This window comes from Nelumbo lutea, chromosome 3 (assembly GCF_056320005.1).
Source record: "Nelumbo lutea isolate HS-2025 chromosome 3, American lotus-T2T, whole genome shotgun sequence".
Taxonomy (NCBI): Eukaryota; Viridiplantae; Streptophyta; class Magnoliopsida; order Proteales; family Nelumbonaceae; genus Nelumbo; species Nelumbo lutea.
The window spans coordinates 103,745,302-103,796,430 of NC_142686.1; the positions used below are offsets into that span (position 1 = coordinate 103,745,302).

The window sequence follows — 51,129 nt, forward strand, 5'->3', positions numbered from 1 at the left end:
CTTGTAACAGTTCGGGATAGACTTCGCCGAACTGCGCCTTGTAACAGCTCGGGGTAGACTTCGCCAAACTACATCTTGTAACAGTTCGGGGTAGACTTCATCGAACTGACCGCCTTGTAACAGCTCGGGGTAGACTTTGCCGAACTACCATCTTGTAACAGCTCGGGGTAGACTTCACCGAACTGACCGCCTTGTAACAGCTTGGGGTAGACTTCGCCGAACTGCGCCTTGTAACAGCTCGGGATAGACCTCGTCGAACTACCTTGTAACAGCTCGGTGTAGACTTCGCCGAACTGACACCTTGTAACAGCTTGGGACAGACTTCACCGAACTGACCCACCTTGTTACAGTTCGGGATACCTCCGAGCTCAAGACCGCCTCGCTCAGCACTTCACATCATCTTCTAGGCACCAAAGCCAAACAAGTCGTACCACGCCTGGCACCAGGGAATTCCATGCCCGAGGGCGCCACGCCTGACTGACTTGGGATCTGACGTTTGGCAGCTGCACTCTAAACGGCCACCTGCCACCGCCGCTGACGCCGCCATCTCCAGTTGGACGGTTAAGCAATGACGGTTAGGTAGTGACGGTTCTGTCTCAGTAGAAGGGACGACAGCCGAGTTGACAAGCGCCAGAGTAATCATACCCGATCTGACAAGGGCCTCGGGGGCGAGTACGCGAAGCGACTATAAGAGCCCCCTGCCCCCCCGATAAGAGAGGTATGCAAAAACCATGCGCTATCTGGTATTACCTTGCTTTTGAAAGATTCTAACTTGAGCTTCGGAGCCTCTACACCGGGTTCCCCCCGGAGCTTTCCCATCTCTCCCGTTTCAGGATCCCTACTACCTCGTTCGAAAGCAAGGCAGCGGACAGCTAAGACCAGCCGGATCGCGCTCCATCAACTTCAAAACAAAAACTGCAAATGCACAAATAACAAAGCTTGTAACAAGTAGCAGATCGCCAAAATTAAGCATTCTAGATCGTCTAGGTTCGTTATTCGGTACAAACTACAAAGTAAATGAAAACCTACTTATAAACCACTCTGCTAGCTTATCTATTCTAGACTCACAAAGCCAATAAATCCATTATTATATTTGAATAAACTCCTTTGGACCAACCCAATTCATTAAAGCTGTGTTTGTTTGGTTTGAAGGAAAAAATAGGGAAAAGTAAAAAATCTATACAAGCTTTTTAAAGGTTATATTATTTTTTCCTTCCTTTCCCTATTTTTTCTTTCAAACCAAATATAGCCTAAAAGTAACAATCTAACTGCGGAATTTGTCCAAATTTTATAAAGAATAAAAAAAGGAAAATCATGATGATTTTGGTCAGAAATGCAATTCACAAGCAAATAAAACCTTGTAGCAAGTATTTTGTCCCCGACAGTGGAACATCCCAGTTCAGTTCCACCGTCCCAACCTTTTGCAAACTTCAACCCATATGGCTGCTCGAGTTCTACCTCATACTCCCTCATCTCCACCTTCACCTCCGCCATCTTCTTTCGATGGTTTAGATTTAGTAGTGGATGCTTTAGCAACGAAAATTGATGGTTTTCTCAACTGGGTATTGCAGATACAGACTGGGGAGTCCAAGAATGAGTAGTTCTTCGAAAAATAATAGCTGCAAAGAAAGGTGAGGCAAGGATTTTGCTTGGTGGGAGCTGCAAAGAAAGGTGGAATTCAAGGTTGGAGAGTTTTAAGAGAAAATGGCAAAAAAACAAAAAGAAAATGGAGAAAATTTAATGGGGTGTTTTGGTAATTTAACGTTTCTCCTCATCTGCCTTTACTGGCCGAAGGGGTATTGTCCCAGTGTAAAATTTTAGAGGGGTCTGTCGCAATAAAAAGTATAGGGGTCTTTGTCACTGACCCCATAGTACAAGGGGTCGATATCCTGCATTTTCAAGTTTTATTATTTGTTCTTTGTAAATTGTAAGTTATATTTAATGACCATACTACCCTCCAAGTTCAAATATTGGATGTTCTAGTGTTGTTGGGGATGTAGCTCAAATGCGAGAGGTACAGAGTTTGATCCTGCAATTCGAATTTACTTTAATTCATTATACTTTAATTGTGAAGTTGCATGTTTGATGACTATAGTACTGTTCAAGTAATAGAATTGGATGCCTTTTTATTAATGGGGATGTAGCTCAAATGGTAGAGCGCTCGCTTTGCATGCGAGAGGTACAGGGTTCGATCCCCTGCATCTCCATCAACAGTTTTTTTTTTTCAGTTCTTAGGATCCGTTTGGTTCTTAGCAATAGGGTTTGGAATGTTTTGTTGGACAGAATTGAGACTGTTTGGTTTTATCCTCTGCATCTCCATTATATGGTCCGTTTGATTTGTGGGAATGGGGGTCTGAAGCCATTCCAACTCCAAATGTTTTTTGTTGGGCAACATTGGAATTTGGTGGAATGGCATTCCAACCAATTCTAATTCTGATTCCAATTCTAGTCGGAGCCAAGCACGTATTTTCAGTTTTTAGGGTTGGTTGCAATTAGATTCTCATTCCTATTCTTGGTGAAATGACATTTCTCATTCTAAGGAATGGCCATTCATTCCCTTGGGCATGAGAATCCACTTTAGCCTATTCCGATTCTTTGGGGTGAGCAAGAAAAGCCGAAAAACAAAATTCAGGTGGCGTTTGATAAATCTGAAAAGTTAAAAAGTTAATAAAAGTGTTTGAAATCTGAAAAGAGCTATCATGCTTTATTACTTTTTAGAGGCTTTGAATAGATAAGTTCGTTTGTGTTGGATCAACCATTGAGTATCTAAAGTTCATTGATTTTACTATTTTACCCCCCAAAACAGACTATTTGATAATTTTGAGTTCAATTTGCACTATTTCATATCAAATAATTTGTGAAATTCAAAATAATATTGAAATATTATGAATAAAAAATAATAAATAACACAATTAAAATTATTAAAAATAATTGATGACTAATAAAACTATTAAGGTAATTAATACTTAATAAAAACTAAAATAATTAAAAAGTAAAAATTTACACAAATAAAATTAAAAAAGTAATTAATGACTAAATATTATTTACATAATTAATACTTAATAAAAATTAAAATAATTATTAACTAATAATTAGTAATTTACACAAATAAAAATTAAATAATTTTAAAACATCAATAATTAATAATTAAATAATAATGCAATTAAAATTAATAAAAATAACTAATGACTAATAAAAATTAATAATTAATAATTTACACATAAAAATTAAATTAATTTTAAAAATTTAATTAATAATTATTAATTACTAATTAAAAGATAACACAATTAAAATTGATAAAAATAACTAATGACTAATAAAAAGAATTAATAATTAATAATTTACACATAAAAAATAAAATAATTTCAAAAAATTAATAACAAAAGAATAATTAATAATTAACACATTTAAAATTAATAAATTATTTAGTAATTAGAAAAAATAATATCTTAAAAATTAATAAAATATCTAATAATTAATAAAAAATTGAAATATTCAATAACTACTACAAATAAAAGTGATAAAACTTTTTAAAGTTACAAAACATTTAAAATTTAAGAAAATAAAAAATCTTATAACTAATGAAATTAAGAAAATAAAATTTTAGTTACGAAAAATTATATCATTCCCGAAGCAAATCAAATAAATAAAGCATGAATGTTTTCTCAACAGTTAAGAGATTCAATAAACAAATCAAATAATCTACAATTTGAATGTGATTATTAACAAACTTAAGAGATTCAATAGTTAAACGTAAACAAATCAAACAATTGTAAATAGGAAAGAAGAAGAAGGAGGAGGAGGAGGAGGAGGAGGAGGAGGAGGAAGATACCTTTGCTAGGCGTTGGGCGCGACTATAACCCCTAAAAAAATGAAGATTTATGGTGAGAAATCTGACATTTGACAAAAACATGAAACAAAAGAAGGTCTTGTGGCCATACCTGGAGCAATCTTCATGATTGAAGATGTTAGGGGTAGTTTTGACTTTTTGGTTTAGGGGTAATCAAGGGCATCAATGCATCATTTCGAAAATGTTAGGGGTAGTTTCAACTTTTTACTAGCTCTATAATGCATTTGAGTGCGTTAAGAGCAGGGCCACACGCTTTGAGTTTCAGATATGAAAAGGAAATTCATAACATTTTTCAGACGCATCATCAAACAGGTCTGGTGTGTGACAAGCAAGTTATTCAAACACTAGACGTTTGAAAAGTGTTATCAAACGCGCCCTGAATTGACAAGACCAAATCAAAATTTTCAGTTAACTGAACTGATTGGTTCAGTATTTTTAAAAAACTAAAGGTATCGGTTTGGTTAACTAATATAAAAACTAGTGGTTAATCAAACCAAGCGGTATACATATATTTCTATATTATTAGGAATGGCAACGGGGCGGGGATTACATTCCCCATCCCCGACCCCAACCCCTAAATCATCCCCCATCCTCGTTGGGAAAAAACATTCTCCTCCATCCCCAACCCTAACGGGAATGAATTCCCCGTCGAAGACCCGAATCCCTGATTACATGAAAAGTTTAGGAAGATATTTGGGACAGGGCCATCTCTATTAACTAGTAACTAGTAAATCTTTAAGAAGACTTTTGTGTATTAGATATATTATTAGAATGTATTTTTTGTAGTTGATATAGGATAGGTAATTTTCTCAAAAAAATGGATAGGATAGGTAATATAATAGCAAAGATTTTTTTTTACTAATTCATTCATTGCATATGCAGAATAGGGCAATTTAGGTGTTCATATTAGTTAGTTTTGCCCTACCAATTCAAACTAATCAACTTCTGCTAATTAATATAAAACTTGCACAGTGTGGGCCAAACTATTCATCATCTACTCAAACAGGGAAAGTGAGATATTTAAAGTGAAAAGAATGCAAGAAGGACATCACATTTATTTGAACTCATGATTATTATTTTCCTTTGATCACCTATATCATCGATTTTTCAGATTAAATCTTGATTGTTGGTTTATTTTCACATGCTTCTGTAAATATTTCTCAATGCTTAGAAGTATATATATATATATATATATATATATATATATATATATATATATATATATATATATATATATATATTCTTGTTGCATTGTTTTTCTGCGTATTCATTTTACAATAAGTCAATAATAGTTTTAGACTCCAACAACTTCTGGGGCATCATTCATCGATGGATATACAACTTGGGTCTATGTTGATCTCCTAGAATTCATAGCTAGGTTATTTAAAACAGCTCATATGTTTTGTAGTATTACTACCATTAGAAACTGGACTACATGTTTCGGTTATGGAGAAACGTCAAACTGTTCCTTAGTACTGGAAAAGTTCAGAAATATGAACCTAAAAAGAAGTAGATCATGAACCACAATACCAAAAAATAGAAAAGAAAACATCTAATGCATACTTCCTATACATAAATTAAGGGCAAAAGAATACTGGCACAAAACTAGGGTGTGTACATTTCAAGCAAGAGAGGAAAGCATTCTTTAGAGCATGATATGCACTAGAAATCAGCACCCCTTTGGTAACCGACCTTGATGGATCCAAACTAAGTAAAATCGATAAAATGCGTCCATAAAATGCAAGCATTTTCTTTGCAATAACTAAAAGACTAACAAGCACAAAATCAAGCATAATAAGGAACATGTTAAGAAATGAAAATAGAACCCAAATACCAAATACATAGAATATAGAAGCAAAAGAAAATCAATCAACAAGATTGTTTGGAAAGTAGAGGGGAGAGGTAATTCTTGGAGGAAATAACAAATGATTTACCAAATTCCATGACAAGTTTAATGTCCTTAAGGGTCCAAATTTCCAAAACCATTTGCATATCCCATGTCCCCAATTCTTGTATATACCGGAGCAGATATATCAATAGAGGAATATTCTTCATAAGTAACTAAGCATAAGCTGTAGTGTTCCAACCATCCCATGACAATGTTATCTTATTAGCAACATGGTTCAAAAGAAGAGTTTAGGAAGCAATGGTTAGACATGAAGTAGCTACGCAACTACAAACAACCTTTGGTAATGGAGAGAGAGAGAAGCAACTACATGGTTACAACACATAATTGAATCAATAAAGAGATTGGACATATGCAATCCATTAACATATGTGAATCATTAAAAACAACTAACTAAAAGGGAGCAAGTCACCAATATAACATTGAAACTAAAATTTGTCCAACATTCAATACCATCAACACCAAGTAAAATGTACTAAATTAAAAATAGTTTAACCTCAAAACAACCAATTCATGGTTTATCATGGCATCATTAAATATTCAAATAGTCTGACTTGATTGAGATTGACTTGTTGTTAAGACACTTTCTTGCAAAAATTAAAGTAATTATCGATTATAAATATAAATAAGAATCACAAAATTCATGAACATCAATAATTAAATTAAGAAGCATATTTATTACCTCATCAACATAAGAATCATATTCAATTGTGTAGTAATATGCATTTGTAACTTTCGAATGAACACCTAAAATGAAAAGAAAATAAAATTAAAGACATCAAATTATATATACATCAAAGAAAATTAATAGTTTATAATATTAATTTTTCAATACCTTGTATTTGCTTCAATAACCAATTTTGAGCACACATTAACAATTCCAAAGTTTCAACATGAAGTCTACTATGATGAAGACTCACCAATCTACCACCGGTACTGAAAACAGACTCGGAAGCCACAATTAAAATGGGAATAGCTAAAATGTCCCTAGCAATCTTTTGTAATGTTGAATACTTTATTTCCACAAAGCCAATATATCAAAATCTGGATCTCTTTGCAATACTTTTTCCTCCAAATAATGATCTAACTCAAATTTCATCATCATATCATCAGAATCATCAATAAATGAATCATACCCACATAGAAAATTAAAATTTATAGAATCATTCTTTGTTGGACAATGGGATGAAGATGAAGAAATTCCCTTTCGTTGATGAGTATTCTTGCTAGAGTTAGATCTTGATTGATACTCATGGAGTAAATCATAACAAAGTTGACGAATCCTCGTAATTTCTTCTGGAACAAAACTTTCACAACGTTTAGGAAAGAAATACTCTAATAACTTTAACTTAAACCTTGGATCCAAAACCATTACTCAATGAATAATGCACCAATACTTGTCAAGTTTAGCCAACATACTTGATGCCATTGTTTTAATACTCTCATTAGAACATGAGAGACACTGAGATAATGAAAGTCTAATATCACAAATCAATGGAAAGAACTTGTTTGTCGTTGGATATTTAGTCCCAGAAGATATTTTAATCACATTATAAAATACTTGCAACTTCTCACAAATCTCTTTAGCTAAATCCCAATCATTTTCAGTTGACAAACATTTATACAAAGGCTCTCGTTGTTTCAACCGATGAAACACATCTTTATAAATTAAAGCAATACTAAGCATCAACTATGCTGAGTTCCATCGGGTCTTACAATCAATAACCATTTTTTTTTAACTTGATATTTGCAACTAACATGTTGCTTCTCTAAAAGCTTACTCTTTGTTGGGTGATGCTACCCAAAAAGCCACACTATTTGTAACCTTTTCAATGCCTTCTCCAAAGATCCTCAAACCATCTTGGACAATCAAGTTAAGAATATAAGCACAACAACACAAGTGAAACAACTTTTCATCTAACATAAGTGCACTAATGTTAAGTTTACTCAAGATAATCTCAACGAATGGATCATTAGTAGATAAATTATCAAATGTCGTTGTTGACAACTTTCTATCAATATTCCAATCCATAATGCAATCCATTAAAACATTAAAAAGTGCTTTCGAAGTGTGTAGACAAATGCATATAAACAAACATAAAATGCAACATTAATTTACTAGTAGTGAAACAACTTTCAATGCCTTCTCCAAAGATCCTCAAACTATCTTGGACAATCAAGTTAAGAATATAAGCACAACAACACAAGTAAAATAACTTTCCATCTAACATAAGTGCACTAATGTTAAGATTACTCAAGATAATCTTAACGAAGGGATCATTAGTAGATAAATTATCAACTGTCGTTGTTGACAACTTTCTATCAATATTCCAATCCATAATGCAATCCATTAAAACATTAAAAAGTGCTTTCGAAGTGTGTAGACAAAGGCACATAAACAAACATAAAATGCAACATTAATTTACTAATAAGAACAAGTCTCAAATATCTGTTTTAAAATCAAATTACCTTGTTTGTAATAAACTAATAATACAAAAAGAACTTTGACAATGCACTAAAAAAATTAAATTTTAAAGTAACATATTGAAAACTAAATACCTTATAATCCGTTTTTGCATCTCCAAACTATCATTAATGAAATGCGTCGCGATAGCCATAAAGCCTTTCCTCTATTTGCTAGCTGTTCACATATCAGTAGTTATTACAATCTTACTAAGATTCTTCTCCAAAAAGTGCAATGTTTTTTATTTATCATAGTCATATATCTTCAAGATGTCACTTTTGATAGTATTTCAAGAATGAACCTTAAACAGAGGTTGAAGACCAAATGTGGGTATTCATGTAAAATTATCATGGTGGTTAGGTCTTTTCTTGAAGATTTTTTATCAAAATGATAATTATTAACACAAACTTTCCCATCAGCCTTTCTCTGTTCTTTTACTATAACATGTTGCCTTATATCTTCATAGCACCTTCTTGGACAAGTCTTATAATGGTCATGCAAATAAGTTGTCCAATTTTTACTATTGCCTCTAAGCTTTTTATGACAATAATTACACTCCGCCTTATCCTCCACATTTACTTTTATCTTTTTGAAGTGATTCCAAACAATAGATGTTAATTTCCTTTTTACACCAACATTAGCATCGGGGGCTTGATTAGGTGAATTTGAATCATCAAATAGAATTTCATTAGAATTTTGAACAGGAGATTCAACGGATGGCTCACTTGGAGAACCAATTGGAGTTGATAAAGCTAGAGTTTGAGAGTGTTCAAGTTCAACCCCAATTGAAAATTGATTGCTATCAATAGGTGTCCCTGATTTAGAACTTTCAGCTTGAACTTCCATATTTTAAAACTGGAGATGAAAGTTAGAAAGCAAAAAATCCCATCAATTATAAATATAAAAATAAAAAAAAGACACCAAACATGAATTAAATAATAAGTATATATGTATATGATGACCCTTGATTGATGAATATCACTACCAACTTATATCAAAATATCAAATACAAAAACACAAACCCAATGTGAATTAAAAATTTTCAAAATATGCTAAAACTAAAAATTAGAATGGCATGTCTCTATTCCTAGTTGCTTTTCAATTCAGTGGTAATTCAAATTATAGAAATAATAAACAATAAAACTAACATTTTGATAAAATAACATATGGTAATAGGGATAGGGAGATCTAAAGAATTTTTTCGTAGCTATCTCTTTGCATTAATCGATAAATCGGAAATGAGTCTGTACTTACAAACTAACATTTTGATTTCCGATTTTTGAAATCAATTTTGATTGTCTATTCACAAATATGACTTATCTAACAACCTAGAATTGAGGGTTAAGTAGGATATTTTCTTGATCTGTTAAACCTTCCCTTCACTTGGAATATATTCATGGGTTTAATAAAATAAAGTAAAAGTAATATGTTGTTGATGCTAGAATATTGCCCTTCTATCTTCTCCATTAAACATTGGTGGTCTCACCCGCAAGAAGGTATGTTCTATTTTGTCTTTCACCATTAATTGATATGGTCCTTAATGTTTTTTGCTTTCTTTTCTATCACTTTTCCTCTCTTTTTTTTTGGAATTTATGATGAATTGTTCATGTTCTTTTTTTTTCCGGAGGCTATGAACATATTTAAGGAAGGCATTAATGCCTTCTTAGTTGTATACATTAGCAACTTTTGGGGGAAGTTTGTTGGATGCTTAAAAATTTTTTTGGCCTTTTTTTTCCCGCCAAGTAACTATCATTTTATTAAGATTTAAGAAAGAGAAAAGGGTGATACATGCAAAAGCCAAACAAGGGTATAGGAGAATCTACAAAAAGATGAGCATTCCTCCACAAAGATAAACCAATTTATGTATTCAGGCTCTCCAACACAACACAAATGCCCTATAGAAAAGTCAAGATTAGAAAGTCTACACTCTAAAGGGACCCCTTCTCTAGTTTAACATATTATGGACAGTAACCTACTCTAGTTTTATGGACAATATCCTCATCTGTTTTCCTTCATTATGGATGATTGATCCAAGTTTTCAAAAGCGATGAGTTTGGAGTATCTCCTTATCACCAATTATATTGAAATTGTAGTGTACTCTGTCTTGGTCTGACTTATCTTAAAAACCTTTTAAATCTAAAGCATTTCATCTCTATAACTATCATTTTAGGTTTACATTTAGCCCATTGTAAGTCCTATTAATGAATACTGAGAGAAAGAGAGAACCATTGCGAGTTGCGGTTGGTGACTATAGATGAAGGAAGAACTAGGGTTTTAGTTTCAAACGCCACCTCTGCTCTATAGCCTATTTAGTTCTTTCTTCTTTGAGTCTTTCTTTGTCCTCTGTTGAGTGGTAGTCGGCAATGATAGACGTCCGATGTCCAATGGGCGGCAGCGATCGACGACTACAGACGAAGGAAGAACTAGGGTTTTAGTTTCAGCCGCCACCTCTGTTCTGTAGATTGTAGTCTGTTCAGTTTTTTGAGACTCTTTTTCTGTCCTCTGTCGAGTGGTAATCCAGAGATAGTCTTGAGAGTTTTTTAGAATTTTAGTTTTGTCTTTTAATCTTTTACTTTTTTGAGTTTTTATAATTTGTATAATGTTTATATATATATATATATATATATATATATATATATATATTAATCGGGGTCGGGGTGGGGCAGGGATTGCATTCCCCACCCCCGTCCTTGAACCTGATCGGGGATTTAGTGATAGCCCCATCTCTGACCCCGACAAAGTACTCCCCATACCCGATCCCGTTGGGTCGGAGAGCCCGGGTACCCATCGGGGACGGGGAAAATTGCCACCCCTATATATTATATGTATATTATATATTTTTCATATATTAAAAATTAATAAATATGCATTATATATAAATAAATATACATTTATTTATTTATAATATATAATGTATTATTTATTATTTAAAATGTAATATTTTATATTTATTTATAGTTTTATTATATAATTATATATTTTTATAGGAAAAATCTAATACGGAAAAGATATAATATGGAAAGAGTTTTGACCAATCAAAACCCACCCATGAATTTTGATAAATGACACCTAATTCGCTACCACGTTTATGATTCCAATTTATTGGTCAATTGTTTTTTTCCAATATCATATCTTTTCCATATCATAGTCGAACCCATTTTTATAATATATATTATAAATATAAAAAATCAAGAAATTGACAAATTGAACTAATGGTTAACCGACCAGTCAACCGATTAACCAATTGGCTTTAGTTCGGTTTTGATTACTGGTTTTCTAGAAATTGGTAGTACTGGTTCGGTTTCAAAAATAGGCCACTAAACTGTGAGCCTTGAACCAAGGATTGAAATATCGATACGTTCGATATGGGGCATATCGTATCAGTATTGTTAGTGTCCGGCATGGGATACACTACAACTGGAGATGTATCCTGCCAGTTGTGCGCATCGGGCCGATACGGGTGTGTATCGGTTCATATCGCACTGTATCGGTTGATACATATTGATATAGACCGATACGTTATCCACGAGAAGCGAATGTGCATACTCTTCTAAAAAAGAAAGTTGTAAGGGTTCAAACTCACGTCAAGAGCTAAGGGAGAGCTTAACGTCCACACCTATAAACCACTATGCCACTCGATCTTGTGTTTATGAGTAAATGAATATAACTTTTTATTTCTTTATTACTTAAATGCAGTTCAAATAAATAATACATATTATAGTTAACTCCAACTAAAAAAAAGTAATATTTAAAATTAGCATTTTATTAAATAATAGAAATGAATAATATATCAAATCCACTTTTATATCAAAATATTATTTGAATCTCAAAAAAAAATTATAATAATATAATATCAATGAGAATAGTTACTTTAATACTTAAAATTTATAAATCTGCACATGATATATATATATATATATATATATATATATATTAATTTACATTACATAAAATCATATTTATTATTTAGAAAATAAAGAAATTGTTTAGAAAATATTCAGGAATATAATCTTAAATTGAACCTATCAAATCTACTAATCTACATTTATACAAAAAAAAAGATTTTTAAATAGAAAATTATAGGAATAAAAATATAATAATGGAATAATCATTTTAAAAGTAAAAAATTATGAATTTGCATATGATATGTATCTAAGAAATTTTAATTGATTTTATATATTTTAAGTTGAGATTGTACATTTTATAAATTATTAATGAATATTTTAGTTTACATAGAGAATTTAATATTTGGTTGATCTCTTTGTTAATGTAAAAAAGTAAAAATATCTATACATCATATTATATTAATTGTAATATATTTTTTTATATACATCATTAAAATATACATTTTTTCATATGTCCATATGTTTTCAAAACGTATCCATATATTTTCAAAACTTATTTATATCCGTACATGTATTTATCCGATACTCCATACCAATACTTATTTGTACCATCTGTGCCGATAAGACTTAAAAGTGAGAATCGCTTACAATGCGGTTAGCTTTCGCGCTTTTTTTTTTTCTGTCGAAGATTTTGATAGAAGCGAGGGGTGAAATGGCAGGTGCGGTTCCTTTCTTCAACTTGGCTCCCGATTTGAAGGTCTCAAGGCTCTGCTTAGGTTTGTAGTTCTCTTACTGTTACTGCTCTTCGTAGGAGCGTGTTTCTGAATTCTGAATTACAGACACCGTGGAAATCGTCTCCGAATTCTGGTTGTTACAGGAACCATGACATTCGGAGAGCAGAATTCGTTGCAGCAGTCCTTCCAACTTCTCGATGAAGCGTTTGACAACGGAATTAACTTCATTGATTCCGCAGAAATGTAATTTATGCAGTTACTTTTTCAGTGCTTCTCAGCTTTGGGTTCCCTTGGCTTCATTGATTTCGAGTTACCTTGTATATTTCCCTACTTGGTTTAGGTATCCTGTGCCTCAGCGTGCGGAGACCCAAGGGAGAAGTGAGGGATACGTTGGGCGTTGGATTAGAGAGAGGAGAATTTCTCGGGATCGTGTCGTCTTGGCCACAAAGGTCACTTTATAACTTGCTGTTTAAATTGCTTCTCCTGTTATCATCATCTTCATTTTCTTTTCATATTTGTATAAAGTCTTCTCGCTCTACCATCTAGCTTTCGGTTTGTTATTTGTGATGATTTTCCTGTAAATTGCTTATCTTCATTTCTGTCCAAAGCAACTCAGCGATCGTTCCGATGCCACTTGTTCCGGAGTAAGATTCCTAGGTGTTGAAACTTACAATCCTGTTTTGTTTTCATGTTAGTCAAAATGTTTGATACTTTGATATAGCGCGTTAATACATGTATTAGGTGAAATTCTAGTTTTATATTAAGATGACTCCCCACTCATGGTTTTGGCAACGGATTTTTTTTGGGGGTCCAATTTTAGCTTTCAAATGTCTTGGCTATAGATGATTATAATGGTGCTTGATATAGGTTGCTGGACCGTCTGGGCAGATGACTTGGATTCGAGGTGGACCAAAGTGTTTGGATGCTAGCAACATTACTGAGGCCATTGACAATAGGTCGGCTTCCATATTCTTCTGTTCAAAACTTTTATTTATAGTAGAGGTGTAGGGAAATCTCTTCATATTCTGAAATGATTTGTTATGCAATGTACCATGATTAGTGTATATGTAAAGCACTAGTGTTCCATTCATATGTCGAATGCGGTTAGCTTCAAATTCGCTTTATTAGAGTGACTTTATCCTTGCATTTTTCTCTCTACAAAACAGAAAGAATATATTAAGAATGTAAAATCAGAAAGAAAATTTGAGGAGATGTCCTAAAACGCAAAGAGAATATATCAAGCCTGCTATTTCTTCTTTAATTTTGCAAGCAATTGACAGGGGAGTTTGTCAGAACCCATGTTGCTGACCTTTTGTCTTGTCCTTGCCTATACAACAGTGAATGATGTGCAGGATTTATCTTTGAAAATTCCCTTAGCATAGGCTCTGCTGATGCCATGATGACTGGACTTATCACCATTACTTCCTTGGTCCACAAATTAAACTGGATTTATATTGCAGCTATTACAGTCTCAGGATACATTTGATTTATAGTTAAGCCTTACCATTTGGTATGTTTTGGTATATTTTTCCTTTCGTCCTACTTTGAGAAAAGTACAAATACAAATATGTACAGCATGAATACATACAAGATACAAGGTTTTACACTCTACATATTTGTATTTCTATTCCTTCCAAACTGAGCCTTCGGTGCAACTTGAATCTAGTCCAGCATATGCAGTTGTTACATGTACCATAGTCTCTAGTAACAAAGAGGGAATAACTTAGCATTTCCCAGATTTGTAAATATAATACTGTGATTATGCCTGTAGTTGTCAGGCACCAAGGTGAAGCTAGGCAACCATGGAATGCCTGGATGACTAGTTGCTTGCCTAGACAATGAGTTTTGAAAATAAAATGCCATCAAATCCTAGGCTAACTTCATAGTTTGCACGGTAACCAGCAATCATCTACACTAAAAATTAACAAAAATACTCATCAAATAACTTCACATTTCATATCAAAACACATAAAATCATCATATTCATAACAAGAAATCCTTTAAGCACATAAATTTTAACTTTTTTATATTTTAAAATAACAAATGTCACAAAAAAGAGCCAAAAGAATATATCAATGCAATGGATAATGCTTCATTCAAATTTCCGCACTTGAATCTAGTGTCCATAAAGAATTTGAGTTTTATGCTCTTAATGATAGTTAACTGAATTGATGCAGTTTACTGCACATGCGAACTGATTACATTGATCTTTATCAGATCCATTGGCCTGACCGGTCAGTACTTTTCTCCTGTTCATTTTGTCCTTTTTCCTTTATTCTTTTCACCGGGGGGGGGGACTAACAACCCAGTGGTTTATTTAGGTAAGCACAACATTGTACCTTTTAGCAATCTGTCCTTTACATGTTCAATCAATATTGCCATTTCTGAGGTTTTCCATATTTGTGCCTTTAGCTATGTTCCCATGTTTGGAGAAACTGAGTATGATCCAACTCGGCAGCTCTGCTCAGTGCCTATAGAAGAACAACTTCAAGCTTTAGGCAGAGCAGTTGAAGCTGGCAAGGTAAGCTAATTAAACAATGAGTTTGGCTTGTATGGATATATTATTTTGTTTGATTTTTTTGCTTACATTTCAATGTCCTGCCTGCAGATCAGATATATTGGACTCAGTAACGAAACACCATATGGTTTGATGAAGTTCCTTCAACTTGCCAAAGATATTACTGGCCACCCTAAGATAGTATCTTTGCAGGTCTTTTGTGGATTCACTTTGGTTTAGAGAATATACATTCCATTTTCTATTTTCTTGCTTCCCTCTTTTTCTTCCACATGCATATTGCTAAAGTAAAACTCAATCTATCTTTTTGATAGAATTCATACAACTTGCTTTGCCGAAGTTTTGATTCTGGACTGGCCGAGTGTTGTCATCATGAGAGGTAATCTACAATTTATAAGTTTCCAAAGTTGTCATGATAAAATGACGTGACTTAAGAGGGATGACCTGAGCAAATCTATTTTTGATAATGGATGCACATCCCTAATCATTAGTCAAAATGATGTTAATGTTTACCACTATAAACATGACCTTTTACTTTTGCCTGAGGATGTTGTGAGTTTATCAAAAAAATGCAATGTGCCCAAATCAGTCCCCATGACTTGATTTATATGCACTTCTGTTCTTCGTGAAATTTGTGTAAGATTGACCTTTTCCTGGAAGGATGGTGGTGGGGGTTGCTAATTATTAAGAGACATTTTCTCACCTTTCAGATGCAATATTGGCAGAGAGTTATGAAGAGAAAGAAGTTTTAATTCTAGTATACAGGTGGCTATAGAGAGAGAAGTTACAACATGGTGGCCATTGTTTCATTGCTTTTACTTTTATAGGTAGATGACAATATTATTTCGTTTATACTGGTGCCTATTTTTGGGCTAGAATCTAGATTGATTGTGGGTCTAGAGATAAAATATCATAGCTTCATCACTCTTGAAATGAAATCCTGTATATCTCAATTACAGAATCAATTACAGGATAGGGTCAAATGATTAATGAATTAAATCAAACATAATATACCATTAAAATAAGAAAGTTCCAGAAAAGCTACCTATTTCCGAACACCATGCATTTAGTGCCAACTGCCAAGTTCAAGTATCTTGATTATTGAGCGATTACTTATTGACACAAATAAATTATTTTCTTCTCTATTGTTTTTTACAACATTTTTGAATTCTTCATTAAATGTGGTTATTGTGTGGTTGGATTTGAGATTTCTATTCCTTGGTTGTGATAGGATAGCAATGGTTGCATCTTCTTTCTGTTTTACTTCAGTGGCATTTTTTCTGTAGTCATTTTTAATAGAGGATACAACTTGCTCTATTATTGAGAATGTCATTGTTCCATACTATGTATTTTTGGCATTTCATCCCCTCAGTACAAAGCCTTTTCTTAATGTTCTAACATTTATTTCAATGGACATTTGTGAGTGTGGTTGGTTTATTTGGTTATAGAGGTGAGAATTTTAAGTATTGGTTGCTAGCTAGCAGAGTTGGTAAGTTCCCTGTGCGTTCAAATACCTTACCTACCAGATGGTTGGCACCTTGCAGCCATTACCTACTTAACTGACAACAAAACCAAATAAACAAATCATCATCACCCAAGCCTTATCCCAACTATATGGGGTCAGCTACATGAATCCTGTTTCACCATTCTATTTTGTTTAATGCCACCGAAAAGTAAATAAACAGATAAATTCATAAATAAATAAAAGAACCACTTATTTTTATTTCGTAAAAGTTTGCCTTTTCAGTATTCTCTGTTAATAATATTGTTGTAGATACTTAGGCTATATATTCAGTTAAAATGTTAAATGCAGCCTTACCCTTGGTGATCTTATGATAATTTTGCTAGAGGGTACAATGTAAGGGTATTGAGTGGGAAAAACACCCTAGTGGAGGATTCAGTATGCTAATACACAGTGCCTCCTCCTGGGACCTGACAATCTAAATGGAATTTATCTTTATGATTTTGGTAGATAAATATGACATGAAGGCCACTTTTTGTTCATTGGATGGCTTGGAACTCTATGGTTTAATATTTCTCAAATTGTTCATTTCTTTTATTTAAATTCAGAAATTTATTGCATATTTTCCTTTTCAGGATCAGCTTATTGGGTTACAGTCCATTGGCAATGGGCATCCTTTCTGGGAAGTATTTCTCTCCTAGTGGAGGTCCAACTGATGCTCGGATGAATCTTTTTAGAGGTCAATTCTTCTTGTTTATTTTCTTAAAAATCATTTTTATATTTCTTAGGGTGATGAAAATTGAACCCATTTTAGATGTTAGGCTTGTGTTCCCAAATTCATTGGCAAATCACAATTCAATCATTTCATTCCAAGTAACATCCCAGAATTTTATGTTTTCTTTGGATCTGTGGTTTCTATTGTGGGACTTAACAGAATGGGCTTTGGCCCATTTATGTTATAAAGTGTTTATGTCTCGTTGGGCTCTAATGTTTTGTTCTGTTATTAAGTGTAAATGGGACTTATCCTTCTTATATCTTTAAGTTATATTATCTCTTACTAATGGGGGGTAATTTTGTCAATCCATGTTATTTTGTTGCACTAACATAAATAACATTTTGAAGGGCTGGAAAGATGCTGGCACCCCATTTTTTATTGTATCAGAGTTGTAATTTGCTCTGCTTCTGCTCGTCTACTCTCTTCTTCATCTCTTCTCTTTTCTCAAACCTTTTTATTATTGTTGTTAGAACAACAAGAGGGAGTGCTACTTTTGGTCGTGGTAAACTGAAGTAGTTTCTAGGGTTTTTTCCTTGGAAAAATCTCCAAGGAGGCCCAGAACAGCAATTGTATGCCCAAGTGAGGAAAGAAACTGTGGAGCAGTCATGTGGACTGCTGGAGAGACCTAGTTAACAGGTCTAGCTGCTGGATTGTAAGGAGTATCAGTCCAGGGGATTATTGTTCCAGCTGCTGGACTGTAAGTAGCATCAGTCCAGGAGATTCGATTGCTTCCTAACTTAGTTTTCTGAAGTTTCAGCAAAGAGAAGTATTATTTGACTTGTTCTACTCTCAAATAACAGTCTTGGGTGAGTTCGATATGCCTTCCAACACAAGTGAAGTCTCATCCGGAGATTTCAGGACCGTAGACAATGTTGTTCATCTTGGGAATCCCATGGTACAGATTACTAATGTGAAACTAGAAGAATATAACTATAGGGAATGGGTCATTTCAGCAAGATGGTCCATAATGAGCCATGGACTGCAAGGTTACATTGATGGGAAAATTAAGGAGCCTAAGGAAGATGACCCTAGTTACAGAAATTGGTGTAGGGAAAATGCAACTGTGATGTCATGGTTGCTAACCTCTATGACTCCTAAAATTGCAAGGATTGTTTAGCACTATACCACGGTCCATAAGATTTGGGAAAAACTGCATAACACCTACGATCAAAAGAAAAACATTGCAAGAATTTACAGGTTGAATCAAGACATTTTTGGGTTGACTCAAGGAGGCATGACTATTGCAACCTATTTTGCTACACTAGAAGGTTTGTGAGAAGAACTTGATCACCATTTGGTTCTTGAGTGGGACAGCACCAATGACAAAGAAAGGCATGGCAAGCAAATTGAAGAAGGAAGGATATTCAAACTTCGTGCTGGCTTAGACAACTCATATGAAAGCATTGGAGCACAAATATTAGGGAGAGATGAACTTTCAAATTTGCATCATGTGTTTTATCTAATCAGGAATGAAGAAATGAGGAAGGAAATGGGAATTGGTGTTTCTCTTCAGCCTAGTGAACAGTCTGCCCTTGTTTCCAATAGCTCTAAGGGTGGAAAAGGGGTGGATAAGAAGAACTTGAAGTGTTCTCATTGTGGGGGAGAGGGGCATACTAAAGATACTTGTTAGATTCTTCATCCATACTTGAAACCAGCAGCCTTGAGGAAGGACAAGAAGCCAAACAGGAGTCCTAACTATAGATCAGATTACGTTGCCAGTCCAAATGTTGTAGATGGTGTTTCTAAGGGTAACAATGGTAACAGCACTAGCTCTTCCAATATGGGATAGACCTCCACTTCACCAAATAACTTCCTAGAATTCACAGCCCAAGAGGTAAATATCCTCATATCCCGGTTGAAACAATCTTCCATTGCTTCATCCTCATTTGCAAAATCAAGTATAACTTCTGCCCTTGGTGCTATTCGGTCCTCTTCATCAAACATTTGGGTAATTAATTCAAGAGCTTTTGAACACGTGACAAATTCATCCTCATTATTTACTACTTACCATCTCTCATTTGGGCATAAGGTAAAAATTGTTAATGGCTCTCTTTCCAAAGTTTTTGGAAAGGGAGACTGTTAGAGAATAAAACCTATTCAAGGACCTCACTTAATAGCTTAAGCTTTTAGGTTGAATGGTTCTCTGAGATGGATCAGAGCCACTTTGACCAAGTGGTCTAGTGTTCGATTCTCGTCACCCCCATTATAATTAATTAAGTTTCAGCACAAGGTATGGGTGGGCCTGTGCTGTCCACGCTTCAATCCCAATGGGCTTTCGTGTGAGGGGGCATGTTAGAGGATAAAACCTATTCAAGGACCTCACTTAATAGCTTAAACTTTTAGGTTGAATGGTTCTCTGAGAGGGACATTCAACTAGGAAGAGGAATTCTCCTCAAACCTGTCGTACATCTTCCATACTTCACTACTAATTTACTTTCTGCCTCTAAAATTACCAAAACCCTAGATTGTGTTGTAACCTTCTTTCCTACTCATTGTGTTTTGTAGGATCAGTTGATGAGGAAAATGATTGGGAGTGGTTGTGATGTTGGTGGCCTCTACTACCTTGATGATAATACATGCTCAACTCTGAAAGCCTCTGTCATTGGTAGCTATAACAAGGAGCCAAGCACAACTCTTTTCACTTGGCATGCTAGATTAGGTCATGTGGTGTGTTCATTGTTGAAAGTTTTGTTACCAGAATTGTTCAAAGATGTGTCTGTTGAAATTCTTTTTTATGATGTGTGCCCGTTGGCAAAACATTAAGGAAAGCTATCCAAGTTCTATTAGTAATGTCACTACCTTTTTTTATTTACTTCACTCTAATGTGTGGGGTCCTTCACCCATTGTTTCTATGGATGGTTATTGCTATTTTATGAGTTTCATTGATCATTTCTCAAGGTGTACACAAGTTTACTTTATGAAAGAATGTGAGGAAGTTCCTAGAATTACTATGATATTTTACAAAATGATTGAAACCCAGTTTGGAAAGAAAGTTAAACAATTCAGGTCAGACAATGCAGTTGAATATTTTAAGAATACCTTGAACTTATTTTTTGAGGATGAAGGGACTTTACATCAATCCTCTTGCAGTTATACCCCACAACAGAATGGGGTTGTAGAGAGGAAAAATAGGCATCTTATGGAGACAACTAGTGCTTTGTTGTTTCAACACAAGGTTCCCAAGAAGTATTGGTCTTATGTAGTGCTTATTGCATCATATTTGATAAATAGGATGCCATCCAGGATACTTGGGATGAAGACTCCCTTTTTTGTTCTATGTCCTAATGACCCTATGTTCTCTTTACCACCAAAATCTTTGGTTGTGTTTGTTATATTCATGTTAAGGATCCAAAAAGAACCAAGTTGGATCCGAAGGCGATTCGGGGGGTCTTTTTGGGTTATTCACCTACACAAAAGGGATACAAGTGTTTTGATCCACACTTAGGGAGGAAATTTGTCACCAAAGATGTTACCTTTTGTGAGTCATAGTCTTTCTTTGAACCTTCCTGAGATCCTCTTCATGGGGAGAATCGTGGGGTGGAAGAGAATTCCTCCGAAGTTAACTCGTTTGTCTTTGCTCCTACTCCCTTTCCTTCTCTTCCATCCTCTCCTTCTGCCCCTCACTATTTTAATGGTCCTTGCCCTACAACTCCGGTTACTGTTGTGCATGAAGAAACAACTCCTACTTCACAAGATGATGAGGTTGCTCTTACTATAGAAGTTGAAAATATTATTGAAAGGAGATGAGTGTGTACTTGAGGAAAAGGAAGAGAGGCCCATCAGTTAATGACTACAACCAGTTAGATGTCTTTGAAGCTGATCAAGGTACTATCCCTGTTTTTTCTTACTCTAATTTGAATCTTCCCATTGCTTTGTGGAAACCTACTTGGTCTTGTACTCTTCACCCTACAAATAAGTTTGTCCCTTATTTCCATTTGTCTCTAGCATATTATTCCTTTGTTTTTGCCTTATCTTCCACTTCCACTCCTTCCAGGTAATTTGAGGTTGTTGCCAATCCTAAATGGAGGGAAGCAATGGATGAAGAAATGAGAGCATTACTAAAGGCTGGTACTTGGGAAGTGGTGGATCTACCTATTGGAAACAGCACTGCTGGATGTAAATGGGTGTATATTGTGAAACACAAGACCGATGGATCAATAGAGAGATATAAAGCAAAGGTTAGTGGCAAAAGGATTCACACAAAAAGAGGGTATAGACTACACAGAGACATTTGCCCCAGTTGCCAAGTTGAATACCATATGGGTGTTACTGTCTCTAGCAGCTAACTATAGTTGGGAATTGCGCTAGTTGGATGTCAAGAATGCCTTTTTGAGTGGAGATCTTCAAGAAGAAGTCTACATGGATCCTCCAGCGGGCTATAACATGAGAGGGAAAGTATGCACGCTGAAGAAGCTTTGTATGGACTTAAACAATCTCTCTAAAGTTGGAAAGGTCACACTAATCAAAAGTGTGTTAGCTAGTCTTCCAACCTACTTTATGACCCTTTTTCCTATCTCATCTGAGGTAGCAAAGGAAATGGAGAAAAAGATGAGAAATTTTCTTTGGAAGGGCTGGAAAGAGGCTCACAAGTATCATTTGTGAGTAATTATAAAAAAAAAAAAAGTATCATTTAGTGAGCTGGGGACAAATTTGCAAACCTCAATCACAGGGTGGGCTAGGAATAAGACATTTAAAGCTGTTCAATCTAGCTCTATTGGAAAGTTGGCTGTGGAGATTCTCAATTGAACCAAATAATTTGTGGAGAAAAGTGATAGAGGAGAAATATGGCCTAAGAAACAATGGGCGGGATACTGGACCACTCCCTCAAATGTATGGATGTGGAATGTGGGAAGGAATATGTAAGGCAGTTAGAAAGTTCTCCAATTGCATTAGATTTAAAGTGGGATATGGAAGAAAAGTGAAATTCTGGTCAGACCATTGGATTGGTGACAGGTCACTCAGACAAGGAAGCCTTAGTAGCATATTCATTCAGGCTTCAGGAGAATAGAATGTGTTGGACTCCTTCCTTTGGAAGGAGCTTCAATGACTGGGAAATTCAGCAGGTTGCTGACCTTCTCTCTGTTACAAAGCCAACATCTGAATCTCCACTCCCAAGATGCAAAATTCTAAAGGGACCAAAACTGGTGTCTTCACAGTTAAATCCTTCTATTATAAGCTAGTGGGGAGGACTGAAGTTCCTTTTCCTAGTCAGGCCATTTCGGGGAATCTAGCTCCTTCAAAAATTAAGTTCTTTGTTTGGGTTGCAGCTTTGGAGAGGTGCTTGTCTAAGGAAATGTTGATAAAAAAAGGCATGACCATTCCAGATCTTAGGTGTTGTTTATGCAAGAGGTGGAGTCTGTTGGGCATCTTTTCCTCTACTGTAAGTTTAGTTCTGCAGTATGGAGCCACTTTTTGATATCTCTGAATTTGAATTGGTGCATACCAGCATCAGTTAAAACTCTTTTGGAGGAATGGCAGGTTTCTAGACTTTCCAGAAAAGGGAGACTTTTCTGGGCTTCTGTACCTCCAGCAGTACTTTGGGCTGTGTGGTCAGAAAGAAATGGAAGGTTGTTTGAACACAAATCCACTTCTGAAGCCAAGGTCATCAATTCAGCTATAGATGCCATTAGGAGCTGGTTGTCAATACATACTGAATTCAAAGATGTCACTTTTGACTATACTTTTTTGAGAATGGCCTTTTTTGAGGACCTTCTTTTTTGTACAGTTACTCGTTGTACACAGGACCAGTTATTAATACAATTATACTTCACTTTCATTAAAAAAAATCACCTAGAGCATGGTTTGAGAGATTGTGTAAAGCAAAGACTGTGGGTTACCATCAAAACAGTGCTGATCACACACTATTCTATAGAAAAAATGGAGAGAAGTTATCAGCATTGATTGTATATGTGGATGACATGGTGGTGACAGGAAATGATTCAGTGGAGATCAAAAGACTCAAGGTTCTTGGCCTCAGAGTTTGAGATAAAGGACTTGGGACCTCTAAGGTACTTCCTAGGAATAGAGGTGGCCAGGTCTAGGGAAGGAGTTTATATTTGCCAAAGGAAGTATGCTTTGTACCTCCTAAAGGAGACAGGAAAATTAGGAAGCAGGCCTATTAAGACTCCCATAGAGCAAAACCATGGATTACAAGAGATGGATGAGGAGCTTTATCCGGACAAGGAAAGATACCAATGACTTGTGGGTTAACTTCTCTTATCTCTCACTAGACCTGATATTGCTTATGATGTCTTGGGAATCACTGTCTAGACCTTTGAAGTTCTATTGTGATAACCAAGCTGCAATAAACATTGCTAATAACCCTGTCCAGCATGATAGGACCCAACACAGAGATTGACAGGCACTTTGTGGGAGAAAGGATAGTGTCAAGAGAGCTATGCATTCCTTATATGCCATCTTCAAGACAAGTTGATGTCTTCACGAAGGGTTTTGCTAGAACCAGATATGGAGAGCTGATTTGCAGGCTGGGCATGAAGGACATCCATGGTCAGCTTGAGGGGGAGTGTTGTGGGACTTTAACAAAATGGGCTTCGGCCCATTTATGTTATTAAGTTTTTATGTCTTGTTGGGCTTTAATGTTTTGTTCTCTTATTAAGTGTAAATGGGCCTGGGCCTTCTTATATCTTTAAGTTTTATTACCTCTTACTAATGGGGTGTAATTTTGACAACCCCATGTAATTTTGTTGCCCTAATATAAATAACATTATGAAGGGCTGGAAAGATGCTGCCACCCTATTCCATCAAAACCAGAATTCAAACAATTTCTAGAGGGAGCTAATTCCACTTTCTTTCTTTCTGTTTTTGGCAGCCATAAATAACATTATGTAAGGGGGCTACTACATCAATTTTGAACAAACTTGAGCTTAATTGGGTCTAGTAACTTTGGGATCCTTTTCTTGGGCACATTTGAAAGGAACAGGATTCGCTACAAGCAAAAACTCTGCAAACTGTGAAAGCATGAAAATCCAGCCATACATCGGGATTTGGGAACATCTTCCCATGATTTTAACATACATGTATGGGAGATATTTCCAATGTGCAGTTGGATGCTATGTGAGCAGAGTTTCTGCTTGCAGGAGATCCATACTCTATTTGAAATCCTCGAAGGGCTTACTGATTTTTAATCCATCTAGAAACTGTGAATTTGTGCACCTTGATTCAAACGTAATCTTAAAATATAATTATAATCATAGAATTTATAAGCATGTTTTTGTATCTTATATGTTCATCCATTTTCCAGGGAAGTATTCAGAAGGGGAATCCAGATATAACCTGTCTAATTCTGTCATAAAAGCAGCTACTAAGGTATAAGAAGATCTTATAATTTTCCAATACCAATTGTTCAAACTATTTTTTAGTCCTACTATAACATATGAAAAAGAAGTAACTAGTTCCATACCTATCTGTTTGTTGTATGGGAGTCTGATACTGATTTAGGTTAGAAGAAAAACAGCCTTTTGAGAAGAAAGGACTGTTTAGAAAGTTGCAAAAATTCAAAAGAAAGTAGCAGAAATCAGAGTTCAAGAGGAGAGAAGAAAAAGAAGAAGGTGGCGGCAACTTGGGTTCAGAGAGAGAGATTTTCGAACATAATCTCTTCTCTTACTCCCTTAATTCTATTTCATTAAGTTAAACTTTAGTAATTTACAGAGAAGCCCCTAGTTGGGCAGAAACTTAAAAAGACATAACATAAGAAAGAATAAAGCCCAGATTAAGGCCTATTACAGCAAAGAACATAAAAGATAAAAAAGGATAAACAGCTTATGGGCCATTTGGCCCATCTTCTCTACAAGGTTGAGGGTCACAGGTTGAAAGAATTATAGTTGACTCTAATCTTATACTACTAATAATATTCAGCTGCCTTTGTGTGTCTACCAAAGCCTGATGCTGATTCAGGTGAGACAGAAGGCTACAGGTTAGAGAATACAGGCATAATAATAAGAACCAACTGCCTTTGAATTTCCAATTTTGTCCTATTATAATAATTGAGTTGCACTGACATTGATATTGTTAGAATGGCTTTTAAATTGTCAAAGCTGTTGCTATAAGTACTTTTTTAAAAATTAAGTTAGTCATTAAATACTGATGATTTTATTAGTTAGCATAAAATTAGTCTTATTTATGAGCTAATTTATCATCATTTCATGTTTGAGTTAACCCCTTGATTAAATATAGTGGGAACCATTCTCCACTATCTTTTGGCCTTCTCTAAAAGCTCCCTATGTTTTAGAGAGAGAAAGCTCTTTCGTTATTCTATTTACATCAGTTTTTCTCTTCAAGAAAGAGAAGAATGAGAAAAGAGTATTCCCATTTGGTGAAAGAGAAGAAAGCAGATTTCATCCTCTTTGAGAGAAGAACAAGTTTAGAAATCAGCCTATTTTGCGGTATTTTCTATCGATCATATGGCTGTGGTTTTGGGTATCCTCCATCAAGCTTTTGGTGATTCTTGGTTCTTCATTGGTTGGTTTGAGGGGTTTTGCCATCTGTGATAGGTGAGATCTTTCCTTTGTCTTGCTCATTGAATACACCTTTTATTGGTAATTAGGTTTGTGTATCCAAGAGAAGATTGCTCTCTTGATATTGGTATTCTCTAGTTGTACTCAAAGAAGTTATAGCCCTTTCAGTGTTTTAAAAGCACAAGGCACCAAAAAAGCACAAGGGGCAATTTGCTTCCAAGGCACAAAGCGAGGTGTGTGCCTTTTTTGAAGCAAGACACAAAAATACAAAAAATGCCAAAAAATATATAAAACTGTCAAAAAAATAAAAAAAAAATGAAAAAATGTTAAACATAATATTAATAAAAAAATATAAACTTAAGTTTTAAAATAAACGTTTTAAAAACCTTTTATCTAAATTAAAATACATAAACATAACATGTAAATCGTATTCAAATGAAAATTTAAAAATAAAATCAAACATATAAAACGTTTTCAAGCATGTAAAACCCATAATCTCTTCTTTTCCTCAATTGCATTACTTCAAGTAGCTAATGTGATGTAAGACATTGCATTCCTGATTCTACGAGCCGCCTTTGTACCATGCCCTTCAAGGCAAGCCCAAACAAGTCCATGTTAGGGTCTTAAATTCTTAACTCTCACACAAAAAATAATGATTTTATAATTTTAATAGCCTTTTAAGAAGATATTTTATTAGGATGAATGAATGAACAACATTAGCAAAAAGGGCGTGGTCGGGATCAAAGCCACCGGCCTAGCTGCTAGGTTCAGAAAAACAAAAATGTGTAAAAATTTAAAAAAGTGCATGAGCTGAGGCACAAGGTGCATCAGGCACACGCCCAGGCACACCAGGCGTGCACCTTTTGAAAGTACTGTGCCTAGGACCTAAGCAAGGCACATACCCTAAAATGCACCTCACCTGTGCGCCTCCCTTTTAAATCAATGAACCCTTTATTTAAATTAAAGAGTAGAAGTTGTGGTTTTTCTCTCTACATTGGAGGGTTTTCCACATAGAAAATCTTAAAGGGCAGTCTAGTGCACAAGGCTCCTGCCAATGCAGGGTCTGGGGAAGGACAGGTGCATGCAGCCTTACCCCTGTACATAGAGAGGCTGTTTCCAAGATTTGAACCCTGGTCACCCAGGTTGCAATGGAGCAACCCAACCATTACGGCAAGATCCACCCTCTCCACATGTAAAAGTTTGGTGCCCCTTAATCTTGTTGTTTGCTTCACTGTATAGTAAATCTCTATTACTTAATTAGATAAAATGTATCGCATAGTTAAGACTCCATCAATCGTATAGGTAAAACTCATCTCCTAGGTAAGTCTATATTATACCTGCTGCACAATTTTTACCTATTGGGTTTCTCCTTGGTTTATTCATTGAGAAAGGTCAGTTTCCCAAGACTACCTCCTCGCATGTCTGGTGAAATTGACATAGAAATGATTTGGGATTGTTACATTTCAGTTCTTGGTTTATGGAGTCGCCTTGTTCCTAGTTGTGTTCCTTCATCATTTTCTTGGTGCTCCTCTATTGCTAATCATATTCCATTGCTATATAAGTGTATTATATGCTTAATTCTTTTTTTGATCACACCATTTTATTGGTCTCTGATACTACATTGTGCATGCTGAGTGGCATTTTTTCTACTGTTCTTTTTTTGCAGGCATACCTAGAAATTGCAGAAACATATGGCCTTCCTCCTGTATCTCTTGCAATTGGTATGATTGCTTTTCTTTCTATGTAGATATTGATAGGGACTCCCGTTGCTTTAGCAATCACCTTGGTCTCTCTGTTCTACGAAGTCTTCTGTTTCACTCGCATTTCCAATATATTCAAGATATGGAAATGATTAAATACTTATGCATTTCTTTGTAAGTGAATGCAACATTTGGTAATGTTCTAGGAGCGAAAAGTAGTTGTTCCTTGAGCATCAGTAAGTGTTTTAATTGAATGTTACCAAACATTACCAAAATGTCCATTGATTTTTCACGAAAGAAATCTAGAAAACTTCCTCCAAATTTACATACTGGAAAGTTGGCAAGGCTGACTGGCTAAAATTGGAGGGTCCAATATCTGGGGGTGTCAACTAGCTGGGTTTAGTATGTGTTGGTGTTGGGCTTAAAGCTCAACTCGAAATGACTATACCCCAACCCAAACTTGCCCTGCCCCAACCTATCAGAAAAAAAAAGAAAAGAAAAACTTTCCCTGCCCCACCATGTGAATAGAATGGGCCTGGATGTCTGAGTGTCAGGTATGAAACATGGCAAGGCCAGGTGAGTTAAAAGCCAAAATTTGGAATAAAATTAGAAAAAATAAAATAACAGGGAAAGAGATTAGAAACACTTTGATGGGTTGAATAAAATTAAAACACGTTAAATGTTTATGGTATGGCAATCTAGGAATAGTGTTAGTGTACACCATGGTTTACCTGGTTAACCCGCGTTGTTGTAGACTTTTGTGATTAGATGCGACTAATGGAGGTTCTAGAAACTAAGTTGGCTAGGCATGTTATTTTCCATTTTTCCTATGGTCATTTTCTGTACTGGACTGATAAATGTTGACATGGCTTTTGGCTAACAGAATTACATAGGGTTTGGCAAGTTTTTTGAGATCTTCTAGTAGTCCTGACAGTAAAAAGACGCATTGAGCTTTTGTATGAAGGTCTGGGTAGCCTGAAGCTAGTTTGGCTACTGCAAGTTTTTTTGTATTTTTCTATCTTTTTGCATGAGAATAAAGTGAGAAAAACGCGAAAAGTTCCATTTTGAGCTTCTCGAAATCAGTCTGAAATAGGCTTTTCGCATCTTTTCGATGGACCAACTTTTGGTGGCTAAATCTGTTATGAACCAAACAGAAAAAGACTGCGGCGCAATCTGCCCGACTTATAAACAGCCGAAAGACCGTGTGGAAAGACACACCAAATGGGGCCATAATAGGTAGGCCTGTAAACGGTATTCGAAACTCCGAATTCGAATCCGAGATTCGGCACAATCGAATCGAATTCGGATTATTCGAATCGGATATTCTGTTGAATTCGAATACTTTTTTTTTACAGATTAAATTATCAGATTGAATTCGGATATGCATTGATCCGATCCAATAAATATCCGAACCGATTATATATATATATATATATATATATCACTAAAAAGAAGGCCAAAAAAATGAAAAAACAGTTTTAGAAATTAGAATTGAGAAATGACTCATTTCTCAATGAGAACATTCGAACGGTCAAACCTTGCCTCTCTCCAGTCTCCATCTCCTTTCAACTTTCAAGTTTCAAAATTCAAACCCTAACCCTAACCCTCCATCCCTCCCTTCGCCGTCGTTGGATGCCGCTCGAGCAACCACCATCACCGGCCACTGCCTCTCATCCTCCATGATTTCGCTTCTCCTCAGTCCTCTCATCGGTCGTCTCTCATCTTCTCCTCTATCTCTCACTCTCTCAGTTCACTCACTGACTCAACCTCGCCACCACCCAAGCAACCACCATTATCGGCCACCTCCCTCCATCCTCCACGGCTCTGCCTCTCCTTTGTCTTTCTCATCACTCATCTCTCATATTCTCTTCTATCTCTCACTCTCTTAGTCCACTCACAGACTCAACGTTGCCGCCGCTCGAGCAACCACCATCACCAGCTATTGCCCCCCATCGTTCGCATCTCCGCCTCTCCTCAATCCTCTATCACTCACTCTCTTAGTCCACTCACTAACTCATCATCGCCGGTCGCCGCCGCCCAAACAACCACCATCACTGATGGCAATGTCAGTGATAGTGATGGTCGAATTCGAATGGAATCAAATATTCGATTTAATAATCGAATTCGAATTCGAATTGAAGCATTCAATACCCATCGGATATCGAATCAAATTCGAATATTATTCTTTATAATTGGTTTTGAATTTGAATCTAGCCTGATTCGATTCGAAATCGATCCATTTACTGGCCTATTAATAGGTAGAACGGATATTGCACAAAGGCCCATTTGTTTTTCGGGTAAGTTGGTCAAGTGGGTAGTTGACCACAATTCCCACATTCATATGCTGCTATAATAGTGGGTTTCACAACAGTATGTAAATTTTCTGTAGAATATCAGTTATCCAGCTAACTGATACCCTCCTAGAGGGTGGGTAAATTGCTTACCCTCCTGTTGATAATGCTCTCACTCTCGCCTCTCTATTTACCCGAGTAAGTTACATTGCACAATAACCTTGAAACTAAATTTATTTAAACAATTTTTGTTTGGAAAACACTTGTCTGGATAAATTCACTTACCCAGCTAAAATAAAAAGTATAAAACGAATGAGGCAGCTATTATGTAATATTGTAATCCTCCTGAATATTGTTTTTGTCTGCATTTCTACAAGATGTACTGCCACCAGTTAGATGTTAGATGTGGCGTCCAGTGCTAGTGGCCCATCCTGATGTTTTAGTAGTTATCTCTTATCTGTCATAATTTCGACTTGTTAATGTATTTTTAACCATTAACCTATTTCATCTATGCAGCCTTTGTACTGAGACACCCTCTTGTTGCCAGTGCTGTTTTTGGCGCAACCAAGCCATGGCAGCTGAGAGAGGTCCTACATGCTTGCCAGGTGGAGCTGCCTCCAGAAATAGTTAAAGCAATCGACAAGGTTCATGCCAGGTATCCCAATCCCTGCCCCTGATGGAAGGAAACCCAACAACTCTTTGGGCTCAGTTTGGGAATAGTGCAAATACAGATGTTGTCATGTTGTATAGTTGTATTTGCACTCTACCCAAATGAGGTCCTAACTTCTCTCCTCAAAATGAACTAGTCCTTCTGTTTCATTCACCTGTGTACATCAGGAATCCCATTTGGACCAAACCCAATTGGTGAATTAAAGGGAGGAGAGGATCCGTAGCATTACCGTGTCCACCATGGGTAGCAGTCGCTACTCACTACTCATTAGTCAGGCAACCAAATCAATGCCAAAAACGACTACTTCTTACAAATGGGGACCGCCTATACGCAACCCATTACCCATCTTAATTTTTCATTGGGAGTGAGTGGTTGGGCTGTACGATGCTATTGTAAACAGCAACGGTACAGTACAGGGGCAGGAAGCTCACATGACATTTATCAAACAAACAAGATTGATTGGCACTTGGCGTAATTGGGTCTGTGTTGGAAAGTTTTTGCGCAATTGGGTTTGGGTGGACTTTAGGTTGGGATGCAGATGGAGATGCAGTGCACCCAGTTTTAAATGTTGCTTCATTTTCATGTTTTTCCAAATTTAATTCATGATGGCTGGGTCCAGTTGTCATGCTATATTCTTTATTTTTGTTGTCGTCCAGCTGGCATATTCTATCGGAGGAGATATGATGTGCTCTCGGTATATGACTGCATCTGTGTGTATTCTGTAATGTGCTCTCGGTATATTCTGTGTCATACTATATTCTTTATTTTTGTTGTCGTCCAGTATAAATCAGATCTGTTGCTGGTTGAGACCTGTTGAGGAGTTGGGATTTCCTGCCAGCAAAACACATTCCAACAACCTACTAACATGATCTGGCACTGCACATCTCACCTTGAGATGTGGGTCCATCATGGTTTTCAAAACTGGACCGGACCAGATGGTCGGACTGGAAAAACCAGGAACCGGTTACCTTCATTTTACCCTATAACCGTCTTTTTGGCCAAAAAACCATTGATTTGGTCAGCAAACTGTTGATCCAGGCGGTCGAACCATTTGAACCGTCCAATAGTTTTTGGTTGTATTTTATTTTTTTATTTTTTATTTCTTTTGTCAGAATGGGCTGTCTGTTTGGTTCAAGCAGTCAGACCGTTCAACCTGGGAACCAGACCCTTGAATGGTTCATTGTTTGGTTCGGTTTTAAAAATCTTAGGATCTACCATAAAAGTGTGACCAGCCATGTATGAGATGTTCGGTGTCAGATGATGTTGGAAGAATGTTGGAATGTATTTTGTTGACAGGTGATCCGGACTCTGCTGAGGGCGGGAATTCAGGTCCAGGCCATTCAACTTTATACCGTTTTAGATGAATTGGATCTACTCACAGAATGCACATCACACGGACCTCACAATCCCATCCCACCATGCATTAGTAACATCTCCCAATGAATAATAACAGAGTACGGGAAATGTTTTCAATATATGGTGAGATAGAGCTGTGAGGTCCGTGTGAGATGCGCTCTGTAGATGTGGATTCTTTTTGGATTCAGGCTTTGGGCTGGGCCCTGGCAAAAGCTAAGCCCTAACTCAACCCGAACGGACCTTGTCTCACGACTCACGTCACCCCATGATGTAGGAAGCAAACAAAAGTTGTAACTTGTATGTAAAATTGACCCTCTGGTGCCAACTTGCTAATGATATGCGTAATGCGCCACTTAAAATTACCTGTTGTTTTTTTAATCCCATGACAATCCAATTGGTAGTTGCCCTAGAAAGTCAAAACTGCGAGACCGGATCTGCCCTCACATTTGGCGCCTCACAGCACATCCTATCATTTATTGGAAATCTCTCGTTCTTATTAATTATTATTTATTGGAGATGTTATCAATGCACGGTGGATGTACATGTGAGGCGCTCATTTGTGAGTAGATGCCGTCACCAAAACTGCTGTCCATCAATTACCTCGTCAAAGCCTGATTCCTCTCTCTCTCTCTCAAGTTTTAACAAAAGCATCAATGACCCCAAAGACTCCTAGCCTACCTAGTCTCCTGAATTTCGACTTCCTCCCTGTTACTACATGTAAATGTACAATTACAATCTGAACACTTTTTCGGTCAACCTTTTATTCCTCTTTTGAGTGGTTAGGCATCAAATCTGGGATTCTAGACATTCAAAACTAGGTCAATGTTCAATGTCAATGGCCTTTGACTAAGCAAAATAAATTTCGAGTTTTGAGTGTTAGATTGAGTGCCCAGGTGTCACGGGGATAGTCGTTGGGGCCCCGTGCGGCACTCAAAATGGGCGAGTAAGCCTACGAAACAAAGCAAACACACACACAAAGGCAACAAGAAGGCACACGAATTAGCAAAAGGTTACTTGTATTGCATTAATCAGTGGTAAGCACAAGCACACAGTATAGTGTCGAGGGGATCTTGTGCTTAACCTTTACACACTTATGAGCTCACTTGACTACTTACCTCCCCTCAAAGAGTACGTTAAGCTTTTGGGGGAGTGACGATAAGAAACATCAAAAAGGTGAAAGAGTATACTACGGTATTACAATAATGCCATTGGCAAAACCCCATACAAAAGTACAAGCATAGCCCACCCATAACACGCATTTGGATGCTGGAGTAGCAGTTGTAGGCATGGTGGTTGGCGTTGCGAAGATAACACTTGTTACAGTCTCCCCCACTCAATTCAGTCTTCGTCCTCGAAGACTAGCTTCTGCTTGACGCTTGAACTTGTTGTTGGTGAAGGAAGGTTCTTCGACTGCTCTACGAACCGGGTTTCTTCCAAGGCCCAGATAATTGGTTGGGTAGATTGTTAGTGGATGTTCTTGATGGTGGGAAAACCTATGGCTTGTCCCTAAGTTAAGTCCCAGCTTGGCTGCTTCAAGGTAGGATTTTGACTTGTTCCTGATGGGGGTAGGAATGTTGGTGGCCAAGGATGGGTCAAAATTGTATTTTGGATTGTTAGGGTGTTGGTTCCCATTGATTTTTCCCCAAGAGTGACTCACAAGGCTACTACGTGATTCAGTCTGAGGGATGGTCCAAAAGTGGTCCCTAGGCGGCTTGGGTGACACTTGCTTTCCCCTGCGGTTGTGGTAGCAGGTGGGGGCGAACTTGGACACAGCCTTGGGTCTTCTGCTTTGCTTGACGGTTGTCGACACGCACGAACTCTGTTGCTGGAGAGGTGTAGGCGGCTGGATGACCTGCTGCTCCCTGTTGCTGTTGTAGTTGTTGGCTTGAGGGGCGGCTTCTTCCGCCAGTGGAGTGGGGAACTTCTCTGCTTCCTTCCTGTTGGCGTTGAACAAGGCTTCTTCGTGAAAAAGTTGTAGTGCAGAAACTCGCTTCCCATGAACCTTAGTAGAAGTCGTAACTGGTACCATGCAAGGGTAGCGCTCATCCAAGATGCACAAAGAGTTGATGTGAAGTAGGAGTGCTGCTTCTGCTTGTCTTGTGAAGTCCATTCCCAAGACAACTCGGAAATCATCCAGGGGTACCACTGAAAGATTAATCTTGTTTGTCCACGGCCCAACTTGGAGGTCAACCCCACGAGCCATGCCTTCAATCGCCTTTGCCCCGGAGTTCACGGCCTTGATCCACCCTGTCTCTTTCACAACGTTCAGATTGAGTCGCTTGGCCTCGGCAACTGAAATGAAGTTGTGGGAGGCCCCTGTATCAACAAGGGCTTGAGTTGGCTTTCCGCCGAGGAGGATGTCTACATACTTCAGCCCCCTTTGGGCTTTCTTTGGCCTTCCATGATTGGCCTCTTTCTTCACCATGGCGTTGAAGAGTTGAAGGGCGCCCACTCTAGGCGCCTACACAGACTTTTCCTCATCGCTTTGCTCGTCATCACTGAGCTTGGCGACAAGGGCATTGATCTTCTTCTTGGTTGGGCAATTGCGAACCAAGTGATTTCCCCCACAAAGGAAGCAAGAAATTGGGGACCCAGTGGTTCTGGGCTTGTAACGGTGCTGAGGGCCTTGCTCTCCTTGTGGTTTCTTTCCATAGTCTTGTCTTGCTGGCTTGTTGAAGCTGGAGTTGTCGTACGGAGGGCGTGAGGGACCTGCTCCCCCACTCAAATTAGGGGAACGCGGGCTCTCTGGCTTAGGGGCTTCTTCATCTGACAAGCTAGTCTCATTGAATCGCTCTGCCACTGCCATTGCCGTGGCGAGGTCCTGTACGTTGCGGCGTTGGAGTTCTAGTTCGGCCCATGGCTTCAGTCCGTCCATGAAGTTGAACAGTAGATCCTTGTCGGACATGTCCGTGATCTCCAAGGTAAGGGCTGAAAACTCTTTAACATAATCGTGGAGTGAGTCCTCATGCTTGAGTGATTTCAACTTCTTCCGTGTCAGGTACTCCACATTCTCTGGGTAGAATTGCCGCTTTAGTTCTCGCTTGAAATCAGCCAATGTCTCGATGGTGCACGTACCCCGTTCAATGTCTTGGCATCGCCTGCGCCACCATAGCATAGCAATGTCAGTCAAATACATAATCACTGTACGAATTTGCGTTAGGTCATCATCAATGCCAACAACATAGAAATATTGTTCCATTTGCCACAAGAAGTTGTCAAGTTCTCTAGCATCTCGGGAGCTAGCATAAGGTGTGGGCTCCCGAATCTTCACACGAGCAGGGGCCAGTGTTGTGGAGGGGCTTGGAGTGCTGGCCACTAGTCTCTCGAGGAGCGTCATGTCTCCTCTTAGATCATCCAATTGAGTCTGGAGTTCGGAGGGAGAGGCCATGGCTACTTTCATGGCCACCCATTCAGCTCTCATCTCATCCACCTGGTCTTGGATGTCGGATCGAGATGAGCTCCCTTCTTGTCGGGATTTTGTTCCAAGGACTTCCTTGAGGGTTTTATTCAGGACGTCTTGGACCTCGCTCATAATGCCATTTAAACGGGCTTCTAGCTCCACCACGGAGCTCTCAATTGTTTCCACATTCAAATGGATTTCTTCTACTCAGTCACGCATCTCCCCAACAGTCACTTCACAGCGAATGATGCGTGTGTCGAAGGCAGCAAGCATGTCAATTGACTTGTCAGGCTTCCTTGTCTTGGATGTGCGACCCCTTGGGGCCTTCTCTATAGTGGCTTCATCGCCTAGAGACTCATCAGTCTCCCTCGCATGGGCAAGGCCATGCCCAATCTCGTCGGTGAGTTCCTTGTTGTGCTTCATTGCGCCACCACTAGTGTTGCTATGCAAGGGTCACGAGCGTTGAGGAGCAACCGGCTCTGATACCAACTGTCACGGGGATAGTCGTTTGGGCCCCATGCGGCACTCGAAATGGGCGAATAAGCCTACGAAATAAAGCAAACACACACACAAAAGCAACAAGAAGGCACACGAATTAGCAAAAGGCTACTTGTATTGCATTAATCAGTGGTAAGCACAAGCACACAGTACAGTGTCGAGGGGATCTCGTGCTTAACCTTTACACGCTTATGAGCTCACTCGACTACCTACTTCTCCTCAAAGAGTACGTTAAGCTTTTGGGGGAGTGACAATAAGAAACATCAAAAAGGTGAAAGAGCATACTATGGTATTACAATAATGTCATTGGCAAAACCCCATACAAAAGTACAAGCATAGCCCACCCATAACACGCATTTGGATGCTGGAGTGGCGGCTGTAAACACGGTGGTTGGCGCTGCGAAGATAACACTTGTTACACAGGGGCCCTCCATTGTGATAATTTCAATGAGTTAGGTAAATCCTATGTTTATCATTATTTTTTTTTATTCTTTTTATTCAAGTCAATTCGTTCATGACTTCATGCATTCTTAATGAACCGGAGTACCGGAATACCCAGTTCAAATTTATTCTTGTTTGTTTGCAACTGCGTTTGCATTTTGTCTCATTTGCATCATTGACGACGCAAATTTTGCATCCTGACAAGCTTCCTCCTACGTTCCTTTAAGTGAAGTGGGGACCACATGATTTTTCCTTTTACTCCACTTTTTTCAAGTGAACAACCTTCCTCCTGCGTTCTTTAAGTGGTGGGGATCACGTCATTTATTCTTTTTCTACTTAAAAAAAACAGGGCAAATGCAGAACAAACCATAAATCAAGTCCAAAAAAATAAAAAATTTACACTTAGTAATCCCCTGCATTTACACTGGACACAGTTTACAAGGGAGTATTCAACAGCTCTAGCAGTCTAGCTTAACCCCTTGATAACGAGCTTGGGATCACCTTCTATGATAATTTTCTCGTGCCTGAACCTTTGAACCCACCCTATGTGCTTCCAGAGGGTGCCTCGTTACGTTGTTCAATTATCTCTTTATCCCCGTATTCTAATGTCAACACCATAAAACCAGTGTATCAAATCTACTGAAAACGTTTTCTATGGGGCTTCAAAGTAGACGTATTTAGTGGCTGAAATAATAAATAAACGTTCATATTTTTTGTTTATTTCAATCGAGACAGTGGAAGTCTCTAACTATTACAACTGGCTTCAAAAACTTGGAAAAAAAAAAAAAAAACTATTACAACGCCGAGGCCTGAGGGACGTAAATTTGACTCATGAATCATGATGCAGCTGCATTAGAACTTACTAGTAGCGGAGCCAAGGGGATTAGGGGAGCTAGGGGCTCCCTTATGGTCCAAAAAAAATTGATTTTAGGGTGAAACGTGATGGAGGGTGATTTGGCCCGACCTCACAGCACGGGTACACATGGGTGTGACTTTGCTTAAACAGTGATTCAGCGTGATAGCACAACTGATATGACCATAACTCAGGGGAGGGTCCCATCGAGTTGAGCTCGGCAGTTAGATGGATAAACTACTCGTTAGAAACCATCTTACCTGTGTCTCCTCCCCGGGGTTAAGGCACTTCGGGATACCCTGAGGTCGGGGTACCTTGACCTCTCTCTATACCCAAGCTCCTCCCGCTGGACTTCGGACCACTCCCCGACGGGAGCTCACCAACCCACTTCTAGACACCCTAGAGTGAAAACACTTCAGGCCAGGTAGCTCGACATAACTTGCCACATGCAGCTCGTTGCCTATGGGATAGCCTGGCACAAGGTAACTTGCGAAAGGGTAGTTCGGCGCACCGTTGAAAGATCTCATGCCCGACCATCGTACCCGACAAATCTGGGGACAACAGCCATGCCCCTCGTCAGACGGCGTGTGCCTACCACCTTTAGAAGGTGCCTTACACCTGACAGGCATGTACCCTGCAACGATGGCCCCATGCGTGCCACCTCAGCCTTGCCCGTAACGGCTGTGGCAGACTGACAGTGGCGGTTATACCTGCCCTGTCAGAAGCCAGAGGGCCTGAAGCAATGGAATTCTGTTATAAGAAGTTGATTTTAAAGGAACAAGGTATCTTCAAACCACCTGCGCAATCTGCACTCTTAACTTTCGTTTTCCCTTTGCTTTTCACACAGAATACTAACTTAATCATCGGAGTGTTTCCGTCGGGCAAACCCCCTGGGAGTTCTTCTTCTTTCTTCTCGTCTCATGTACCTCTCAGGAGCCACGTGAGTGCCAGCTAGGAGTGACCGGATCTTACTACATCATTTGGCGTCATCTGTGGGAATCGCTTCGAAAAGCCTTTCTCCAAACATTCGCGTCTCTTTACTCTCCAGAAACCCAACACTTATGGCTTCCTCTAGCAACGTCGGACGAAGCACGGAAATGGATAACTCCAGGGAACAACCCCAACTTCCTACTGTCTGCATCGAACAGTTCACCTTCCCCCTTTCAGTGGACGGAATCCCCAGCTTGAATGTTCCTCTTGCAGTGGCATCTGTCGTCGCGCCACTCCCTGCTACAGTCGGAGCGACGTTCACTGAACCTTCGGTCGTGCCCCCGGCGGCCAGCCTGAACCAACTGGAGGATTTGATGCAGTGCATGCGGGCCATGTAGGCCCAAATGCAACAGTTCCAGCAACTTCAGCTCTATCAACAACATGTGTTGCACCAGGTCTCCCAGTATCAGCAACATTTTCCCTAGTTACCTCAACCTCAGCTTTAGCGATCACAGCTTCCCCCTCGGCACCTAGTCTCACAATGACCTAGGTCTCACCGACAGGAGGAGCACCCATCTCGCCAAGGAGAGGCCCCCTAGAACTTTCCAAGGAGCCAGACCTCCACCCACGATAGACAAGAAAGACCAGCCGCCCCGACCTTGCCACAGGCAGTCAGGTCGGGAGGACCTCAGCTCGCCAGGCCCACGTCACCTCAGCCCTCAAGGCCTGGTACTCCATTCCTAGAAAACCGATTCGAAATCCTAGCCGCAGGTTCCAAGCAGGAGCCCTCTGTCCGAAGCCATCACCAGTGGCCCAAGCTACTTCCGGCACACACCATTCCTGACAGTACAAAAGTGAGCAGCACGAATGCCGAGCCCTCCAGGAAGTAGAGACGCCGCCGTAGAGCTCGCCAGTCTGCCACCCACGACCTACCCGAGCTCGGAGGCAAAGAAGAGGTAATCTCGGGCGAGGTCAAGGCACCCATCCTTTCAGTTCAATCTCCCTATCTCATGAGCTCCTAGTAGTCCCAATGCTCAAAGATTTCAAGCTCCCCCCTCTTGATAAGTACGACGGGTCGTTCAACCCAAATGATCACATAGATGCCTTCTAGTCGCAGATGCACCTAGCAAGAGCAAGTGAGTCATGCATGTGTGTGGCCTTCTCCACCACTTTCAGAGGAGTAGCCCGCACATGGTATCGGAACCTGACGCCCGGATCAATAAGAAGTTGGGCGCAGTTTGCACAGGCTTTCACGTCCCACTTTGTTACTAGTAAGCGATGCCTGCGAACTGAAGAGAGCCTCCTCAACATAGTGTAGAGAGAAGGAAAATCCATCCGGGGCTACGTCAAGCGGTTCAATTATGCTTGCATGCAGATACCACGCCTGGACCCCGCCGTGCGCCTTGCAGCAGCTAAGAAAGGCATGATGCACAAAGAGTTCAAATGGCACATGGTCGTCAACCAACTAGCGACCATAACTGAATTTCTTAAGCTCGCGGACAAGTTAATAGCCACCGAATAGGAGATCAACCAGAAGGGCGAGAGCGCGCCCGAAAAGAGGAAGAGGGAAGGAGAGCCTTCCAGCAAAGGGGACAACCAAAAGAAAAAGGACGCAGCTCGGGAGGTAAAGCCAGGTCAGTCATTCCGAGCTCCTACAGCAGACTGAACTGATTACACCCCACTGAACACGAAGCAGGCCAAAATCCTGATGGCGATCAAGGACGCTCCATATGTGAAGTGGCCACCCTGTTTGAGGGGAAATCCCAATGAGAGAAATAAGAATCTATATTGTAGCTTTCACAAATATCACAGTCATAGCACCGAAAATTGTAAAAATCTCTGCGACGAGATTGAAGAACTCATCATTCGCGGATATTTAAGAAACTTTGTACAAAACAACAATAATAATAATAAAGCAGGTCAGCAAGGGGAGCACGGTAAGGATGCTCCCTAGTCCAGCAGTAGGCCGGTCGAGCAGTCGCAGAGGCAGCCTCCAGAAGAGAGGCCGGTCTGGGGCACCATCCACGTCATAGTGGGAGGATCGATCATCGCGGGCTGCACTTCAGCAGCAGCTCGGACGTCAGTTCGCGAAGCTGCCCGGGAAGAACAGAATCCTCTGAAGCGGCCAAGGATAGAAGAGCCAATTTTCTTCACGGAAGATGATGCACGAGGGGTCCATTACCCCCACGACGACGCACTTGTGATAAAGTTGAGGATCAACGACTTCGAGGTCAGGCGCGTACTCGTTGACTCGGGCAACTCGACAGATATCCTCTTCAAAGCTGCATTCAACTAGCTTCAGTTGCAGAAAAGTGACTTGAGGCCTGCGAACACTCCTTTGGTGGGCTTTAGCGGAGAAGAAGTTCGGCCCCTTAGGAATATAACAGTACCTATGGAAGTCGGCACATGGCCCTGCGTAGTCAGACTCAACCACGACTTCTTGGTGGTCGCAACCCCCTCCCCGTACAATGCCATAATAGGTCGGCCGATCATCCATATCCTGCGGGCGGTGGTCTCCACCTACCATCTGGCTATGAAGTTCCCTACAGACTTCAGTGTGGGGGTAGCGCGGGGCGACCAGCTTGAGTCCCGCGTGCTATGTCGCCGCCCTGAAGGTAAAGACCAAGGTAGCCGACGACCTCGAACTGGAGCGGCCTACGGAGCAAGGCGAAGAACGAGTCGCGTCCATAGAAGAAACCGTCGCAGTCCCGACCTCAGCGGCAGACCCATCTCAGACGCTTCAGATCTGTGCTTCTGTCCAGGAACCTCTACGATCCGAACTGGTAAGTTTCTTACTTCAAAATTTGAATATTTTTGCATGGTCTACGGTAGAGATGCCCGGTATAGACCCCGACCTTATAACTCACAAGCTGAATACCGATCCTGTAGTTAGGCCCGTTAGATAGAAGAAACACAACCTAGCCCCGGGGCGGTGGAAAGCGGTCGACGAGGAGGTCGAGAAGCTCCTCGCAGCTGACTTCATAAGAGAAGTCCATTACCCGAGTTGGGTAGCCAACCCCGTTCTGGTAAAAAGGGCCAACAACAAGTGGTGCATGTGCGTCGACTACACCGACCTAAACCGGGCTTGCCCAAAAGACTGTTTTCCGCTCCCCATAATTGATCGCTTGGTGGACGCGACCTCAAGGCACGAGTTGCTAAGTTTCTTGGACGCCTATTCGGGCTATAACCAAATCAAGATGGACCCCGTAGACGAAGAAAAGACTGCCTTCATCACTGAGTTCAATTTGTAATGTTACAAGGTTATGCCCTTCCTGTTGAAAAACGCAGGGGCAACCTTTCAAAGGCTTGTAAATAAATTGTTTGCACCGTTAATCGGCAGAAAAGTAGAGTGCTATGTAAACGACATGGTCGTGGAAACCCAATTCTCACATGAGTTAATACAAGATTTGCATTCTGTTTTTGAAATTCTGCGTAAGTTTAGTATGAGACTGAACCCAAACATGTGTGTCTTTAGTGTGACCTCAGGCAAGTTCCTAGGATACATCGTCAACTGACGCGGCATCGAGGCCAACCCAGACAAAGTCAAGGCCATTTTAGATATGAGACCACCCCAGAAGTTGAAGGAGGTTCTGAGGTTGAATGGTCGCGTAGCCGCCCTGAGCCGCTTCATGTCCAAATCGGCGAATCGTTGTCTGCCGTTCTTTAAGGCAATCAAGAGCATAGGGTTCGAATGGACCCAAGACTGTCAGCTCACGTTTGACGAACTCAAGAAATACCTCGCTAGTGTGCCGATCTTAACCCTACCTGAAGAGGGCGGTATTTAGAACTGTACCTCTCGGCAAGCGACAAAGTGGTCAGTTCGGTACTAATAAAAGAAGTAGATCGGGTCCAACGACCCATCTATTATGTTAGTAAAGTATTGCAGGGAGCATAAACGAGATACCCAAAGATAGAAAAGCTAGCGTACGCACTAGTAATTGCTACTCGAAAGCTTCGCCCGTACTTTCAGGCTCACATTGTTATCGTTCTCACCGACAAACCTCTGAGGCAAGTCTTACTTAAGCCCGAGGTCTCTGGTCGGTTGACGAAGTGGGTCGTTGAGCTCAGCGAGTACGACCTCTAGTACAAGCCACAAACTGCCATTAAGGTCCAAGCCTTAGCAGATTTCATCGTCGAGTGCACATTCAACTCCGAAGTCCCCAGGCCGGTTGAGCACGAGGCCCCCAGCTTGAGTGAGCCCGAAGCTCCCAGGCCGATCGAGTATGAGCACCGTGAGGTAGCAGCCAGTGTGGCATCTCTCATAGTTCGGCCAAACACGAGCTGGGATGAAGAGCCCTAGATCCTTCATGTAGATGGCTCCTTGAACCAACAGGGCAGTGGAGCCGGAATAGTTTTGCACGGCCCAAGTGGCACAAAACTGGAGTACGCGCTGCGATTCGAGTTCGTGGCATTTAACAATGAAGCGGAGTACAAGGCGTTGATAGCTGGACTAGCTCTAGCCAGAGAAGTAAAAGCCAAGCACATCGTTATCTGTAGCGACTCCCAGCTCATGGTCACCAGGTCATGGGCGAGTACGAAGCTTGCGAGCAAACCATGATTGCCTACTTGACCAAAGTCAAAGAGGCCCTGCTCAACTTCCAATCACACTTTATCAGGCAAATCCCAAGGTTAGAGAACGCTAAGGCCGACGCCCTGTCCAGACTAGCCAGCGCCAGCGACATCACCATGAGAACCGTGTACATAGAGGACTTGCCCCATCCTAGCATTCTCGGGGGGGGGGGGGCAGATGAGGTCGCTCCCGTCGTTCAAGCAGAGTCGAGCTGGATTGACCCATTCGCAAGCTTCCTGCTACACGGGACCCTCCCTGCAGATCGCAATGCAGCCAAAAGGGTGCAGCGCCAGGCAGCCAAATACGTCATGATAGACGAACGGTTGTATAAGAGATCCTACATGCTCCCCTATCTGCATTGCTTGCGGCCTACCGAAGCCGAGCTCGTACTCCGTGACACTCATGAGGGGTTGTGCGGCGGGCACTTGGAGGGCAGGGCCCTTGCCCAGAAAGCAATTCGACATGGTTATTATTGGCCAAAAATGGAGGCAGATGCTATTGAGCTTGTTAGAAAATGTGGCCCTTTGCACAGTGGGGCATCGATCTACTCGGGCCATTCCCGCCAGCAGCGGGTGGGAGGAAGTTTTTAGTAGTAGCAGTAGATTACTTCACCAAGTGGGTAGAAGTCGAACCCCTTGTAACGATCACAACCCAAAATGTTCAAAACTTCTTTTGGAAGAACATCGTGTGCCGCTTCGGATTACCTCGAGTATTGATTTCTGACAACGGCAAGCAGTTCGATGATATCAAATTCCAAGACTGGTATTAGGACATGAGAATTCAATAGAATTTTACTTTAGTCACACACCCTCAAGCAAATGGTCAGGCAAAAGTCATGAACAGATCCATCCTCCGTGGACTAAAAGCACGACTGGACCAAGCTAAAGGATTCTGGGCAGATGAACTACCCAGTGTTCTATGGGCCTACCGGACCATGGAGAAGACTGCCATGGGAGAAACACCCTTCAATCTCACCTACAGCACCGAAGCAGTGATTCCCGCAGAGATCGAAGTACCTACGCTACGATTAGAAGCATACAGTGATCAGACAAACGAAGATGAGCTACGTACCAACCTCGACCTACTCGACGAAGTAAGGGACCTCGCGTACATCAGGACAGCAGCCTACCAGCAAAGAGTAGCTCGGTACTATAACGCCAGGGTCAAGAAGCGGAATCTCCACATTGGCGACCTGGTCCTTCGTAAAGTTATGGTACCTGAGCCCGGTGCTGGTAAGGTCCAACTGGGAAGGCCTTTACCGAGTGAAACAAGTGCTCGGGGAAGGAACATACGAGCTCGAGACCCTCGAAGGAAAACAAGTACCCCGGGCATGGAATATTGTCAACCTAAGACAATACTATTTGTAAGAAGTGAGTAGGCCACGAGCCACTCCCAAAAGCCTAAGGGCCAAAATATCGAGCTATTATGACCTCGGCACCACAGGACCAAGTCGCCTCTATGGCATGGGCAGACCCTTAGAGTGGACCACGAGCCACTCCTCCAGCCTAAGGGCTGAAACACCGAGCTAATGAAGAAGCCTCGACAGAGTGCAAAACTAAGTTGCCCCATCAGCATGAGCTAAGTACTTGCAGCGCCTGAGCTGCAGGCGACTCAAGCACAAACCTTACAACAAATAGCCCGCCCTGGCATGCAAAGAGTTGAACCTGTAAGGACAACTGACAGAAAACTACCTCGGGTGTAGGCAGGTCGGGCATGCGCCCTACTATGTCCCTCACCCCGGCATACACAAGGCTACCCCTACTAAACAGTTTGGGGCCATGATGGCCATTAAGAAACACCCACTTTGGAAGTTCAATTCGATAGGGTAATAGCTTAGGGTGAATGACCACTCCGACAAAATAAAATGCACAAAATTTTGGCAAAAAGAAAGAAAAAATCTCTTCATTATAGGAGGTTCAGTACATAAATTCCATGGAGAATATCTTTAACTACAAGAAAGAAAAGGGGAGAAGATTCAATTTACAAATACAAAGAGCAAACTACTTCGGGAGCCCGTCGCCTCTGTCAGGGACCTCCTCGGGGGCAATAATTGGGCCAGCATCCTTTGCTTCATCTTCGGTGCCCTCATCTTCGAAATCGAGGTCATCTTTTGACTGACGCACGATGTCGTCAATGATTCACAAAGTAGGGATGGCGCTCATATCCAGATCAGGGTAGAGGTGCCTGATTAGCCACAGACTGAGCTTGAAGCCCTTACGGTAGGCCTCCGTCATCACGTCGTCAAACCTTGAAGAATTGATGTAGTTGATGACGGCCTGAGTCTTAGCCTCCTTGAGAGCACCCTCGAAGATCGCAGTCTTCTCTCTTATATCTTCCTGGAGGTACCCTACTTCGTGCTCCAGCTTCCCCTTTGCCTTCTTGAGGCCTTGCACCTCGAGCTTCAGGGCATCCCGCTCAGCCTTGAGGCTGTTCACCTCGAGCCCTAAGGCCTCCTGACCAACCTTGAGCCCGTTTACCTCGGCCCTCAGCTTATCTTTGTCTCGGGCCAACTCCCCCTTCTCTACCATTAACACCTCGATGAAGCTCTTCTGAGCCGAGGTGTCACTCTCCAGGCGGTGGACCTGACAGCAAGCTGCCCTCAACTCAGTATGGGCTACGCGGGATGACTTCTCAGCCTCCAAAACCCGCCTCAGGTGCTAGTCTGATTGAAGGGTCAAGGCACAAATGGCGGAGTTCACCTGCAAAAGGGAAACCGGTCAAGAGGGAAACCGAGAAAAAAAAAGATAAGATAAGAGAGACTCACCACCATAGTATGAGTGGCAGCTCGGGCACCGAGCTGACCAGGAGTGAGTTCAGCCCACTCACTGACCTCCCCCAGGTATGCAGCCAGCTTGCTCTTCTCCAAGCTACACTAGGGGTTCGGGATGGTTTGGCTCCCCTAACCCTCCGAGCTGGATGCCGTCATCTCCACATCACGAGTGGAACTCTCAGAGGCCTCAACGGCAGCTTCAGCAGGATGAGCCCCAGCAGCAGCACCTGCAGCACTAGCCTCGGCAACGCTTTCACCAGCAGGTCTGACGGGTTTGGCAGTAGGTTCGGTGGGCCTAACGGCAGGCTCCGCTATCACCTCGGGCCCCTGAGGCATAACCCCTTCTTCCAAGTCGATGACAGGCTCCGCTACCACCTCGGGCCCCGAGGCTGAAGTCTGCGAAGGTTGGGGCTCGGCTGAAGCTCGCGGGGACTCAACGCGTGCCTTCTTGGCTACGCGTTTCTTTCTCTTCATCTGGCGGAAGAGCTTTTGGTTATCTATTCTCTCCATCTCCATGGGACCTGCAGCAAAACACGACATCAGCAACCCGAAGTAAACATATGAACAGAAAGCCGAAATGAAGGAAAACCTACCCGGGCTCAAGTTGGCCTAGATGAGCTTCTCCTCGGATGTGAAGTCTTTATAATTCAACCTGAGCTGAGCCAGTGACTAAAGCGCCTTCTTGGTCTTCCCGTCCAGGATGACACTGGGGTCTTGAACGAACATCCTCCAATCAGTGGGGAAGGGCCACCCCGTGCTGCTCTGAACTACGAAGTAATCCCGCTTCCAAGCTGGGACTTTACTCGGGAGCTTGTGCATGAGTTTGAAACCCGGGCGGGGGGACAGGTAGTAGGACCGCTTGTGCCCGGGGAGAGTGCTCGAAGCACTCTTCTTTATGGCCAAAATTGTGCTAAGAATATCTAAATCTATGGAGAGAGAACGGTCAAAGCAAAGAGAAATGGACCCCACGACATTCCGTATGGAGTTTGGGTGGAGTTGGTCCAGGGTGATGTTAAAGTGTACCAACACCTCAACGATCAAAGGGTGAAGAGGAAGTTGGAGCCCGACTATTAGTTGTTCCCTAAAGATCACGATCTCGTCAGGACCGTGCTCCCATGGAAAGTTGCCGGTGGGAAGGCTATATGAGTATTCCCTAGGGAGGTTGAACCTCTGTATGAGGTTCTGAAGCCTCTCTGAAGTCATTATAGAAGGGCCGAACTGATCTGGCTCCCGACCTCGGTGGGAGGTGGACGCCAGATGACCCGAAGCCACCCGTACTTTGGATGGCTGAGCAGCATAAGAGCCACCCCGAGCCGAGGTACCCACCTCGGGCTCGTCGATAAGGCTGTCTACACTAGATGACATAGTGAACTGAAGGGAAGAAACAAATTAAAAAGGGAAAGGAAACTTGGGAGGACTCACCAAAGGAACGCAACCGAACTGGGAGAACAGGACGAACTGGAAGACCCGAGCTAAGAGACCTCTGACGCGAGCTCAAACTCTAACTACGAGAGCTTTGTGGCGAAGAAAATGGCCAAGGGTCCCCCTATTTATAGCCACAGCTGCGGGTTCCTCGAGGCGAAAACGGTTTAGCGCGTTTTTGACGTCCACGAAGTCCAAATCACGTGAGATCCGTGCGTAATCCGGACACAACTCGAGTCTTTTTTTATCAAACCGGGCACTAGACCGGTCCAACTGGATGGAGCGCACGACATAGCAGCATGAATACTGATGCCAAATCCACCCGGCGCGTCGTGACCTCCCCGCACTAGGTCATCGCCGCCAACGCAGGGAGTGGGGGGCAATTGATGGAGGGTGATTTGGCCCGACCTCGCAGCACGGGTACACGTGGGCGTGACCTTGCTCAAACAGTGACTTAGTGTGACAGCACAACTGACATGACCACAACTCGGGGGGAGGGTCCCATCGAGTTGAGCTCGGCAACTGGACGGATAAACTACTCGCCATAAGCCATCTTGCCTGCGTCTCCTCCCCGGGGTTAAGGCACTTCGGGATACCCTGAGGTCGGGGTACCTTGACCTCTCTCAATACCCGAGCTCCTCCCGCTAGACTTTGGACCACTCCCCGACGAGAGCTCACCGACCCACCTCTAGACACCCCGGAGTGAAAACACTTCGTGCCAGGTAGCTCAGCATAGCTTGCCATAGGCAGCTCACCGCCTATGGGATAGCCCGGCACAGGGTAACTCGCGAAATGGTAGTTCGGCGCACCGCTGAAAGATCTCTTGCCCGACCACTGTACCTGACAAATCTGGGGACAACAACCATGCCCCTCGTCAGACAGCGTCGCGTCTGCCACCTTTAGAAGGTGCCTTACACCTGACAGGCACGTACCCTACAACAACGGCCCCGCGCGTGCCACCTCAGCCTTGCCTATAACGGTTGTGGCAGACTGACAGTGGCGGTTATACCTGCCCTGTTAGAAGCTAGAGGGCCTAAAGCAACGAAATTATGTTATAAGAAGCTGATTTTTAAGGAACAATGTATTTTCGAACCACCTGCGCAATTTGCACTCTTAGCCTTCGTTTTTCCTTTGCTTTTCACACAGAATACTAACTTAATCATCGAAGTGTTCCCGCCGGGCAAACCCCCCGGGAGTTCTTCTTCTTTCTTCTCATCTCAGGTACCTCTCAACAGCCACGTGAGTACTAGCTAGGAGTGGCCACTTTGGGTTTTTCGGTCTGACCATCTGGACCAATCTGATTTTGAAAACCATGATTGTCTCCTAATGAACCATCCATGTTTACTTTCCTCCCCTTCCTATCCATTTTAGGTTTTGGCCCCATGAAACTTGCGTCAACAACCACTAGGTTGGTCCGATCAACAATTAACTTTCCAAAGTGGTGTTGTGTATTGGTAAACTATACCATGCACTTATTACGTTTTATAAACTTTTTATTTTTCAAATTTTGGTTGCGTTTTATATAACAGTACAAGTGTTTTGGACCCAAAATAGATACGATACGTTCTACTTGTTGGCAACTTTGGCCCTGTTTGGATAGACTTTTATAAAGAAAATATAAAAGTACGAAAAATACAATATATTGTTTGTATTGTATACTTTGTGTTGGAGGGAGATTCAAATTTTCAAAAATCTCTCTCCTTCTTCTCTTATGTTTGACTTTTTCTCTTCCCACTCTTGAGTGCATGGGAAAACTCATTCTCCTACATTGCTTGGGAAAGGAGGGAAAGTAGAGTATATTTGTAGTTTTGCTCTCCCTATGGGTAGGGACCCATAGGAGGAGAGCATTGTTGATATTTTCATGCGCATGTGGGGTGGTTGGGGGTGCCTTTCACACGCGATGCACTGAATCGCTTTTACTTTTTACCGGATTTGAATTTTGAATTAAATGTTTTTTTTGTGTCTACTTGAACATGTGTCTATTCGAATTTTGAATTTATTTTTTCAAACAAAAATGTTTTCTCTTTTTCATGTCTCTTCTTCCTTCTTGTGCCTCTTCAAATAGGTGTATTGTTCTGAAGAGGCTTCTGCTTGAAAGGACACCTCTCTATCCATTCAGGTTTGAGACCAGTCTATAAAAAGGATGTTGGTTGACCCAGTTTCACACAGATCAATTATCGACAAGTATTCTTCTCTATCTTCTCTGTAATCTGAGCATCATCTTTTTTGTGGTTTGCGGATGTCTGGTAAGCAAGTGCACACCTACCAGTGGTCTGTGGGTTGTTTTATCTTGGCGATCGATTTGCGATCACCCAGCTGCACTGTAGGGGGCAAATGCGGTTTTAAGGAGATTGACCAAGTGGCACAACTTAGCCCTCATTCTCCCTACAATTCCTAGTTTCGAGATTCTGCAACATCACATCACTACAACTTTGGGTTGGAAAGCAATTACCGATAAGTTCCATTTTTCCTTCTTTATTATTTCACAATACTTTGTTTTGTTGCTTTTATATTTTTTTAAAAGTACAAAACCCCCAAAAGCACAAAGTCAACTTTTGGCGGAATAATACTTTTGCTTTTGTGCGAACGGGTGGTCATGTGTGACCACCCTTTGATAGAACTTTCGGCCTACCTCTGCTCACCATTGTTGGAGTTACACCACTGTCACTGGTCTCATCCACCAAACCACTAGAAACCATCACCGGAAGCTTGGATGAATGTGCTTTTTCCAAATAGGAAATGGTTCTTTTGTTCCAAAAAGCATACTTCACAAATTTTTTTTACCCAAACAGTTTTCAAAGCAAAAACACCAAAGTAAAAACATTTTTTGTACTTTATACTTTGGTACTGTTAAAAGTACAAAAGTAGAAGTCTACGCAAACAGTGCCTTCATTTTTCTTTCAAGCCGCTATCGGATTTAACCCACAATCTTACTCTACAGATGCTAGGTAAAAAAGGGTCATTTAATAAAGTGTAATTGCACGAATTTACTATAGCCTTCCTCATGGTTTGTGTTTTACTCTAGGTTCAAAAAATCAACACATACCGGCCCATATCAACTTATACGTATCGTATTGGGAGCACCCTAATACACCCCTACAGAGGGTGTATGGGGGTTTTGACTAGTAAAAAAAAGTACAGATACTGCTTGATTCGCCCCTACCAACGTATTGGGTGTATCGATATTTAGAACCTTGGTTTTACTAGAACATCTCTCATAGTTTGCAATGATTTATTTAATCGACCTTTCATTAAGAAAAATGTGTATTATCAATTGGAAAGGGTCATATGACCACCTAAATCAAGTGGAAAATGTTCAAACAAGGGCCATGATTGTTTATTTCAAAAGTACCCTCGTAATTCATATGAAGTTTTTCCAAAAAAAAAATGTTCGATTTTCAAATCTACAAAACAAAGTTTGCTAGGGGGCATGATTATTTATTCCAAAAGGTACTCTTGTAGTTCATATCAAGTTTTTCCAAAAATAGCACACTTCCTTTAAATAGAAAATAAAATTGACTAAATGGAGTGGTTGTTTGTGTTTTATTTGGGTGAATGACATTTTCATTTATGTTTACTTGTGTAGATTAAATTTGTTTAAGTGGAAGTTAAAGGTCCAAATCTTCAATTTTTCACCTCTATCAAACCTAAATTTATGGTAAATTGATTCTAAAATATATAGAGTATTTTAGTAAAACACAAATCATAAGATAAACTTTAGTAAATTTGAATAAATTATCCACTGAGAGAGAGAGAGAAATGACCTTCTCTCCTAGCCACTTGATAGGGTGCTATATTGTGTCTGTTACGCTGTTGCATTTATGCATCGGAAATTGAAAAAAAAAATGTCATAGGCACAAAGTGCGATACAGCAATTGTTTGTTATGTTTTGAGGAAATTTATGATACCATAAACACATTATATTGAAAATAGCTTAATCCAATCAAAGCACCATTGTGAATTTGATGAATACCATTCAATTGGCCAACTCTATTATGGTACCTGACCTGTTGATTGGCCCTAAGGTTCGGTTTGGAAGAAGTACAAATGCAAATATATAGTGTAAAACTTTATATTTTGTATTGTTTTATATATATTTGTATTTATACTCCTAAATTGAGTTTAAGTATTTTTCATATATTTTATTAAACATAAGGGGGTGTTCTTTTTTTGGATTTTGAGAGGGGGAAAAGTTGGTCAATG

The 51,129-nt window shown here is 40.3% G+C and overlaps 1 protein-coding gene and 1 non-coding gene across 13 annotated transcripts; both read left to right on the top strand.

The window, feature by feature from the left end:
- The first annotated feature begins 2,134 nt into the window (after nt 1–2,134).
- TRNAA-UGC (transfer RNA alanine (anticodon UGC)) lies at nt 2,135–2,207 on the top strand. Its single transcript has one exon. It is a non-coding gene; the product is annotated as a tRNA-Ala (tRNA).
- A 10,499-nt stretch (nt 2,208–12,706) lies between these two features.
- On the top strand, nt 12,707–31,450 carry LOC148867310 (uncharacterized). Of its 12 annotated transcripts, none has more exons than XM_088974452.1 (13): nt 12,707–12,841; nt 12,943–13,042; nt 13,140–13,248; nt 13,667–13,755; nt 14,977–15,033; nt 15,212–15,320; nt 15,408–15,509; nt 15,629–15,693; nt 17,412–17,515; nt 24,813–24,877; nt 27,692–27,746; nt 30,533–30,671; nt 30,854–31,450. In XM_088974452.1, exons 1-13 carry the CDS (start codon nt 12,715–12,717, stop codon nt 30,882–30,884), a joined length of 1,152 nt encoding a protein of 383 aa, XP_088830578.1. In that variant the 5' UTR covers nt 12,707–12,714; the 3' UTR covers nt 30,885–31,450. The 12 variants fall into 12 exon arrangements, with proteins under 12 accessions (XP_088830578.1, XP_088830579.1, XP_088830582.1 ...); XM_088974453.1 differs by having other exon boundaries at nt 31,343–31,450; XM_088974459.1 differs by having other exon boundaries at nt 12,710–12,841; nt 12,905–13,042.
- Nucleotides 31,451–51,129: the final 19,679 nt, after the last annotated feature.

Excerpts from the sequence above, each read along its gene's own strand:
- LOC148867310 (XM_088974452.1), top strand. The coding sequence starts at position 12,715 with ATGCGGTTAGCTTTCGCGCTTTTTTTTTTTCTGTCGAAGATTTTGATA. Across the intron at positions 12,842-12,942 it reads GGTCTCAAGGCTCTGCTTAG|GAACCATGACATTCGGAGAG; the intron begins GTTTGTAGTTCT and ends TGGTTGTTACAG. Across the intron at positions 13,756-14,976 it reads ACTGAGGCCATTGACAATAG|TTTACTGCACATGCGAACTG; the intron begins GTCGGCTTCCAT and ends GAATTGATGCAG.